Source organism: Pantherophis guttatus, chromosome 4 (genome assembly GCF_059756535.1).
Source record: "Pantherophis guttatus breed Tessera chromosome 4, ASM5975653v1, whole genome shotgun sequence".
Classification (NCBI taxonomy): Eukaryota; Metazoa; Chordata; class Lepidosauria; order Squamata; family Colubridae; genus Pantherophis; species Pantherophis guttatus.
This window is the reverse complement of record NC_142066.1, coordinates 9,324,148-9,396,236: the sequence shown is the minus strand read 5'-3', so window position 1 is coordinate 9,396,236 and position 72,089 is coordinate 9,324,148. Positions and strand designations below refer to the sequence as shown.

The 72,089-nt window shown below is 38.4% G+C and overlaps 2 protein-coding genes across 2 annotated transcripts; both read right to left on the bottom strand.

The window, feature by feature from the left end:
* Positions 1-27,604: 27,604 nt before the first annotated feature.
* Positions 27,605-46,570, bottom strand: LOC132709826 (vomeronasal type-2 receptor 26-like). Its single transcript, XM_060684822.2, has 3 exons — positions 46,364-46,570; positions 28,631-28,757; positions 27,605-28,503 (listed from the first exon to the last, which is right to left on the bottom strand). Exons 1-3 carry the CDS (start codon positions 46,568-46,570, stop codon positions 27,605-27,607), a joined length of 1,233 nt encoding a protein of 410 aa, XP_060540805.1.
* Positions 46,571-54,076: 7,506 nt separating this feature from the next.
* On the bottom strand, positions 54,077-65,584 carry LOC148113689 (vomeronasal type-2 receptor 26-like). Its single transcript, XM_087893278.1, has 3 exons — positions 65,412-65,584; positions 55,101-55,288; positions 54,077-54,975 (listed from the first exon to the last, which is right to left on the bottom strand). The coding sequence occupies exons 1-3, from the start codon at positions 65,582-65,584 to the stop codon at positions 54,077-54,079; spliced, it is 1,260 nt and encodes a 419-aa protein (XP_087749404.1).
* Positions 65,585-72,089: the final 6,505 nt, after the last annotated feature.

The following is a 72,089-nucleotide window of genomic DNA, read 5'->3' as shown; positions in this document are numbered from 1 at the left end:
TTATCAACTGAAAATATCCCAATCCACGTCCACTTGAAATGACGAAGTAGTTGGACAATCCCAATGTACTGATGGTCCTCTTTGGGGACCATGAAATATAGTGAAGAGAGCTTACTGGTCTGAAATTCCTCTTGGGCTAATGAGCCATATGTCAGCTGAAAGAAATTCCAGTAGTATTCTTTAGAGTCTTTAGATTAAATTTAATTTTCCTATCTTGTTTTTGTATAAAATATATCCAAGGAACATTTTTCCCCTAGCATTTTTTAAAGAATATACTAACAGATTTCTTGGACTAGAAGACCGCCAAGGTCTCTTCCAACTCTGTCATTCTGAGGATGTTCTCATTACGTGAAAACATTTCAAGGACATGTACTAGATCAACAGTTTTAAAAGAAGCCATTCAAATCTTCCCTCAGATATTGATTCTTGATACTCATCTCCTGTAACTGGCATTGTAGTTTCAGAAAAGAAGGCCAAGTAGTAGAACTTAAGCCATGTAGTATATCTTAATAGAAATACAAGCCTAATGTTTGATGCCCATTAATTATTCCATAACAACCATAAGATTAAGAATTTTCTTCTCAATCCCTTCAGAACTTACTTGTGGAATCTTAAAAAATCCTGTAATTTCAGCTATATAAAATGATGTGACAAAATCCAGTCCCCCAATGATAGCCATGAGAGTCTTCTGGCAATCACATTTGTAGTTAGGGATAAATTTTGGGGATTTGAAAAGCAGGTCCAGGGTGTTGCGATAGGTCTTCCTTGAATCATAGTAACTGTCATAGATGTGGAACCCAAGAGTGACATTAGGTAAGATCTGGGAGTCCTCATTGATCTCCTTCACAGCAAAGGCCAAGGCAAGTATGTGCTGGTAGAATTTGCTTATTACACTGCAAATGATTTAAATGCCCCAGTTGAAAAAGGAAGTTGGCAAATTCTCATAAGGTGGCATCCTTTCTATATGAAATAGTGAACATTTCTTTCTCTGATGAAGGTAGGAGAGTAATAGATTTTCTAAAATACTCAATAATTTGTACACTGTTCAAAATTGATTTTTTACATTATTTGCACGATTTGTAAAAAAAAAATATCTGCTACAAGAAATAAAAATAATGCTTTTTTTTGTGAAAACCTATTCATGGAATTCATTCCCTAACTTTCCCCCAAAAATGGAATATAAACAATTCCAGCATGTATCAGTCATTTACTGAATGTGGGTTTTGCTCAGAGTGACAATACAGATTTTTTTTTTTTTAAAAAAATATTACCTTAGTACTAAATGTTCTTCAAAAGATGTTTTGCACCAAAGTTTCATACATTATAGGACAAACATTTCACCATAAAATAAAGAAAAAGGTTTATTTCATAACTAAAAACATTTGAAAGGTAGATTTAGATTGGATATAAAGCCTATATTTATACTGAGAACCTTTTACTCTCATAACCAATTTTTGGGAAACTGATTAACATTAGAAAAAGAAAAAAAAGAATCCTTACGTTGGTGTGTCATCAGATGTTTTATAAGGAGGTTCCTTAAAATTAATTTCATGAAGGTTGTAATAGGTGAGGGACACTATCCCACCAACAATGAGGTCACCAGGTTGGTACCACTCATGTGGAACAAGGAAAGCATCACTTGCAGGGCAGCTCAAAGTACCTACTTTATGCACCAGAAAAATCAGCAACATCTTCATTATTGACAATGTCTCTGTCGTTTTCATCCTATCCTACAGGAAAGGTCGTATTATTCCAATAGCTAATACAGTGATTAATTCAAGGTTTATATCTGAGTGTGCATCTAATCAGAAAATCCACCATTGGGTATTTGGAGATCCAGGAGAGTGCAAATTCGTGTCTTGAATAGCAACAGGGTTTGAACAAATATTCTGGCAGGGGAGAATAGAAGCAGGAAACCTGTAGCAATGACTGACACACAGCCATTATTATCTTTGTGTCAATCTCTCTGGGGTTCAAGATACATTGACTGTTGTTGAATTGAAATAACTTTCTCCACAGTCCTTGACGTTTTTGCCTAGTGAAGAAAATATGGTGATTCCTGTAGGAGATAATTATTTTGTTTTTGATGAAAGAATAAGTGTCTGATGTTTAAATTCTTATTGAAATACACAACGGCTAATAAAATGTACAGAGGGGAATGTACATTGTGTGTTGTGTGTTTCAACACAAAATACACTTCTTTTTTGAAATTTATGTTGTTTTTACTGGGAATGCTAAATGCAGTTCACCTTCCTTTGTACAGTATTAACATGCATAGATGTTTTGGCATTTCCTCATTTTAAGGAGTTTTCTATTATTTCCAGATCTCCCTAGAAGGTGTTTCACAATGTACCATAGAAAGTTTGCACCCACCCCTCTCCTAAAAGAATGAAATATCTTTTAATAGAAACTATTAAAAAGGCAGAATATTTTCTCTAAAACAGAAATAAAAATCTTAAAGGAAACAGAAACTCAGCCTCAGCTCCCTGTCCCAAACAGATATTTTGGTGCCAGCCTATCTACAAAACAAAAAACTGGGCCAGCCTATCTACAAGACAAAGGGCCTTCACCCCAGGATATAATAGGATTAGCCCTCTATCCATCTTGCATCAGAACTAACCACATGGCACCAGGAGACATTACATCAGCCCAAGATTCAACCAAACTTGATTTTAACTGCCTACAAAGTTAGCTATGGCCCCTGCACAGTCCCCAGGGAGTCTGACAACAACTAATAGAATCCATTTCTTGCGTAGGAACAGGAGGTTCAGGGCAAAGCCCAAGAGAGGGTATAAATACCTCTCTCTCTCAACTCCATGTGTTCAGCTGCACCAGGCCTTCAAACCCATGTGGTCCTGTCCACCAATAAACCATCTTTCCAATCAGCCTCCTTGTTTACAGTGTCTTTTTCCCTACTTGGAATTGATCCCAGATAGATATTGATCCAGCCATCTCATTCTCTGCCGCCCCCTTCTTCTTTTGACCTCAATCTTTCCCAGCATTAGGCTCTTCTCCAGTGAGTCCTTCCTTCTCATTAGGTGGCCAAAGTTTTTGATTTTTCTCTTTAGGATCTGGCCTTCTAAAGAGCAGTCAGGGTTGTTTTCCTCTAGGACCGACCGGTTTGATTGGCTTGCAGTCCAAGGGACTCGCAGGAGTCTTCTCCAGCACCATAGTTCAAAGGCCTCAATTCTTTGGTGCTCAGCCTTCCTTATGGTCCAACTTTCACAGCCATACGTTGCAACTGGGAAAACCATAGCCTTGACTATACACACTTAACTATACGCACTATATAACTCAAAGGGAGATTGAAACAAAAAACTCTCCTGCCCAATTGATGCAGCTGGCTGAGTCCTCCACAAAGGATTTAGGATTCATGGCAATTTTAATAAACATAACAGGAAATGAATGCTTGATGGCATGGAAATGACATCCTTCTGTGTACCTGACTATGCAAGGACAAACTGGGTGGAATTTGGATCACAACTTCATCGTGCATGTTTCATCTTCTAATCCTTTTCATTTGCCACATCTGATTTATTCATTTTACTTTATTTTTATTTTACTTTACATTATTTTATTTTATTTTATTTATTTATTTTACTGAATATTGAATTTACTATTTTTACAAATAACTCAATGTGGCAAACATATCCAGCTCACACCTTCCTCCTCCTATTTTCCTGACAGCAACAACCCTGTGAGGTCAGTTGGCAGAGGGACAGAGTGACTTGGCTCAATGTCAACCAGTTAAATTTCATGGCAGAACTTGAACTCATAGTCTCATGCATTCTGGTCAAGTGCCTTAACCACTAGACCAAATTAAAGTCCATTTAAAAATAGAAATTATAGAGAAAGCTCAATAAAAGGAGTAGTCTGGATTGCAAAGGCACAAAAATATCAGATTCTTTCCCTGAAATTGCATCACAAGCCACCTTTGATCCTCTAATTCATCTTCACTTCTTTATTTCTATAGACAATGAAGAGCAAATTTAAAAAGTCTCCTATATCACCTGCCTCTCCCCTTCTTTCATTGCATGTTGTGAGAAAATAAATTACCTCACTGTTGCTGTGCCTATTAATGGCCTTTGGCTTAGATAATTGAATAAGCCAATCAGAGTGCAGCTCCTGGCTTTGAATCTCTCGGGCTTTTTCTAACTGTCACTTCCCTAACTGTCACTGAAACAGTATATTAGAAGCTGCTTGCCAGCAGGCTAAACCTGTTCAGGATCAGAGGAAGAGCTGAAGCTATTAAAGCCTCTCTCTTCTGAGGAAGAAAGGCCCGAACTCCAATTGTACAGGACGATTGTAGAAAGAGCTGAAATGAAACAGTTTAGTTTGTAAATCTTCGTGAGGCTCATTTATTTAATAGATTGTAAACATATAAAGTTACAGTCCACCACCTTTATAACACATGTTCAAAGCAAATCTCCCACCCTTCCATGGTTTCTTTAGTATCCAAGTTCTGATAAAAAGTTGGGAGTGATGGGAGCAAAGCCATTTCAAAGAAGTCCGCCTTCCCCTTGTCCAAATCAACAGTTGACAAAGGTGTTGCGGGATGGAAAATATCTATAATGTCACCCTTCACCCTTGGGATATGAATGACCAAAGTGGAAAGTGGTGCATCATCAAACATTCGGCACTTATTATCTCCTTCATCTATGAATTCCTGGGGTGGAGCCTGGCAGGGAGCTGGGAGTTTGGAGTGATGGGGTTTTTCAGAGAGATACTGATGGAGTTGCTGCAAAAAGTTGGGGGCATGAACATTCCTAGCATTTTTCCATAAGCTAGCCTCCCTAATGGATGAAATACTGAATGTCCTTACCTCTTCATCCAGAATTTAACATTTCTTTCAATTCATACAATTTCCCCCCTTACAATATCTTTCTGAGAGTTGGTGAGAACACATAGTGCTTAGAGGCTTTTCTTTGAGCAGCAACAAATGGTGAAAAACTGGAATTTCAAAGGAACTTCCCTTCAGCAGTTCCAAGGAGATTTCACCCCCATTTGCACTCTGATACAGATGGCCTCAAAAGCTCTCAGGGAGAATGCTAAGACCAGATGACTGCAAAGAAAATTTGATGCTGCCAACCCTTCTGCCATCCTGTCAGAACTAATCCCTTCATAGTTCAACCATCCTGCCAGAATTAATGAAGCTTCTTGGATGAGAAGTTATTTTTTTTCTTCCTCAAGGAAAAAAAACAACAGTCCAGTTGCCTTTTAAAAAAGCATCTTTGAGGCTACCATGACTCATTTGCCACAGAAATTGTAGCACCAGAGCTTCAGCTGTGCCAGGGATACTGTCCAGGTTCCAGCTAATAAGCCCAAGCAAATCAAAACTCCAAGGCTGAAATCTTCCACAAAGAGCTTCTTTATTGGGTACATCATATCAGCACACTTAAATGGAAAACCAACTCTAAACATTTTCCAGCATTTCAGTGTAATTAAAATAGCAAATGATTCCCTCCCCAAGTGTTACTGGTCACATTCTAGGCAGGCTTTTTCGGCACTACCGTTCTTCATCTGACACTTGTGGAGATGACCTTGGTTCCCAAGAGAAAGATCAGTGTTTTGTCTGGCAATGCATTCCAACCTCTACCCCCACACACACCTCCAGGTTTGGTTAGAAGAAAAAATCACTGTGTCACGGTTCCTGTCAGGGATGTACTAATTCCTCTTTGTGAGTTGCTCCCTGTGGTTGAGGTCTGGCCGCAAAACAATGATGTAACATTTTGGCAAGAATATGCATCCCAATAATGCAGCGCTGGAGGACAAGATGGAGAAGACCTCCACAGCTACTATGGCTTTTCCTTTTGTGCTCAGATAGGCTGGAAAGAAGGAGATCCACACACTGCAAAAGGCCAACATGCTGAAGGTGATAAACTTGGCTTTGTTAAAGCTGTCAGGTAATTTACGGGCAAGAAAAGCCACAATAAAACTGGCGATGGCCAAGATACCCATGTAGCCCAAGACACAGTAAAAGAAGAAAGCTGACCCCTCATTGCACTGTAAAATCATTTCTTGGAGCTCTGAGTGCATGTCCAACTCAGGGAAAGGAGGTGATGTCAACAACCAAATACTACAAATACACACTTGGATGATGGAGCATGAAAGGACAATAGAAAAAGCCAATCTTTTTCCCACCCATTTCCTCATCTGAGAACCGGGTTTAGTGGCGATGAAAGCCACAACCACAGTGATGGGAATATTCTGGTGCTTAATAAAAGTTCCAGGTATCCAAGATGTCAGGAAGAAGAAAAAAAGAGCTGCCGAGACAAAACCAATTCCTAAGGTTTTGTTAAAAGTTAGAAAGACCAGCAGTTTCAGGATACATCCTTTCTTTTCTTTATTTGGATAATGATCTTCTGAACATTCAAAACAGTCATCCATATCTGGAAGGAAAAGCAAGGATTCTTTTTTTTCATCTTTGCATTCTATATTATTGAAAATCACCCTATTTATTTTATTCATCCAAGCAATTTATTAAAGTTTGCTTAAGTCTAATGAAAATTGTAAGAACGCCTAGCTTACCAGTTTGGTTTGAAATCTTCCCTTCTGGGCATGGAACACAATCATAGCAGCAAAACTGATGTCCCTCAATCCCTTTTTTCCAATATCCATGGAAACAGGGGTCATTGCATCGAGAAAGTGGAAGAACCTAGTGATAAGTATAAAAGTATAAAAGCATCGCACACCAGAACAACTAGACACAAGGACAGTTTTTTCCTACGTGCCATCAGTCTGCTAAACAACTAATTCCCACAACACTATCAAATTATTACTAAGAATGTATTACTTTTATTCTTCTCATCCTTCCTATTACCTATCTCCTCCTGCTTATGACTATAACCTTCTTGCTTGTATCTTTACAATTTATATTGTTTTATTTGTTTCCTAGTATGATTTGATTGCTTATTTAATATCCCATGACTATCACTGTGTTTAAGTTTAAGTTTATTTATTTGTCAATCATATATAAGATTACAGGTAAAAAGAATAAACATAATTTGAATACATGGAAAGAGTAAGTAAAAAGGAATATTAGGACAGGTACGGTAGGCACACTGGTGCACTTATGCATGCCCCTTACAGACCTCTTAGGAATGGGGTGAGGTCAACAGTAGACAGTTTAAGGTTAAAGTTTTGGGGGTTTGGGAAAGAAACTACAGAGTCAGGTAGTGTATTCCAGGCATTGACCACTCTGTTACTGAAGTCATATTTTCTGCAATCGAGTTTGGAACAGTTTACCTTGAGTTTGTATCTATTATTTGCTCGTGTATTGTTGTGGTTGAAGCTGAAGTAGTCATTGACAGGAAGGACATTGTGGCATTTAATTTTATGTACTATGCTTAGGTCAGACTGAAGTTGGCATAGTTCTAGGTTGTCTAAGCCCAAAATTTGGAGTCTTGTGGCATAAGGTATTTTATTGCGGTTAGAGGAATGGAGGACTCTTCTCGTAAAATATCTCTGGACTCTCTCAATTGTATTTATGTCCGATATGCAGTGTGTGTTCCAGACAGATGAACTGTATTCAAGAATTGGTCTAGCAAATGTTTTGTATGCTCTAGTTAGTAGTACAACATTACCAGAGAAAAAGCTATGCAGGATTAGGTTAACAACTCTTACTGCCTTTTTGGCAATGTTGTTACAGTGGGCTTGGGCACTTAGAACATTAGAAATAAGTACTCCAAGGTCCTTGACAGAGTGAGAGTCATCTACAAGGTCATGTCCATCTAATTTGTATTTTATGTTTTTTTTTTATGTACAAAATATTATGCATGAACGGCAGATAAAATAATTCCACATGGTGACAATTTCATGTATAAATGGCCATTCTCGTGATTTAAAATGCAAAGCAAATGAAATACGTAAACATGACTTTTGTATTGTAATATCATACTGTAAATTCAAGAACTCAATTCAATGAGTTCTTGATCATCATCAACATTTGACAACTGTTTCTTTAAAAAGCCAAAAATCAGGTTTTGAAAGAGACTATCAATATGGGATCATAATGGATTAAGTCATGGTCGATTCACTAATTTGTTACCTGATTAAAAGTTGGATTCCAGACAATCACATCTTCATCAAGGAACAATTCCTTCCCTTTTGGAGCATGTGGATCTATCTTTCCAACTCTAACTCTCTGAAAGGATCTATTTGGAAACATGATGAAGTTGATGATGTCAAATCTACCTGTTGCTTCCCCTTTCTAATTCAGGAATACTCTCTCCCCAGCTGAATTGTTAAAAGAAATGCCTTGAAGAAATGAGTGGAGAGACTTGAAAAGAAGAAAGAGGCAATTGAAAGCAATATAATAGAGAAGAAAACATCCCATAACTATTATTAAATATGTATGCTTAGAAATTTAATAATTGATATTGCATGGAAAGGTACTTGTTCACTCGCTTATTAATTTACCTTATTAAGGAAAGGTAAGAATTGAAGCAGAATGAAAATAGGCTTTCAGAATTATATAATTTCCTTCAGTTATGATTTGGGTTCCCTACTTAAACAACTAATTCAACCTAGCCCACATCCAATCTTTCGTCATTTGTATAAAGCTATTTTAAAGTTTGAGGTCTGAATAATTTTGTGGCTTTTTTGTAGGATTTGGGTCCTCTGGCTGGCTAGAACATACAACTTGTCTCTCTTCCACACCAGATCCTCCCACGTTGTCACATCAGCTTTGTGGTCTCTGAGCCATTCATCTTCCTTCAGGACTTCTTTTAGCTATTGGATCAGCGTGCCGTCGGCCAGGTGAGGAGTGGGTAGCTGCTGTCACCTCGCTGAGACCTGTGCTGCTAATTGCCTGGAGGGAATGATGGAGTTAACTATTTCCTCTCAGATGTTTTGGTATTGGGGTATCCAAGACAGCGAATCGGTAAGGAAATTCTTTTCCCCTGGCAAATATTGGTGAAGTTGAACTGATTAAAGTACTGCACCCATCTCACTTGCTTAGGGGACAACTTCCTTGGAGTTCTTAACACTTCTAGGTTCTTGTGGTCAATCCACACTTTGAACAGAATCTTACTGCCTTCTAGGAATTTCCTTCAAGTCAGCAGCACCCTTCGAACAGCATACACTTCCTTCTCCCACACCGCCCAATGTCTCTTGCTTTCGGCCAGCTTCCGGGAAGTGTAGGTGCAGGATTGCAACAACCCCTTCAAAAAATTTTGGAGCAAAATGCCCCTCACCATATCGCTGGTATCGGCTTATAATACAAATGGCTCCTCTGGGTTCGGGAGCTTAAGGGTTGACTCTGCAAATAGCCTTTTAAGCTTTTTGAAAGCCGCTTGGTATTCCAAAGTCCCACGAGCAGCTGGCCTCATTCCCCCTCCACCCATTTTACTAGTTCAATGATAGGTAGGGCTATTTGTGCAAACAAGGGGATGAATTGGCAGTAGAAGTTGGCGAAGCCCGGGAAGTTCTGCAGTTGCTTTCTCGTGCAAGGAGCTTCCCACACCAGAATGAGTTTAGCTTTCAATAGTTTTCTTAGCTTCTCCTGCACTAATTTTATGTGGCCTTCCATTGTCTCAAAATAAATGAGCATATCATTCTAGTACACCAACACCCCCTTATACAGTTGCTCATGCAGTACTTTGTTGATTAGCTGCATGAACACCATGGGTGGTCCCTGCAGCCCAAAAGACATCACTCAGAATTGGAAATACTCTAAGAGACAATTGAAAGTCGTTTTCCACTCAACGCCTCCTTTTATTCTTACTCGGTAATATGCTTCTCTCAAGTCCAGCTTGATGAACACCTTTCTTTTGTCCAACATATCCTTCATGAGGGGGAGGGGGTACATGTTTACCACACAAACACCATTGATCCCCCAAAATCCATGCATAATCTCAAAGACCCATGTTTCTTTTATTTCTTTCTTTGAAGAGCACCAGGGCTGCCACTGCAACAGGTCTGTGATTGCCAGCTGGTACCATGCCCCAAAGTTGCCTGGAATTCCTCAGGGCAGTCAGTTTTGGTATAACTCCTTATTTAGTCTGCCTTGGAAGTGTTAGACCAGTAAGAGTTCCAGCCACCCTCTCAGCTTTCCAGCCAGGCTGCAGAACTCCTGAATGTATTCAGATACTGGCTGGCTCCCCTGCCTTATGGCTTAGATCCCAGACTCTGCTTAGTGGACCTGGGCAGGGTCTCCAAACCTGGCTCAATGTTCATCCAGGAGGACATCGGCATTCCCTAACTCGGGTGCTCCTTCATTGTGGAAGTACATCACCCACTCTGCTGCCTTATCCTCTAGATTTGAAGTGATGGCATTCACGTGGGTAGCTTTGTCCAGGTACATTGCCCAGTATCACCCCAGGTAATTCCACACCTGGTTCAGGAAGTAGGCTAGTTTCTCCAGCTGCCCATCAAACATGGCTTTTAGAGATGGGGGCTCCTGATCATCCTGAACTAGCATGAAGCCCGATGGCAGCTCTCCCCACTGGAGGGCTGCTTGAGCCTAGGCTCCTGCCACTGGGTTTGCCCCACAGCTGCAGGGGGAATGGCAGCCCCTGGTGGGGGAGCACCAATTCCTTGGACAGTATTTTCCAGTCTCACTCTTTGTGGTGGAGAATGGTATGGGGCTGCTGACATGCGGCCCATCCCAAGCTCTGCTCCTGGGACTGACAGATTCACCAACGCTGCTCCCTGCATCTCCATTCTGACAAATCTCTCACATAGTTTTTTTTTTTTAATTTTTTTATTTTTTTTAATTTGATTTATATGCCGCCCTTCTCCGAAGACTCAGGGCGGCTTACAATGTGCTCAGCAATAGCCTTCATCCTTTTGTATATTTATACAAAGTCAGCTTATTGCCCCCACAAACTGGGTCCTCATTTCACCTACCTTAGAAAGGATGGAAGGCTGAGTCAACCTTGAGCCTTGGCGAGATTCGAACCCTGCAGTAATTGCAGGCAGCTGGTCTTAAGCAGCTTAATAACAGGGTGCCTTAAACCCTAGTACTACCAAGGCAACATAGTTGCTCCACAGATGAGCTAAAGCATGCTGTCAAGAACTTTCTGCTCCCTTGACTCTTTCCAGTCTTGCCAGCCCATTGGGCCTTCCATTTGCTCCCTCAAGTCACAGCAACTCAGGCAGAACCAAGAGGAACTCCAACTTGGCTGCATCCTCACTCTGCTTGGCCATCATGCCTTCAGATCAGGGCAGATGGATCCAGCCATGATTCCCTCCTCTTGTACCAGTGGCTGTAGGATTTACAGTCTGAAGAAATTCCTTGAAACGTACAACTGCTGTTGAATGAACAGTGAAGGAAATAGTCCCATGGAACATCTGAAGATCCCATGTGATTTGAATGCCTGATAGTACAAAATCAGTGTGTGCAGTCATGATCCATACCTTTCCAAATAATGCATTTTCCTTGCTTTCAGGATCTACCAGAAATGTTACAAATCTTAGCCAAATAATTGTCCAGGATTCACCATAGACAAGAAATTTATTTATTTGTTTATTTGTTTATTTATTTATTTATTATCAAATCATAAGGTGGCATCATTTCTATATGAATGACGAACATTTCTTTCGCTGATGAAAGTAGGAAACTAATAGGCTTTCTAAAATGCTGAATACTTTATACAAAGTTCAAATTTGCTTTTTCTATAGTATTTGCATGATTTGCCAGAAATATCTGATACAAGAAATGAAAACGTTATTTTCATGCAACCCCATTTCTAACACATTTTCACAAAATAGAATATGAACAATTCCAGCATGTATCTGTCATTATGGTATGTATGTTTTGTTAAGAGTGACAATACTTATTTTTTGAAAAAAATATTACCTTAAAGTCACTACCATAAATATTTTGGTAGCGCAAAAGAGGTTTTGCGCTAATGATTCATACTGTCACTGCGTTATGTGTTTGTCAGCCGAGCGTCCATCCTAAGTGTTATGGTAGCCTGCCAGAGAACTTTATCACATATCTATAGCAACAGAGATAAGACTAGTCTTGTGAAACTTTGAGCTACTGTGCATATCTACATTCTTTTCTTTTCTAACTTCCTGATTTATACTTCTTTTGTTCGCCTGTGTGATAAGCTGCTGGTAAAGATGTAGTTAGCTAGTTTTTCTATTTTTATAATAAAATCCTTATTTTTCTTTCTTTAAAGTATACAGCATGGAAAACAAGATCCATCCATCTCTAATTAAGTGCAATTACCCCAGGGGGAAAACGAGGCTGATTTATGCTTTGACACATACATTATATGACCAATACTTTACCATAAAGTAAAGAAAATTGTATATTCTGCCGTAACTAGAAACCTTTGAAAGGCACAGAGACTTAGATTAGACACAAAGCCTAAATTTATACTGAAAATTTTATACTCTCATAAGCAATTTTGGGGAAATTGATTAAGATTAGGAGGAAAAAAATTCTTACTTTGGTATGTCATAAGATATTATACAAGGATGTTCCTTAAAATTAATTTCATAAAGGTTGTAAATTATGTGGGACATTATCCCACCAATGTTGAGGTTGCCAGGTTGGTATTACTCATGTGGAACAAGGAAAGCATCACTTGCAGGGCAGCTCAAAGTACCTATTTTCTTCACCAGGAACACCAAGAGGAGTAACATCTTCAGTCTTGAAAATGTCTCGGTCTTTCATCCTATCCTACAGGAAAGGTTGTATTATTCCAATGGTTAATCCAGTGATTAATTCAAGGTTTATATCTGAGAGTGCACCTAATCAGAAAATCCACCTTTGGGTATTTGGAGATTCATGAGAATAGAAATTGGAGACTTGAATAGCATCAGGGTTTGAACAGATATTCTGGAAGAGGATAATAGAGGGAGGAAACCAGTAACAATGATTCTGATACACCTACAAAGATTCTGCCAATCTCCCTGGGGTTCAAGATACATTGATTATTGTTGAATTGAAATAACCTTCTGTGCAGTCTTTTTTTTTTTTCAGAGAATTTTTTTCAGTTATTTATTTATTTATTTATTTATTTTTGAATTTGTATACCGCCCTTCTCCCTGAGGACTCAGGGCGGTGAACAGCCAAATAAAAACATCAAATACAAATATTAAAATACAGTTAAAAAATATATATAAATTTGGCCCCATTAATTAAAACAATAAACAAAACAATTAAAAACACTTAAAAAGAATTAGGCCAGCCCAGCTTGTTGGAAAAGGAAGGTTTTAAGGGCACGGCAGAAGGCACTGAGGTCATGGATTCTCCTTATCTCTGGGGGCAACTGATTCCAGAGGGTGGGAGCCCCCACAGAGAAGGCCCTCCCCCTGGGGGTCACCAGCCTGCATTGTTTGGCTGATGGCACCCCGAGGAGGCCCTCTCTGTGGGAGCGCACGGGTCGATGGGAGATGTTCGGTGGCAGCAGGCGGTCTCGAAGATAGCTAGGCCCTATGCCATGGAGCGCTTTAAAGGTGATAACCAACACCTTGAAGCGCACCCGGAAGACCACTGGGAGCCAGTGCAGCTCGCGCAGGAGTGGTGTTACATGGGAGCGCCATGCTGCTCCCGTCACTACCCGCGCTGCTGCGTTCTGGACCAGTTGGAGCCTCCGGGTGCTCTTCAAGGGGAGCCCCATGTAGAGAGCGTTACAGTAATCAAGGCGAGAGGTCACGAGGGCATGAGTGACTGTGCACAGGGAATCCTGATCAAGAAAGGGCCGCAACTGGCGGATCAGGTGAACCTGATAAAAGGTCCCCCTGGTTACAGCTGTCAGATGTTCCTCCAAGGACAGCTGCATATCCAGGAGGACTCCCAGATTGCGAGCCCTCTCTGTGGGGGCCAAAGACTCGCCCCCAATAGTCAGTGATGGAGTCAACTGACTATATCGGGATGCCGGGAACCACAGCCACTCAGTCTTGGAAGGGTTGAGCTTGAGCCTGTTCCTCCCCATCCAGATCCGTACAGCCTCCAGGCACTGGGACATCACTTCAAGGGCATCATTGGGGTGGCCTGGGGTGGAGATGTACAGCTGAGTATCATCAGCGTACTGATGGTATCTCACCCCAAAGCCACGGATGATCTCGCCCAGCGGCTTCACATAAATGTTGAACAGGAGGGGCGAGAGGACCGACCCCTGAGGCACTCCACATATAACAGGCCTCGAGGTCGACCTCTGCCCCCCTGCCAACACGAACTGTGACCGGTCGGAGAGAAAGGAGGAGAACCACCGTAACACGGAGCCCCCCATCCCCAACTCTTCCAACCGGTGCAGCATGATACCATGGTCGATGGTATCAAAAGCCGCTGAGAGGTCTAACAGGACCAGAACAGAGGAGCAACCCCTGTCCTGAGCCCTCCAGAGATCATCAACCAATGCGACCAATGCCGTTTCCATGCTGTGCCCAGGCCTGAAACCAGACTGGAACGGATCCAGATAGGATGTTTCCTCCAGGAATTGCAGAAACTGTCGCGCGACCACACTCTCAACAACCTTCGCCAGAAAGCAAAGGTTGGAGACAGGACGATAGTTAGCCAATATTGCCGGATCCAGGGACGGCTTCTTGAGGAGAGGCCTCACCACCACCTCTTTCAAGGCCACGGGGAAGTGACCCTCACTCAAAGAAGCGTTGATAACACCCTGGAGCCAGCCTCGTGTAACCTCCCGGGAGGCCAGTACCAACCAGGAGGGACACGGGTCCAGTAAACATGTGGCCGCACTAAGTCTCCCCAAAATCCTGTCTACATCATCGGGAGTCACAGCATCAAACTCCTCCCAGATAACATTCTCAAGGCTATTCCTCGTCACCGTGCCCTGATCTACCCAGTCAGAGTCCAAGTCCCCCCGGATCTGAGCGATTTTGTCATACAGGTATTGTCCGAAATCCTCCGCCCTGCCTTCCAAGGGATCCTCCCGCACTCCCAGATGGAGCAGGGAGCGGGTTACCCTGAACAGGGCTGCCGGACGATTCCCTGATGACGCAATAGAGGCGGAAAAGTAATTAAACTTTGCCGTCTTTATCGCCACTAGGTAGGTCTTAATATGCGACCTTACCAGTGTTCGGTCAGATTCAGCGCGACTGGCCCTCCAACCGCTCTCTAGGCGTCTTTTCCAGCGTTTCATCTCCCTCAGCTCCTCGGTGAACCAAGGAGCCGCGAGGGATCGACAGCGGGTCAGAGGCCGCAAAGGCACGACTCGATCCAAGGCCCCACCAGCCACCCGATCCCAGGCAGCTACCAGGTCCTTGGCCGAGTCGTGTGCCAGATCATCAGGAATTGGCCCAAGCTCCGTCTGGAACCTATCAGGATCCATCAGACGCCTGGGGCGGACCCATCTAATTGGGTCCGCCTCCCTGCGGCGGGGTGTAGCGGTACGAAGGTCCAGACGAAGGAGTGAGTGATCTGACCATGACAAGGGTTCCATGTCTATATCCCCTATAACAAGATCACTCAACCACTGGCCAGAGACAAAAATCAAGTCTAGAGTGTGTCCCCCCCCCCCCGTGAGTGGGGCCATGAACTAACTGGGTCAGGTCCATGGCCGTCATGGAAGCCATGAACTCCCGAGCCATCCCAGACGTTTCACCAACGGATGGCAAGTTGAAATCACCCATGACCATAAGCCTGGGTGTATCAACTGCCACCGTGGCTATCACGTCGAGTAGCTCAGGCAGGGCTGCTGCCACGCGGCAGGGAGCCAGGTACGCAAGCAGCAAGCCCATCTGAACCCCATGACCCCATCTCACGAAGAGGGACTCACATCCGGCAGTCTGAGGCACAGTGGTCTCCCTCGGACCAAGACCTTCTTTAATAATAACCGTGAAGAATTGCCTAGTGAAGAAAATATGGTGATTCCCGTAGGAGATGTTTACTTTGTTTTTGATGAGAAAATAAGTGGCCAACGTTTAAATGCTTTTTTAAATTGCTAATAAAATGTACAGAGGAGAATTTGGAATACAAAATACAGTAGAACCTCCGGTCATGACCATCATTTGTCCTTACTTTGGTTGCAACCCGATTTGGTCATGATCTGGTTGAACTTAATTTTGGGAATTTGGCGCTTACAAAAAAAATGGTGTGGAAGGGGAAATTAGCCGCGAAAAAAAATTGTGAATTTTTTGGTTGGAACCCAATTTGGTTGCGGGCAGAAGCATTTGTGACCAGAGGTTCTACTTTAAACTTAATTTTTAAAATTTGTTTTATTTTTTTTTACAATGAATGATACATGCAGTTCACCTTCCATTGTATAGCATTACGATTATATCTTTCCAGATCCCCCTAGAAGGGAAGGGGATTACCTCTATTCTTTCCACAATGATATTTTGGTATTTGGGAAGTTTTGTATGATTTCCCTTCTAGATCCCCCTTGAAGGGACGGTCCTACTTCTATTGTTTCCACAAGGTATAGGTTGGGTGACATTTTTACTAAAGTCAGCCATGAGCCGGAAATAAATTTTTAATTCTATTTGGAAATGGATAGGTGTCTGCAGCCTTAGATCTTACTGTGGGTTTCAAACCCTTTGTGGACCAATTCCAGAAAAGGATTTAACTGGGTAGTAACATCTGTTATGTTGGGCAAGTGAAGAGACTGGAAACAGGCTTCAGATAACAGCTCTTTATTTGACAACTATCTACAATCCAGCAGTTTGCCTCTCTGACAGCCTGCCCTTATATAGGGAGCTGTCAGGGAGTTCAGCCAATGACGTTTGAGTATTCTTCCCACTCAAATGATGGACCAGAGGGAAAACTATCAGGGTGTAGGTATCTAACAATGTACACCTCACATGTACATGTGAGGTCATGTACACCTCACAATTTCCAAAGAGAGGAAAGTTGTTCTCTCTCTCTCTCTCTCTCTCTCTCTCTCTCTCTCTCTCTCTCTCTCTCTCTCTCTCTCTCACACACACACACACACACACACACACACACACACACACACACACACACACTTTTTTTAAAATTTCTCTATCATTCTCTCATCCACTCCAGTATCATATTTCATTCTATTGTCATTGATGAATACAATACTATTGAAAATTCTATAAACTAACATGCAGGATTGTTTTGCTCACTGTAAATATTCAGTTGATAGGTTGGATAGAGGAAAAAAGAGGCAATGGAGCCTAACATTTATGTTTAACTTTGCTCTTCAAATGACTAGCTTTATGGCAGAAACCAGAGTTCTGATTTACCATGAAATGCAGAGGAAGAAAACACTCTGCTTAAATTTGGAAGAGGTTTCCTCTGAGGGAGGGGCACCAAAGAGTTGCTAACCAAAAATAAAAGTAGAACAAAAGACCAAAGAATGACATTAGTAAACATAAACAGCAGAAGATTTCCAGGAAACTGGAAACCATTCATCTCTTTTTGGGCCCATTTGGCTGAAATTTAATTTGGTTTATCACCTATTAATTCCTCACTCCTTTCTCTGCAAATCTCTTTTTCCAACTGTAACCAAACTAAAACTTTCAATTTCTTTTCATTTCTACTACCACAGCTTCATTACTTTTACATAACAGTGTAAACTAGCCATTTCTAGAATAGAATAGAATAGAATTCTTTATTGTCTAAGTGTGATTGGACACACAAGGAATTGATCTTTGGTGCATATGCTCTCAGTGTACATAAGGAGAATAAAATACATTCATCAAGAATAAAAAGATACAACACAATGATAGTCATAGGGTGCAAAAAAGCAATCAGGAAACAATCAATATCAATATAAATTGTAAGGATAGAAGCAACAAAGTTACAGTCATGCAGTCATAAGTGGGAGGAGATGGGTGATAGGAATGGTGAGAAGACTAATTGTAATAGTAATGCAGCCTTAGTGAATAGTTTGACAGTGTTGAGGGAATTATTTGTTTAGCAGAGTGATGGCATTTGGTGAAAAAAAATATTCTTGTGTCTAGTTGTCTTGGTGTGCAGTGCTCTATAGCATCGTTTTGAGGGTAGAAGTTGAAACAATTTATGTCCAGAATTCAAGGGTCTATAAATATTTTCACAGCCCTCTTTTTGACTCGTGCAGTATAAAGGTCTTCAACGGAAGGCAGGTTGGTAGTAATTGTTTTTTCTGCAGTTCTAATTATCTTTTGAAGTCTGTGTCTGTCTTGTTGGGTTCCAGAACTGAACCAGACAGTTCAGATGACAGTCTCAATAATTCCTCTGTAGAACTGGATCAGCAGTTCCTTGGGCAGTTTAAGCTTCTTGAGTTGGTGCAGAAAGAACATTCTTTGTTGTGCTTTTTTGATGACGTTTTTGATGTTAGGTGTCCATTTTAGGTCTTGAGATATGGTAGAACCTAGAAATCTGAAGGTCTCTACTGTTGATACTGTGTTGTCTAGCATTGTAAGAGGCGAGAGTATGGGAGGGTTTCTCCTGAAGTCTACCACCATTTCTAGGGTTTTTTTTTTAAATAAAAGTTTTTAATTTTATGTTTAAACAAACAATACATCATTAATTATTCAGTGTGTCATCTGAGTACAATTTTTGTGTCATCATATTCATATTTATCATCATTCTCTTACTACATTTCTATCTTGATTTTACATTTTAATTTAATTTATTACAACATTTTTTTTAGCTTTCTTACATTTATATTGGTTTTTATTTGTATTTCATCTCTATCCCAAAATTGTCCCCATATCTTATAATATTCTGATTCTTCCTTTCATTTAATTGCCAGTGTTAATCTATTCATTTCTGCACCTTCTAATATTTTCTTAATTACTTCTCCCTCTGTCAGGATTTTTTCTGCTTTCCAATTTTGTACAAATACAATTCTCGCTACAATTATAACATGTATACTCAAATATATATTTTCTTTGCTGTATTTCTCCAGTAAGATACCCAACAGGAACAGTTCAGGTTTTAAATCAATGTGTTGTTGTGTCATATTATCTAGCCATGTTCGAATTTTTATCCAATAGTTTCTCGCCTCTGGACATGTCCACCACATATGATAATATGATCCCAGTATCTGATGACATTTCCAACATTTAGCTGATTTATCTTTAAACGTTTTTGCTAATTTTTCCGGTGACATGTGCCATCTGTAAAACATTTTATATTGGTTCCCCTTATATGCTGTGGACATTGTTAATTTATAGTTTCTTTCCCATATTTGCTGCCATTTGCAGGCAAGTTGTTCCACTTATTAATTGTTCTAACTGTCAGGAAATTTCTCCTTAGTTATAAATTGCTTCTCTCCTTGATTAGTTTCCACCCATTGCTTCTTGTTCTACCCTCAGGTGCTTTGAAGAATAGTTTGACTCTCTCTTCTTTGTGGCAACCCCTGAGATATTGGATGAGTGCTATCATGTCTCTCCTCTAGTCCTTCTTTTCATTAAATTAGACATACCCAGTTCCTGCAACCGTTCTTCATATGTTTTAGCCTCCAGTCCCCTAATCATCTTTGTTGCTCTTTGCACTCTTTCTACAGTCTCATCTCATTTACATCGTGAATGCAATATTCCAAGTGTGACCTTACCAAGACATTATAAAGTGGTATTAACACTTCACGTGATCTTGATTCTATCCCTCTGTTTATGCAGCCCAGAACTATGTTGGCTTTTTTGGCAGCTGCTGCACACTGCTGGCTCATATCTAAATGGTTGTCCACTAGGACTCCAAGATCCCTCTCACAGTTACTACTATTGAGCAAGGTACCACATATTCGGTACCTGTGCATTTTGTTTTTCTTCATTAAATGTAGAACCTTGCTTTTTTCACTGTTGAATTTCATTTTGTTAGATAGCGTCCAAAGTTCAAGTCTGTCAAGATCCTTCTGTATCTTCAGCCTATCTTCTGGAGTGTTGGCTATTCCTGCCAGTTTGGTGTCATCTGCAAATTTGATGAGTTCCCCATCTATTCCCTTGTCCAAGTCATTGATGAAGATGTTGAAGAGCAATTTATCTAACTCAATTTTATATCCCAAATTTTTATCCTGGCTATAATTGTTTCTTTTACCTGCTCTTCTTCTAATTTAATACTAAGTAAATAGCTATACAATTTTTAATCATACTACTCTTTCTGGTAGTATCTCATCCAATTCTGTCTTCTCCGAATAGAAACCATATAATTTAGCATATCTTGTTTGTATTTGCAATTGTATATATCAATCCATTTCAGTCCCTTGTTCTTCCATTTCTTGTTTTGTTTTCAATTCCCCCTTTTCTGATAATATATCTTTTTACCTTACAATATTTCCCATATTAATAATATTTGGATGTATTAACGCTTCCATTGTTGATAGCCATGTTGGTATCTTCAGATAATATTTATCTCTCACTTTGTCCCACACTAATAACAGAACATTTCTTATATAATGTCTTTGAAAATAGCTGTGCATCTTATTTTTGCCATACTATAAAAAGGCATGCCATCCTAATTGTAGATCATGTCCCTCCAAAGTCAATAGTCCTGTATTTCTTAATTCAATCCATTCTCTCATCCATGATAACTCTGTTGCATGATAGTATATTACCCAATTTGGTAGTCCAAATCCTCCTCAAAGTCTTGCATCCTGTAACATTTTTATGTCGATTCTCGTTTTTTTCCCTTGCCATATAAATTTCATTACTGTTTTATTCAAATATTCAAAATATTTTTTTCCACTTTTACTGGTATTGTTTGAAATAAAAACAACAACCTCAGTAGCATATTCATCTTAATTACAGCTATCATTCCCATTAATGATAATTGTAAGTTTTTCCATCTCTCCAAGTCTGTCTCAATTTGTTTTTTCAATTTATAATCATTATCCTCTTTAATCGTTACACACCTTGCAGTTAGTTGAATTCCTAAGTATTTTATTTTCTTAATAATCTGAATATCTAATTTTTCCATTACATCCCTTTTCTGTTTCTCTGTGATATTGTTCACCAAATTTTTTGTTTTATCTTTATTAATTTTCAACCCTACCACCTCTCCATATTCTTCTATTTGTTCTATTAGCTTGGGTCCTGATATTTGTGGCTCCTCTAAAATAAACACTAAATCATCTGCAAATGCTTGCAAATTATATTCTTTTTTAATTTTCATTCCTTTTATTTTTTCATTTTGTCTTATATTTCTATTTAATACCTCTAATGTCAACACAAATAATAATGGGGATAAGGGACATCCCTGCCTTGTTCCTTTGATTATATTAACCTTCTCTGCCATATCGCCATTTATCATCACCTTTGCTGTTTGCTTATTATAAATTGTTTTTATCATATTTATAAATCTCTCCCCAAAGTCCATAATCTGTAATTGCTTAATCATAAATTACCAAATTACATTATCAAATGCCTTCTGGGCATCATTGCCATTTGTTTATCTGAATGTATTTCATAACATTCCAAAGTGTTCAGAATTATCCTCATATTATCTCTAATATGTCTCTTGGGTAAGAAATCATTTTGATCTGCATGTAGAAATTCATTTAGCAGTCTTTTTAGTCCATTCACCATTATTGATCCAAATATCTTATAATCCACATTCAACAAAGAAATTGGGCTGTAATTTTTAACTTGCTGCAAATATGCATCTTCTTTAGGTACAGTATAAGAGTGATATATGCCTCCATCCATGAATTTGGTATATTTGCTTTTACAAATAGTTCATTAAAACTTATCTTGGCAACTTATTTCTCATTGCATATCTTCTATGTATTCTGAATATCTCATCAATACCATTTAATATACTTTCTTTAGGTTACTCCATCACTTCTGCCAACAACTTGGCAATGACTTCTGCTTAATTTCCCCCCGTCTCTTCTTCTATATTTTGAAATCTTAAGTAATAATCAGCACAGTCCATTTCTAAGGCAATTTTTGTTCTTTCCTGGTTTTTATCAGTTGTTGTCAGTCTATCATCTAATTCTTCCACTCTTTTTCTTTGTCAGATTTGTTTTTCCCCCCTACTTTTTGTATTCTTTCTTCATTTTTTCCAATCACTCCCTTGATATCTTTTAGTTCCCTTTTTTCATTTTCTCATCTAATTTAGCTATCCTTTCTTTCAAATCTTCATGAAGGCTCTGTATCATATTCTTAGTCCCATAGTCTCTGATGTTTTCTGTGTCTCTGCTCTTGAGGGGCTTACTGTTGGATGTAGATGTGCCGTTATTTTCTTCATCTCTTTAATGCTGTTATCTACACAATTTATAATCCAAATATCGTTTCAATTTGATGTAGAACTGAATCAGCAGTTCCTTGGGCAGTTTGAGCTTCCTGAGTTGGTGCAGAAAGAACATTGTTTGTTGTGCTTTTTTGATGACATTTTTTGATGTTAGGTGTCCATTTTAGGTCTTGTGATATGATAGAACCTAGAAATTTGAAGGTCTCTACTGTTGATACTGTGTTATCTAGAATTGTAAGAGGTGAGAGTACGGGAGGGTTTCTCCTGAAGTCTACCACCATTTCTGTGGTTTTGAGTGTGTTCAGTTCCAGGTTGTTTGGGTCACACCATGAGGCTATTTGTCCAACCTCCCATCTGTATGCAGATTCATCATTGTCTCAAATGAGACCAATCACTGTTGTATCATCTGAAAACTTCAGTAGTTTAACGGATGGATCATTTGAGATGCATTCAATGGTATACAGAGAGAAGAGAAGTGGAGAGAACACACAGCCCTGGGGGGCTCCTGTGCTAATAGTACAGGTATCTGATGTGATTTTGCCTAGCTTCACTGCTTTTTCCTGTCAGTTTGTTTGTTCTATGACAACAAATCTTTCTAATTGGAAAGGATAGTAGGCACAGTAGTGTGCTTATGCATGACCCCTTTATGGACCTCTTAGAACTAGGGTGAGGTCCACGGTAGACAGTTTGAGACTGAAGCTGTGAGAGTTTGAGGATGTAACAACAAAGTCGAGTAGAGCATTCCAGGCATTGACCACTCTGTTGCTGAAGTCGTATTTTCTGCAATCGAGTTTGAAGCGGTTTACGTTGACTTTCTAACAATTGTTTGCTCGTGTATTATTGCGGTTGAAGCACTGACAGGCAAGATGTTGTAGCAGACAATTTTGTGTGCTATGCTTAGATCAGACCACAGGTGGTGCAGTTCCAGATTGTCCAAGGTCAAAATTTCAAGCCTGGAAGCATAGGGAATTCTATTCTGAGTAGAGGAGTGGACTATGCCTATCTGTTCTCTCCATCTACTTAACACTCAAAATGTTCCTCAACGTTTCTTCATCTTTGTAGTCCTGTCCTCTATCAGAGAGGGGTAAACTTTTTCTAGGACTTGAGCTGAATTTCAGATGACTTTCTTGAAAAATGACAGGCTTTTTATTGTAAAGTAATTCAAATCACTCTTTCTAATGAACAGCATACACTTTGAGTAAAGCATGAAACAGAAGGAAGAATATATTTCATTTCATTTCATTTCACTAAATTTCCCCTATGGTTAATATCTGATAACAGGTTGCTCAAGAAATAGATTTATGGGTAGAGGGTAAATGGTTATGACCCATATGAAACCCCTTTTCTAAATACATGTAAATGTACAGGATTAACAAACTCAATAAATTTGACTTTTCAAAGGATCCTAACAAGTCCAAAACTGACATCACATAATATTGTGTTAAAAACCTATTCATGATAATGGGCTTTTCATTAAATTTATGTGGTGTTTTATGAATTGAAAGTAGAAAAAGCATAAAAATGTCTCTGCAGACATTGGACTTCTCCCTTCCTCACCTCTCCCTCTCTCCATACCTACTTACATACCTATATGGTTATCTATCACCTCCATTTAGGACAGGGTGCCACACACAAGGCCTGTGGGCCAGATCTGGCCCACAGGGTGCTTATTTTTGGCCCAAAGGGCCACCCTGGAAACAGCAAAAAACTGGCCCATGCTGCTTCTTCCAGCAAAAATGGATCCCAGGGGGCCTATGCATGCTTTCGACCTGGACGGCCTCCTGCAGCCCTCTGCCAGAAAAAACAGTGCTCCCAACATGAGTGATGTCGAGCTGACCACGTCCACCAGGCCCCCCAAGGTCAAACACAACCTTGATGTGGCCCTCAAGGAAATTGAGTTTGACACCCCTAATCTAGAGGAACACTCACATTTTTCCCCTCAGATATTTTCATTTTTGTAATCCCTCCCTCCATCAGAGACAAGTGTACATTTTTTTCTAGAATATGCCCTGGATTTCACCTTTGCTTTTATTGAAAAATGCCTTCTAATTCCATACTGATTGAAATCACTCTTTATTATGGTCTTTGTTCAGTACAACTTTGAATAAAGGATGAGATGGAGGAAAAATACATTTAATTCTCTTTCACCGAATTTCCCGATTATTGAAATATGGTAACAGGTAAAGGTAAAGGTAAAAGTCATTCCTGACTCTAGGAGGTGATGCTCATCTCTGTTTCAAAGCCAAAGAGCCAGCACTGTCCAAAGACATCTCTGTGGTCATGTGGCGGGAACGACTAAACACCAAAGGTGCATGGAATGCTGTTACCTTCCCACCAAAGGTGATCCCTATTTTTCTACTTGCATTTTTATGTGCTACAGGAGGCCATCTCAGCCAAGAACAGAGTTCAGGAGGGCCACATGTGTGCCCCACTGAGCTCCATTTTCACTGACAGAGGGCTGCAGAGCTCGGGAGAACCATGCCCTCCTCCACCCCAGCTCTATTTTTGCTTGCAAAGGACTCTTGGAAGAAATATTCTTCTGGGTTCAGTTCCAAATGGGGAAAAAGACATTGAATTCATGGAACTTGCTTGGAAAGAAGATTTATTGATGAACAGGATCACATGGCTTCCTGGGCTCCTGAGTTCCTGAGCAGAAAAGGGCAGAGATGGTGAGAGTGCCTTGGTTTTATGCTCTCTGTTGGGCTTTGAATTTGAGCTTGTATTCTGATTGGTTGTCAGACTCCCATGGGGCCATGCAGGGGCAACTCTGTAGGCTGCCTTGAGTCTCAAGCTTGCTTGAGCCTTCCTGGGTGATGATGTAATCTTGCCAGGTGCCATGTGGTGAGTTCTGTTGCTAGATGGGTAGAGGGCTAATCCTACCTTTGTTGGATCTTGGGTGAGGGCATTTGCCTATGAATAGACCTGGCTACCTCTTTATCTCTTAAGTGAACACACATGTGTCACTTTTATTGTGAGAGTTGTACTGGGTGACAATTTGCTTCTGGGTACATTTCAACATGCAAGTTATCACCTTTAAACCCTACATGGCTTGGGATCAGGTTATTTGAAGAAATGTCTCTTCCTCATCCCATCCATGTGATCCAGTAGAGCAGAGAGGTGGGGAATGTTGTGCGTCCTTTTTCTTAAGTCAGGACATCTGGTGGGACCCAGAAGAAGTGTCTCCTTTGTGATGGCTTCTTCCCTCTGGAACATCATCCACATGGAGATAAGATTGGCTCCTACTTTGACACTCTTTTGCAAAACCCCGAGCACTCAGTTTTTCCAATAGGCCCATGGAACCCAGAGTGGGTTGAAGCCCATCAAGTGCCTCAACTGACTGATTGTTATCTCTAGGGGTGTGTTTTTATTGTTTATATATTGGATTTTTATTTTTATTATATTTAAGCAGCTGAGAGACACTGACTGATTTGGTGGCCATATAAATTCTCTTAAATAAATAAACAAACTTCTTACAACGGTATGTGGGGTTGCATTTTCATTATTACTTGGGTGACATGACTTGTCCATATCTATCTATCTATCTATCTATCTGTCTGTCTGTCTGTCTGTCTGTCTGTCTGTCTATTTTTTTAAAGCAACTGAGAGACACTGACAGTGAATTGGGGGCCATATAAATTCTCTTAAATAAATAAACTCCTTATAATGGTATGTCATAAGTTTTTATTGAATAATGTTCTTTGAATTTCAGGTTCTAAATATCTGGAAATATCAAAGGGCCAGCCCGCAGTGCCTCTGGTGGTTAAAATGGGCTGTGTGCAGCCCCCTGAGCCTCATTTTCATCCTCCATGGCTTTCCTGCAACATTCTGCTGGCCACAAATGGCCTGAAAAACAAGCCAAAAATGGGACAAAAAATGGGACAAAAGCAGCCCAAAAAATGGCCAAAAAACCCAGCCAGAAAATAGCTTGAAAACAGACCCAAAAATGGCCAGCAGACTGTGACAGGAAGCCATGGGAGGTGAACACAAGGTGCAAGGGGGACCCTGATCTATGGGAAACACTGAAAATCTTACCCTCAAATATTTTCATTTTTGTAATCCCTCCCTTTATCAGAGACAAGTGTAAATTTTTTCTAGGATTTCACCTTTGCTTTTATTGAAAAATGCCTTCTAATTCCATACTGATTGAAATCACTCTTTATTATGGTTTTGGTTCAGCAAAACATTAAATAAAGGATGAGACAGAGGAAAAATACATTTAATTCCATTTCACTGAATTTCCCGTATTATTGAAATCTGGTAACAGGTTGCAATGAAAATAGATTTATGGATAGAGTGAATGGTTATGACCCAGCATATCACTCTGCTAAAAAAGCTAATTCCCACAACACTGTCAAACTCTTTACTAAGATTGTATTACTGTTATTCTTCTCATCCTTCCTATTATGTATCTCCTCCCACTTAGGACTATAACCATATTGCTTGCATCTTTACGATTTATATTATTTTATTTGTTTCCTAGTATGATTTGATTGCTTATTAGTAACCTACGACTATCACTAAGTGCCGTATCTTATGATTCTTGATGAATGTATTTTTTAAATGTATTTTTTTCTTTTTATGTACACTGAGAGCATATACACCAAAGACAAATTCATCCAATCACACTTGGCCAGTAAATCATTCTACTCTATTCCTTTCTATTCTATTCTAAATCTATGGGATTTACAAACTCAATAAATTTTCATTTCAAAGAAGCCTAAAAAATCCAAAACTGATATCCTATAAGGTAAAGGTAAAGGTTCCCCTCGCACATATGTGGTAGTCATTCCTGATTCTAGGGGATGCTCATCTCTGTTTCAAAGCCAAAGAGCCAGCGCTGTCTGAAGACGTCCCCGTGGTTATGTGGCCGGCATGACTAAACACCAAAGGTGCATGGAACGCTGTTACCTTCCCATCAAAGGTGGTCCCTATTTTTCTACTTACATTTTTACTGGCTTTCAAACTGCTAGGTTGGCAGAAGCAGGGGAAAATAACGGGAGCTCACCCCATTACGCGGCATTAGGGATTCAAAACACTGAACTGCTGACTTTTCGATTGACAAGCTCAGCGTCTTAACCACTGAGCCACTGCATCCCTTCAGATATCCTATAATACTTTGTTAAATATATATTCATAAAACGGTAATTAGCTTTAAACTATATTTATACAGTGGTCTATGAATTGAAAGTATAAAAGTCATGAAAATGTATCTCCAAACATTGAACATGGTTTGAGTCAATATCTGAAATATCTTAACAGGAACCACAAACCTATATTATCAAAATCACGTTCAACAGGAGTGTTGAAATGGGGAAAGGATTAGGTTAAAGAATCTTGGAAAATGATGGAAATGCAACATGAGAACTTCCTTTGGAATGGACAAACATAATAAAACTTAATAATCACAAATCTCCTATATAAATCATTACTTAACAGAAATAAAAATGTCTATGCTTCTAAAATTGTATATAATTTTCCTGTAGGCACAGTCTTTCTATTCCTTTTTTGAAAAGTTTTGCTAAGTCTGAAAGATCACATGGAGTATTAGTTCCTCTTTATGAGTTGCTCCCTGTGGTTTAGCTCAGGCCGTAAAACAATGATGTAGCACTTTGGAAAGAATATGCATCCCAGTAGTGCAGCACCGGAGGCCAAGATGGAGAAGACCTCCACAGCTACCATGGCTTTGCCTTTTGTGCTCAGATAGGATGGAAAGAAGGATATCCACACACTGCAGAAGGCCAACATGCTGAAAGTGATGAACTTGGCTTCATTAAAGCTGTTGGGCAATTTACGGGCAAAAAAAGCCACTATAAAGCTGGCCATGGCCAAGATACCCATGTAGCCCAAGACACAGTAGAAAAAGAAAGGTGATCCCTCATTGCATTGTAAAATCATTTCTTGAAGCTCTGATTGCATGTCCAACTCAGGGAATGGAGGAAATGTTGACAACCAAAGAATACAAATACATACTTGGAAGAGAGAACAGGAAAGGACAATAGAAAGAGCCAATCTTTTTCCCACCCATTTCCTCATCTGAGATCCTGGTTTAGTGGCCATGAAAGCCACAACTACTGTGATAGTTTTGGCCAGTACACTAGAAACAGACACTGAGAATGTGACACCAAACATTGATTGTCGGAGAAGGCAGGTTACTTTGCTTGGCTGGCTGAGGAAAACCAAAGAGGAGAGAAAACAGAGAAGAAGAGAGACAAGGAGGGTGTAGGTGAGGGACCTGTTGTTGGCTTTGACAATGGGAGTATCCCTGTGCTTAATAAAAGTTCCAAGTATCCAAGATGTCAAGAAGAAGAAACTAAGAGCTGCTGAAGCTAAACCAATTCCTAAGGTTTCTTCAAAGGTTAAAAACACCACCAGTTTCTGGATACATCCTTTCTTTTCTTTATTTGGATAATGATCTTCTGGACATTCAAAACAGTCATCCATATCTGGAAGCAAAATCAAGGAATTCGTCATCTAGGCCTTCCATATTATTAGAAATTTACTTTATTAATTTTTTGCATCTCAAAGTAGTATATTAAAGTCTAATGAAAAATGGTAGAATGCATAACCTACCATTTTGATCTGAAATCTTCCCTTCAGGGCATGGAACACAGTCATAGCAGCAGAATTGATTTCCCTCAATCCCCTTCTTCCAGGATCCAGGGAAACAAGGGTCATTGCATCGAGAAAATGGAAGAACCTGGAGATAAACATACAAGTGTGAAATTGGTGATATTTAAATCAGTTTGTTCAATTTTTCAACTTCATCAAATTAAAAAGATGTGGAAATTGCTTGGATGTAGGAAAGGTCCGGTTTGAAGGGCTGGGCATATAAATAATTGCACATAGTGACAATCTCATGGAAAAGGGCAATTCTTGTTATTTCAGATTCAAATCCAAACCAAAAATGCAAACATGCCTTTTACATTCTAATATCATATTGTCAGTTTGAGGAATGCCTGATCATCAACAAGATTTGAAAAGAATATGCCATTGTTTATTTAAAAAAACAAAAACAAAAGAAATTAGACTTCTAAACAGACTACATTTAATATGGGATCGTAATGGATTAATCTTAGCTGCTTCAATAATTTGATACCTGATTAAAAGCTGGGTTCCAGACAATCACATCTTCATCAATGAATAATTCTTTTCCTTTTGGAGCCTGGAGATCCATCTTTCCAATTCTAACTCTCTGAAAGGATCTGTTTGGAAAAGTGATCAAGTTGGTGATGTCGAATCCACCTGTTGCTTCTCCTTTCTCATTCAGGAACACTCTCTCCCCAGCTGAATTGTTAAAAGCAATGCCTCGAAGAAATGAATGGAGCTATTTGAAAAAGAATGAAAGAGAAAGGGAGTTGAATACAATGTAGTAGAGAGGAGAACACCATATTTAAGTTTCATTGGCTTCTTCTTCCCATTCCTATAACAATTATTAAATGTGTACCCTTAGAAATTTAATAACTGATATTTCATAGAAAGGTACAGTACATAGGTACTCTATTCTTAATTTGATATTATTTTAAGGAAAGATAAGAATGAACTAAAGCAAAATGAAAATAGGCTTTTGGGGCTACACAAATTTGTTCAATTATGATTCAGGTTCACTTCTTAAACAATAATGAAACCAAGACCATAGCTAATGTTCCCTTAATGGCTTAAAGATATTTTTGAAATATGACAAATTTCCTTTAACCAGTTTTAGATAGATGTGAAATAGAGATTATCACAAAGGTTGTTCCAAAGATTAGACCATAGCTAATCTTCCCTCATTGGCATAAAGTTATTTGATAGTCTGAAATATGACAAATTTCCTTTAGACAGATTTGAAAATTTGAAAACCCTTGAATTCTGATAAGGACAGAAAGCTCAGCTTCTCAATCTGAAAAATTCATGAGCCAGTAAGAAGCATTTGGAGAATTGATTATTTTTTGGGAAGAAACCATGAAAAATAACCTAAATTATTATTTTAAATATCTTGTATTCTACAAGCTATAATGATTTCCTACATAATTCCTATTGATACCTAAAGCATGATAAAAGGTAGAGACAGGAAGTAGGGGGTCAGTCATATTGGATTTATTGTAATTCTCACTAACAAAGAGAAATAAAAGAAGGTGTTGAAGTTACAGGAATGTTTAGTGTGAGTGACCATGCAATAACTGGAATTAATATTATGCAAGCAGAAGCAATAGAACAATGTCAAACTGGAGTTTTGGTCATCAAGAGAGCTTATTTCAATATAATTGGAAAGAGTTTATGAAAGATTCCATGGATTAGAATTCTCATGGGGAAAACAGTTAATGAACACAATAAAAAAAAACAATAAAACAATAAAACCCCAGGACCAGATGGTCTCCCAGTAGAAATATATAAAGAATTAGAAGACATCTTGAGTCTGTCAATGCTAGAAGTATACAATGAAGTGTTAACGGAAGCTAAAATTCTGAACACATGGAATTAGGGTTTTATTACTCTGATCCCCAAAGAAGATTCGGATATAACTCAAATTAAAAACTATAGACTGATTTAGTTACTAAACTCAAGTTTATAAAATCTTTGCATCAATAATTGTGGAAAGATTAAAAAGCTTTTAAAATGAATTCATTTATCCAGATCAGAACAGGTTTTTACCACAAAGACAAATAAAAAATAATGTTAGAATAATCATGGATGTACTTGAATATTATGAAATACATTATGAAAAACAACTAGCGTTAATATTCCTGGATGCGCAGAAAACATTCGACAATATAGATTGGCAATTTATGTTGCAATGATTAAATTTTATGGAATTTGATGGAAAATTTAGGAATACAATTAAAGCAATTTGCATTCAACAGAACACAAAAGAATTGGTTAATGGAGATATAACAGAAAGCTTTAGTATACAAAAAGGAACAAGGCAAGGTTGTCCCCTCTCCCCTTTATTATTCATTTTAACATTAGAGGTAATGACAAGGAACATAAGACAAGATACAGAGATAAAAGGAATGGAAATTAGAAATGAAAAGTACAAACTCCAAGCTTTCGCTGATGACTTAGTGTTTATATTAGAAGAACCCATAGAAACTGGCCCTAAATTGATAAAGAAAATTGAGGAATATGGAGATGTGACAGGGATGAAAATAAATAAAGATAAAACCAAGATATTAGTTAAAAATCTCACCAACAAACAGAAAAAGGAATTGACAGAGAAAATTGACCTACAGATAGAAAACAAGGTTAAATACCTTGGTATTTTCTTAACAGCTAGGTGTGGGACAATCAAAGAGGACAACTATACAAAGCTGATACAACAGATTGAAACAAGTTTGAAAAGGTGGAGGAATGTACAGTTATCGATGATAGGGAGAATTGCAATGATGAAAATGAACGTACTACCAAAACTAGTCTTTCTATTTCAAACCATACCAGTAAAATTAGAAAAGAAATTTTTTGATGAACTAAATAAAATGACTCTGCAATATATTTGGTAAGGGAAAAAAATTGAGAATAAAATTGAAAGTATTACAGGATTCTAGGAATAATGGTGGTTTTGGGTTCCCAGACTGGAAATTATATTACCAGGCTGAAGCTCTCACCTGGCTAAAAGATTGGGTAAACTTGAATAACAGAAGACTATTATTACTAGAAAGGCACGACTTACAATTAGGCTGGCATGCCTTTCTCTGGTATGGCAGAAATATGGCACACAAATATTTCCAGAGGCATTATGTGAGGAATGTGTTACTTAACATTTGGGAAAAAAATAAACTACAACACTATTGGGAAGTACCAGTCTGGCTCTCTCCAATGGAGGCAATAATATATCCAAATCTTATAAATTGGGGAAAAATTGTATGTTACAATGACATTTTAGATGAAAGGGGGGATCTTAAATCCAGACAACAATTGCAGAAGCAGGGGTGATGGACTTCCGGTGGCACCTCAGGCGCCAAAGACCCTCCTTTTGTGAGTGCCAGCCCCGCCTGCGATCTCGTAAAGCCACTAGAACAGCGCAAATCAGCTGTCTAGTGGCTTGAAAACTTTCTCCCCAGGAAAAGGGGAGGAAGAGAGCAGACGGGCATAGGTAGAGCTCCCCAAGGAGCCCCAGGAACAATTCTGGGGCTCGAAGGGTGAGAGCTCCATGGAAGCCTGACAGAGCTCCGGATCCGGGACGTTTCTGCTTTAAGCAGAAGAAGACGCCGCAACCACCCCTGCAAACAACGCTTGGAATAAACATCATTCGGAAGCAGGCTGAGCAAACTCAGGAGAGATCAGATTTGCAAGTACTGAACTATAACTCCAAATGTGTATTACTTCCTTCCGACTCATTAAGGGGAGAAAGTGAAACCAAGATGGCGATTGAGCTTTAATGGGGCGTGAAAGCGAAAGTTAAAGAGGAAAGTTTCATTTAGCGCTGGTAGCCCCTGTTCAAAATTAGAGATTTTTGCTTCAAAAAAAAAAAAAGATTAAAGTCTAAAAAGACTACAGCAGTGATTTTTTTAAAAAAAGGATTGATATTATTTAAAGACTGGGAATTTTTGGATTTGGTGGATTTGTTGTTCTGGCTGCTAAATAAATTCAAATTGGAAACTAAAAATTAAAGAGATTATTCAAAAACAGAATGAAGAAATTAGAGAAGATATTATTACGGCAGTTCAAGGTCTGGCAGGCCATATTGAAGCAATAGATGAAAAAGTGGAAGAAATTAAGCAATCTAATGAGAACTTGGAAAATAAAATGGGAGAGGTCCAGATTAAGATGGAAAGAGCAGAGGCCGATGTGATAATGATACAATATAGAGATATTGAATTTGCTTTGAGAATAAGAGGCCTCAAAGAAAATAAGCAAGAGAATTTGAGAGAGATCTTCTCAGAAGCATTTGCACAGATAATGGGAGATCAAAAAGCAAATCTTGAATGGCAAATTGACAAAATTTACTGTGTCAATTCAAGGGTTGCCAGACAGAAACATCTACCAAGAGACATTGTAGTCTATTTTACAACAAGGAGAATACACAATGAAATCCTACAAGTCACTTTTAAAAATAAACTTCAAGTGCAGGGGCAGGAGGTTTTAATACTGAAAGAAATCCCCCCCCAAAAAATATTGAGAGCCAGAAGGGATTATGCCTTTCTGGTGGAAGAACTGAGAAACTGTCAGATACAGTACAGATGGGAGGTTCCAGCTGGACTAGTGGTGAACTATTCAGGAGAAAGATATTGTCTTAACTCAGTGTGGAAGGCAAGAGATTTTTACACTAATGTACTAAAGGCTGGATGTCCACAGTCTCCAGAAGCTAGAAGGAAGACGGAAGCAGAGGGGGCAAGAAAGGGGGAGAAGGAAGAATCGTTGGCACAGGCCCAAAGGGGAGCTTTGATTACTCAAGAAGATTTAATACAACTTTCAACTACTGCTCAAGCTTTGGAGGTATTTGACAAAATAGAAGAACCTAAGGATCAAAGACAGACCTGAGCGGCAGCCAAGCGTCAAGAAGAATTAAGATTGCAGCAACTACAGATTGTTAGGATATGGTGTAAATCTAACAAGTTGTCCAGGCAATATATGTGTTCTATCACTTTAAATGTATTCTATCACTTTAAATATAATGCTGAGTAATTGTACTGTTGAGTCATTGTAATGACTAGTGACTGCTGACTGAATGCTGACTGCAATTATCCTAATTGTACTGTTGAGTGATTTCATTGCTGACTTCACTTATCTTAAGTGGATAACTACTAATGTAAACTGTATATAAGGAGGAAGCCGAGCTATAGTCATTGTTGGACCTGCTCTCATCATTGCTTGACTTGCTGCTTGACTGGAACTGTTGATTGGAACTGTTTATTGAATTGAATTGAAATTGAATTGCTGTTTATTACCTATTGCTGTTTGGTAAGAAGATATCTGTAACTTTGGACTGATTTGAATAGCTAAAGACTTGGATTGACTAAAAGACTATGCCATTGTTTTTCACTACAAAGTAAAAGCTTCGTTAAACCAGTTTGTATGTATTGTATTCATTGCTCTCAGTACCGTTTCTCTGTGCACTTACTCTGTTGGTTGGTAACACAACAATATCCTTAACACAGATGATGCAAGAAACTATAAAAACAGAAGCAGTGGGAGGAGCAAAACCAAAAAGTAAAATGCATGGAGATTTCCAGCAGATGCTCCAAAAGCTTCAGGAGGCCAAGAATGGCAACTATATTTCTGACTTGGAATGTTAATGGCCTAAATTCACCACAAAAGAGGAGAAAAATATTTCATTATTTGAAACAGTTTAAAAATGATGTAATCTGTTTACAAAAGACTCATATTAGAAGTAAAGATCAAAAATACTTAATAAATGCAAGGTTAGATATACATTTTGTTGCATCTGCTCCCGAGAAGAATGGTATAGTTATATACCTAAAAAAAGACTTAATTGCCAAATTAATTGAAGCAGATGATCAAGGAAGATTTATAGCAATTGAACTTTTAATAAAAGGAGAAAAAATACTTTTAATTGGAGTATATGCACCGAACCAACAACAGGAAAAATTTTATAAGCTTTTACATTCCAAGTTACTACAATGGGATTACAAATCATGCATTTTATTGGGCGATTGGAATGGAGTTTTGGACACTAAAAAAGATAAGAAGGGACTCTTGCAAAATATCTCAATGCATGCTAGATTGCTAAAAGCGTTTTTTGAAATGATGGATGATATGGAGTTTAGAGATATCTGGAGAGAGAGGAACCCTGAAGAAAAAGACTTTACTTTTTTCTCTGATAGACATCAATCTTTTTCTAGGATTGATTTCATATTAATTACTAATGATCTTTTTTCTAGGGTGAAGAAGACAAAGATCTGCCCAAGAGTTTTAACAGATCATAGTCCAGTTTGGATGGAATTAGAGTATGGAATGGGATTTAAGAGGTCTTGGAGGTTAAATGAAAATCTGTTTAGATATGAGGAAAATGTAAAAGAATGTAAAAAATTTATGAAATAATTTTTTATTATAAATATGCACAAGGGTACATCTATGAAAATGGTTTGGGATGCAAGTAAAGCATATATTCTCTGTAGTGGCACCTACCCTTTGGAACAATCTACCCCCAGAGATACGAGTGATCTCCGACCTCCGGACTTTTCGTCGGGCCCTAAAAACTAATCTCTTTCAGTTAGCCGGTCTTTCTTGATTTTATGATTTTATGGTTGATTTTAAATTTTGATATGGATTTTAAATTGATAAATTTTAAACTATGGGCCAAATTTAATTATTTTAAATCTATTTTTAATCGTACTTTATGTATAAATGTTTTATTTTGGCTGTTCACCGCCCTGAGTCCGAAAGGAGAAGGGCGGTATAGAAATTTGAATAATAATAAATAAATAAATAAATATGAGAGGTATTTTGATATATTTGAATAATAAACAGACGTAAACAGGAAAAAAAAGGAAGGACTTAGAAGAGGAAATTAAAAAAAAAAGAACAAGCTTTGATATTGAACCCAGCAGACAAGAAAATAAAAGAGGCAATTAACTTACTGCGAGGGCAATTTAATATGCTAATGGAAGATCAGGTTGCAACTAATTTGCAATATGCTAACCATAATACTTTTTGCAATGCTAATAAACCAGGGAGATGGTTAGCATATCTGTTAAGGAAAAAACAAAAGTCATGGACCATAGAGAAAATTAGAATATAAAGGTAAAGAGGTTTATCAGCAAAACATGATTAAAAAAGCATTTTTAGAATTTTATACAAGGTTGTATGCTAGTGATAAAATTCAAAGTATAGATGTAGATAGATACTTACAGAAAGAGAATATTCCTATAATTACAAAAGAGCAAAGGGAGGGTTTAAATCAACCAATAACTTCCGAAGAGATCATGCTTGCAATTAAGCAATTGAAAGTGGGTAAAGCCCCTGGGATGGATGGTTTGACAGCTGCTTATTATAAACACTTGCAGTTAGAAATGGTGGGACCACTCAAAGAGTTATTTACCAACATACAATCTGGAGGAGATGTACCCTCATCCTGGGGGACAGCTTTTATTTCTCTGATTCCAAAGGAGGAGCAAGATCACACTCAGCCAAAAAATTACAGGCCTATATCACTTTTAAATACAGATTACAAGATTTTTACTAAAATACTAGTAAATAGGTTAATGACAGTCATGCAACAAATGATTCATAATGATCAAACTGGTTTTATAAATGGTAGACAAATTAAGAGTAATGTAAGACAAGTGGTTAACCTATTAGAGTATTTGGGGAAGAACAACCAAATCCCTGTGGTGCTAATATTTCTTGATGCGGAGAAAGCATTTGATCAATTGAATTGGCATTTCTTATTGAAAATAATAGAAAAGATGCAGTTTGGAGACTATTTTACACAATCTATTAAGGCAATATATCAGAAACAGTGCAAATAATAATTAATGGTAGTTTAACAGATACTTTTAATATAGAAAAAGGAACAAAACAAGGATGTCCCTTGTCTCCATTATTGTTCATCTTGACTTTGGAATTTTTGTTGAGTAAGATATGTGAGTCGGACAAAATAAATGGAATTAAAATTAGGTAGTATGATTACAGAGTACGAGCATTCGCAGATGATTTGGTTGTTACTTTAACCCAACCATTACAGTCAGTTGTAGGTTTAATGGATATAATTAAGCAATATGGGCAAGTATCTGGATTTAAAATAAATGCAGGGAAAATGAAGATAATAACTAAAAACATGACTACAAATCAAAAAGATGAATTAGAAAGATTAACAGGATTTGAAATAGTAAAAAAAGTTAAGTATTTGGGGGTTTATATTATGACATCAAATGCGAAATTATTCACGTGTAACTATGATCCATTGTGGCAAAAAATACAGAGAGAGATGGAAAATTGGAAAAAATTACAATTATCCTTGTTAGGAAGAATAGCAGCAGTAAAAATGAATGTTTTGCCTAAGTTTTTGTTTCTTTTTCAAATGATACCAATACTTTAAAAAGATGAAAATTTGAAGATATGGCAGAAGGGTATTAATAATTTTGCCTGGGCAGGGAAGAGACCGAGAATAAAACAAAAAAATAATGCAGGATATACGTGAAAGAGGAGGTCTCAAAATGCCCAATTTAAGACTATATTATGAGGCAGCTGCCCTATCAGCAATGAGTGATTGGATGAATTCAACAGACGAAAGAATATTGAATATTGAGGGATATGATTTGGTTTACAGGTGGCATGCTTATTTACTATATGATAAGAAAGTGGATAAGACTTTTAAAAGTCACATATTAAGGAATGCTTTATTGAGTGTCTGGAAAAAGTATAAGTGTAAACTAAATGAGAAGTTACCAATGTGGGCAATACCCAGACACGCGACAGAGAATATAAATGTAGAACAAAAACAAGATGTGATTACATACAAAGAGCTTTTTAACAAGGAAAGAGGTATACTAAAACTAAAATCTTTGAATCAACTAAGAGAAGAAAGGATAATTCAAACATGGTTTCAATATGTACAGTTGCAAGCTAGATGGAGAGAAGATCAGAAAATTGGTATTTTGCAAAATGAGGAAAACTTGGTAAAACAGATTAGAGATCAGTCAAATGCATATAAAAAGGTTGTATAATGCATTGGTAGAAATAGATTCGGAAACGGAGTTAGTTAAGGACTGTATGATAAAGTGGGCACAAAATATTGAAGAACCAATAATGATGGAAATGTGGGAAAAATATGGGTTAGAAATGTGAAGTTTACGCAAGCCCAAAACTTAAAAGATAATTTTTATAAAATGTTTTATAGATGGCATCTAGATCCTAAAAAGCTAGCCTGTATGTATCCAAGTGTGCAACCCAAGTGTTGGAGATGTGAATGTGATGATGCCACGTATTATCATATATGGTGGACATGTAAAAAAATTAAGGCATTTTGGATAAAAATATGGTGGATTATTCAAAATATTCTCAAAAAGAAGATAAAATTTACTCCACAGTTCTTCTTGTTAGGTATAATTACAGATTGTACTGTTATAGGGACTAGGTTGATTTTAAATTTAATAACAGCAGCCAGACTTTTGGTGACGCAGTATTGGAAGAAGGAAGACTTGCCTACTATTGAAGAATGGACATTAAAAGTAGTGAACTTAGCAGAGATGGCCAAGATTTCAGCGTATTTGAAGGACCATTCAAATGAAAGATATACATTGGAATGGAGAAGATGGATTGACTATATTCAAAACAAATATCGGACTAAAAAGCTTCAAGTAGCTTATGAATGAAATCAACTTTTTCTTTTTGAATTATGTTTTATTAGTTGAAAGGGGAGCTAAAAAGCAAGGGGGAATTAAGCACCTACAGAAAGTTAGCATATTTTAGTTTATGTTTGTTAAATGTTACACCCTGTATTTGTTCTGGGAAGTCCAGGGTGGGGGGAGGGGGGTTGGAGGGACAGGGGGGATGGGGGATGGGTGGTGGGTGGAGGAGGGAAGGGGGGAGGAGGGACAGGGAAAAATTGTTGTAATATTTGATAAAACTTTTTAATTAAAAAAATTTTGTAGAAGCAGGGGTTGGACTTACCTTGGTGGCCGTATTTGCAGATCCAAACAAGGCACGAAAAAGATGTTAAATTATGGGGTATAAACAAAGAATAAACAGCATTGGAAAATTTTTTAATGGGGACGGATGAAAAATTGATTAAAAATATACATAATTATTACTGAATATAAAATGAAAGAAGAGATAGTTAAAGAAACAATGATTGCCTGGGCAAAGAATTTTGCAACATAGAATTAGAAAAATGGTTAAAAATTTGGGAGAGAAACGACAAACTGAAGATGGCCGCGGCATATAAAGAAAATCTTTACAAAATGTTTTACTGATGGCACTTGTCGCCACAAGATTAGCCAAAATGTATAAGAACTCCTCTGCCAATTGTTGGAAATTCAACCAGACTGCAAGATCATACTACCACATGTGGTGGAAATGTAAGAAAGCAAGGAATTACTGGGAGAAAATTCATAAATGGGTAGTCGGTAGGAACCTTGGAAGTCTTCTAGTCCAATACAAATCACTATCTAATCCCTTTGTAAAAATTTCCAGTGTTGTAGCATCCATAACTTCTGGAGGCAAGGTTTCCACTAATTAATTATTCTCACTATCAGGAAATATTTCCTTATTTATAGGTTGTTTCCCATTCTTAAAATGTAGAAACATTAAGACATTCCACAGTGGGTTCAAAAAATAATTTTACATCAAACTGCTTATTGAAATAAAAGAAGTGTCCAATGCAGAGAAAATACCTGACAAGCCTGGAGATCTAGATGGCCAATTTGTTTACCCATCATAGCTTTTGTTCTATTGAAACGTAATGTGTACAGAGCCTGCAAAGCATGAGCCACAGCATAAACAGCATTGTAGACACTGTAGCTGTGGCCAGTCATTTCTATTTCAAACAAAGGGGAAGGAAGATCTTCTAACTTCTTCTGCCCAGTGCACAGATTACTATGCATTTCTTGTAGTTCTGGTTTTGGAAATGAACAATCAAATGATTGTTCCCAAATGTCCTGCAGAAACTGATCTCTGTAGAGTGAAAGAGGATTGATGGTCTGAAGAAATTCCTTGAAACCTCCAACTTCTGTAGAGTGAACAGTGAAGGAAATAGCTCCATGGAACATCTGGAGATCCCAACTGACTTGAAATCCAGATAAAATGAAATCAATCTGTGCAGTCATGATCCACACCTTTCTAAACAATGCAATTTCCTTGCTTTCAGGATCTACAATAAATGTGACAGCTCTTAGCCACGTAATTACCCAGGATTCTCCATAGATGAGAAATGCATTGGCTTTGCTATTCATCATATTAATGGAGATAACTGAGACTGTTTGATAAAGTCCTGGTAAGTCTTCCATATGGACTAGTTGGGAAAGCCTTTGTATAAATGATGAACATATTCCATTCTGTGAAAGTAAGGGCTGCATTTTTTGTAAGAAATTTTCTCCATTGTTGTTATCAACAGCAAAAATCCCAATCCATGTCCACTTGAAATGGTGAAGCAATTGGATAATTCCAATGTACTGATGGTCCTCTTTCGGGACCATGAAATAAAGTGAAGACAGCTTACTGGTCTCAAATGCATCTTGGGCTAATGAGCCATATGTCAGCTATAAGAAAGTGAAATAGTATTCTGTTGAAATAGTCAATCAAATCAATTTTTTTCTTATCTAGTTTTCTTATGAAATACATCCAAGGAACATTGTCCCTAGAATTCTTCTAAACATTGCTGTAGAAAGGAATTATTTGGATTTACTTCAGAGACATACAGTATAAAAGAACAATTGTTTCAATAGGTACAAGAGTACTATATCAATTTCCCTCAGTTGTAGAATATTCTGGATACTTACTTCTTGTATTTGGCATTGGTATTTGGTATTATAGTTTCAGAAAAGAATGCTAATTAGTAAACTGTAAACCACGCATCATCTTAACACAAACCTAAACCTAATCTTTGATGCTCATTATATATTCCATAACAAGAACAAAATATAGAATTTCCCTCCTCAAATTCATCACAGCTTACTTGTGGAATCTTGAAGAAACCTATAAGTTCACCTATATAAGATGATGTTTCAAAATCCAATCCTCCAATAATAGCCATGAGATTCTTCTGGCTATCACATTTGTAGTTAGGGACAAATTCCTGGGATTTGAAAAGCAGGTCCAGAGTCGTGCGATAGGTCATCCTCGCATGTACGTAACTGTCATAGATGTGGAACCCAAGAGTGATGTTAGGTAAGATCTGGGAGTCTTCATTGATCTCCTTCACAGCAAAGGCCAAAGCAAGGATGTGTTGATGAAATTTTGTGCATACACTGCAAATGTTTTAAATACCCCAGTTGAAAAAGTAAGTTGACAATTCTCACCATTTCTGTATGAATAACCAACATTTATGACTATATGACTGTAACCTTGTTGCTGGTATCCTTACGATTTATATTGACTGTTTCCTAATATGATTAGATTGTTTATTTGTACCCTATGATTATCATTAAGTGTTGTACCTTATGATTCTTGATGAATGTATCTTTTATTTTATGTACAGCGAGAGCATATGCACCAAGACAAATTCCTTGTGTGTCCAATCACACTTGGCCAATAAAGAATTATATTCTATTCTGTTTCTTTCTCTGACAGTAGTAAAAAGATCATCACTATTCTAAAGTTCTTCATGATTTCCACAGAGGGTCCTTGGTGCTCTCTGAGTTTGGTTGCTTTCTTCCAGATATTTCATTATCCAAAATAGGTAATATCATCACTGCCTGGCACTGAGGATGGATAATGAAAAGTCTATAAGAAAATAACCAATCTCAGAGAGCACCAAGGACCCCTCATTTCAACCCTGAGCTACAGATATTCTCCTTTATTGGTAATTTCTACTGAGTACACATTTACAATTTTACACAATATTTCCATGACTTGCAACAAATATATACTGCAACAAATACAAGTAGTGACTTTTTTCAAAATACTATATTTTATACAAGATTTTCAGAACGTGTTATATGAATACATTAATCAGGTGTCACTCATTTACTGTATGTATGTTTAGTGAGGAGTAATAATGCCAAACCATTTTAAAATTACCTTAACCTCAGTAGATGTTCAACAAAGTGAGTGAAAGTCTTTAAAAAAATGTAAAGAATACTTTATTTACTTATTTCAGACAATTCCAATTAAGTTGGGGAAAAATATTTTGAAGATTTAAATAAAATGGTGTTAAAATATATATGGCAGGGCAAAAAGGCAAGGATAAAACTAAAATTGATGCAAGATGCCAGATCAAGAGGAGGTTTTGGTTTGCCGGATTGGGAATTGTATTATCAAACTGGTAACTTGATGTGGATTAAAGAATGGATAATGCTAAGGAATATTAGATTGTTGACTTTAGAAGGACATGATTTATTGTTGGGTTGGCACGCTTTTATGTGGTATAAAAGTACAAAAGTACAGGTTTTTTTCAGAAGACATATGATACGAGAGTCTTTGTTATTAAACTGGGAGAAGATCAAACAATGTTACTATTTAAAAATTCCAGTCTGGTTATCACCTATTGAAGCAGTCTCATATGCAATAACATTTAGGAAGGAATAAATTGTTAGATATGGTGAATTATTAAATGAAAGGGGTGAACTTAAGTCAAAGCAAGAACTAGAACAACAAGAGCTTGAAATGGATTGGTTTCCATATATGCAAATACAGTCTAGATATGATGAAGATTCTAAAAAGGAGGGTTTTTATAGTAACTTGACAAATTTAGATAAAATCTTAACAGGTTCTGATGACCATGTAATTAAAAAACTGTACAGTCATTTATTAGAAGTAAAATTGGCAGAAGAACAAGTTAAAGAAACAATGATTGCATGGGGGAAAAATGTGGGTCATGGGATTGACTTAGAGAAATGGGAAAAATTATGGTTGCAGAATTATAAAATGACAATGTCAATAGCATATAAGGAAAATTTGTATAAAATTTGTATAAGTTTTACAGGTGGCATTTACCCCCGGCGAGAATAGCCAGAATGTAAAAGAATAAATCGGAGAAATGTTGGACGTGTCATCAGACTCCGGGCTCATATTACCATATGTGGTGGACATGTGCAGAAGCTAAAAGATATTGGACTAAAATCCACAAATGGCTGGAAAAAAATGACAAAAAAACATATTGACTTTAAACCAGAGACATTTTTATTGGGGATTTTACCAGAAATATACAATAGAGAAATCAGATATTTAATTGTGAATGTTTTAATGGTGGCGAGAATTGTGTTTGCTAGAAATTGGAAAGGTGAGAAGATACCCACGGATGACGACGTTATCAAGAAAATTTTGGAGTGTGCTGAAATGAGTAAATTGACATTTGAAATTAGGGAACAAGAAGATAAACAATATTATTTGATATGGGATCTATTTTATCAATGGTTAGACAAGAAAGAATGGAAATGAAATATGAAATATGAAATGGCTAAGATAATAAAACATATAAAGGGTTTTTTTTTTTCCCTTATAGAGGGCAATTTACTGTAAAATAATTGGTAAATGAGAATAATAATGTAATAAACTGTTAAATAAGAAAATGTTGGATAGAGTATTAACCACAAAAGATTTGTAACCGATCAATACACTTTCTGTAATTGTAATGGATGATAATTGTTTTATGTTTTAAGTTTTGTTTAAAAATAAAAAAAATTTCCAAAAAAAAAGTAAAGAAATATATTTCTTCGGTCAGAACCAGATGCATTTGAAAGACAGAGAAAGCAAAGATTTGTGCACACACATCTTTTACTCATATAAGGGATTTTCGAGATTGGATAAGATTAGATAGCAAAGAAAAATTCTTACATTGGTACATCGTAAGGTATTCTAGCAGGGTTTTCATCAAATTTAATTTCATAAAAGTGGTAGCCCATGTGAGACACCATTCCACCAATGATGAAGTCTCCAGGCTGGTACCACTCATGTGGAACAAGGAAAGCATCACTTGCAGGGCAGCTTAGAGAAACTACTTTATGCACCAAAAACATCAGGAGAAACATCTTGATGATCTTGTTATTGTGGAAAATATTTTGCCTTCCATCCGACCCATAGGGAAGCATATATAATCCAATACTTCATCTAAAGATAGATCTAAGGGTTTTATTTGAGAATACATCTAATGAGAAAATCGATCATTTTCTGTTTGAACATCGATGCAAGTACAAATTTTTATCTTGACTATCACAAGGGTTAGGATCTGAACGTGTACTCTACCAGAAGAAAACAGAGTGAGGAAAGCTGTAGCAATGAATCTGAGAGACATGACTACTCCTTGTACCAAACTCTCTTTATAGCCAACAGATACTTTCATGATTGTTGAATTTCTGTGCAGCCTTTGATATTTTGGCCTACAGTAATTCCTCTAGGATATAATTATTTTGTTTTGATGAGCTGGTTCAGCTACTTTTTTAAAAAAATGAGCAAATGCCAACAAAAGTAGTATAAGGGAGATTTGCAATAGAATATATAAAACAGAGGTTTTTTTTCAAGATACCACATTTATTTTCCATCTATTTTTCACAAAATAGAAAATGAACGGATTCAGAAGGTATCAGTCATTTATGGTAAGCATGTTTTCTGGGGAGTAAAAACATAGATCATTTTTTAAAAAATAATTACCTTAACCTCTCTAAAACTCTTCAAAAAAATGTCTTGCACATTCTCTGACAAACACTTTCATATATTCTAAAGAATGTTATTTCTTTTCCCACATCTAGAAGCATTTGAAAGGTAGAGAAGTTATAGATTAGAAATAAACTGTACATTTTTGCACAAACACTGTTAGATTCGTGGATAGAGAGACAGGAGGCAGGCTTCGACAACAACTCTTTTATTCACAACTATGTACAATCCAGCAGCTACCCTCTCTGACAGCCCGCCCTTTTATAGGGAGCTGTCAGGAGCGCTAGCCAATCACATTCAAGCTATTTTCCCGCTTAAAAAGATGGACCAGAGTGAAGACTATTGTTGCCAATATCTAGCACACACACACCCCCGTTTTGAATCAACTATTTACATATATAATCACGCATGTAGGTGGGACATTTGCTTGCTCTACCTGACCTGCGCAGCTCATTTATTAGGATGGCAGCAGGCTGAAAGGGAGTGCCTGTTGCTTCCTCTTGCTCCGCCCCTGGAAAGTCCTGGAACTTTTTGGGCAGGGCCTGGATGTCTATGGGAACCAGTTTGTGGGAGAAGCATCACTGGATTCCAGGTACTTCTGGTACATCCTCCAGTTCCATCGGGTTTGAGTCTCCTAAGAATGGATTAGAATTAAATTCCTGATCGATAGTGTCTTTGATACTTTCTGGGCTGAGATGGCTTCGAATTTGGTCAATAGGCGCCCATCGTGTAGTCTTACTATGTAAGATTTAGGGCCTGTGATTTTTTTCAATTTTACCCGCTAACCATAATGGTCCTTCAGCAAAGTTCTGGGTGTGAACCAGGTCCCCTATGTTGAAAATTCTGGTGTGGCTTTGTGTTTTTGTTGTTGTTTCTGGGCAATAGCTGGGGTGTAGGTGGTCAAGTAGAGACCTGAGTTGGCAGCCCATTAATAGCTCTGCCGGGCTCTTTCCTGTTATCACACTGGGTGTTATGTGTTGATACCGGAAGAACTTATCTACTCTCTCCTGCCAGTCCTCAGTGCCAGTCTGCCTTATGCCTCCTTGGCTGATCTAACGGATCTTTCAGCCAAGCCATTACTGGCCAGATGGAAAAGTGCTATGAGGGCATGGCATATCCCTAATTCTGATTTTACAGAGGACCTTATTTACAGCTTCAGCCATGGTGATGCTCATTAGGATAATTTCCATCCATTTGGAATAGGCGTCTACTACTACGAGGAAGGTTTGGCCATGAAAGGGCCCAGTGAAATCAATATGGATTCTCGGCCAGGGGGCCCTGGGACATTCCCACTCTTGAGCTGGTGCTACAGGAGGAACTGGCCAAGACTCTTGACAGAACAGGCACCTGGCTACCACACTCTTAGATCTCCCAATCCATATTCAGTCACCACACAAAGCTTTGGGCTAGGGCTTTCATCCAAACAATCCCTGGATGTCCCTCATGTAATGATTTCAACATGAAATACCTTAAACTCTGAGATATCATTACCCTGTCACCCCATAGCAAACACCCCCCTTGTGAGGAAATCTTGTGCTGCTGATTGGCAAACAGTTTGAATTCTGCCCCAAATGGGCCCTCTGGCCACCCCTTCCACACCCAGTTCAATATAGTTTTGAATGTTGCATCCTTAGCCAAGTGCTTGGCCACAGCGACAGAGGTTACAAGTCCAGAGTCCAGGCAGTCTATCAAGATGGCAGGGAGTCCTGGTGTTGGGTCATCCAACAAGTCCAGCAGTGGGCAACAGCTGAGGGCATCAGCGTGCCCCAATGATCATCCAGGCCAGTGCAGCAGTTTATAACTGTATGTGGATAGGAAAATTGCCCACCTTATAAATTGGGGTGACAGAGCCAAAGAAGTCAGTCGATCCCCAGCCAAGAGTCCCAAAGGTGGCTTGTGGTCTGTAAGCAAATCAAAATCCCTCCCAAATAAGTACTCGTGGATCCGTTTCACCCCTGCCACAGCAGCCAGCGCTTCCCTGTCCAGCTGGCTATAGTTCCTCTCCGAGCTAGACAGCATCCTGGAGAAATACGCGATCAGAGCCTCAGTTCCATTGGGGAGTCAGTGGCTCAACACAGCCCCCATGCCAAACAGGGAAGTGTCACATGCCAGTACCAATGGCATGGTGTCATTGTACTGGATTAGGAAGCTGTCCTCAGACAAGAGGTGTTTTACCACCAAACAAGCAGCAGCTTCTTTGGGTCCCCAGGACCATACACTGTTTTTGGCCAGGAGCTTATGGAGTAGCTCAGCAATGGTGTCTTTATTCTTTAGGAAGACACTGTAGAAGTTGAGCAAGCCTAGGAAGGCTTGCAACTCCATCTGGTTCCGTGGTGTGGGGGCTTCCCGAATCGCCCTAATCTTAGTGTGGGTTGGGTGTATTCTCTTCCCATTTATATGGTAACCCAAGAATTTGACTTCCAGGACCTTGACCGAGTCAAGCGCATTTGCTGCCCTTGACTTGGAGCCCTGCAGATCTGAATTTTTCCAAAACTTCCCATAAATGGGATTTCAGCTGCTGTTGATAGACGGTGGTGATTAATATGTCGTCAAAATAGGGCACCACCTTGGGGATTTTTTGCAGTAGCCTTTCCATGACACTCTGGAACAGGCCAGGGGCAACGCTAATGTCAAACTGCAGGCGATGACATTTAAATGCATCCCAATGTGTTATTATGGTCTGTGCCTCCACAGTAGCACCATCTACCAACAACTGCTGGTACGCCTGCGGAAAATCTAATTTAGCGAATAGGCATCCAGGGCCCAGGGAATGCAAGAGTTGTTGGAGTATTGGCACCGGGTACGCGCTCTGCTGGAGTGCCTTATTTATCGCACTTATAATCCACACGTATTGATTAATGGACTCTCCGTCCTGCTGTACTCTATGCTGAAATTCATAACACCGCACCGTTTTTGATGGTACTGGGGCATAGTCTATCTTGAGTGCATTTTCTAGCACTTGCCATGGTACCAAATGCACCGGTGTTGGCTCAGATAGGGCTTCAGCGTGTTGAAGACATCATGCCCACAGTAACTCAGAAATAGTGCTCGATTCCGGTTATCCGACAATACAAGGGGATTGTTCACTTCCATGAAACACTCAAATCTGGTCATATAAGTGCTCCACTTCTCCTTTTCTGGGTCGAATGGCGTTGGCGGGTGAAATGCCGTCATGATTGCCTCACTGTCAGCTCATTAGATTCTCCGTGCCTCTCAGAATCCCCTCTTCATCGCCAGTGTTAGATTCATGGATAGAGAGACAGGAGGCAAGCTTCAACAACAGCTCTTTTATTCACAACTATGTACAATCCAGCAGCTAGCATCTCTGACAGCCCGCTCTTTTATAGGGAACTGTCAGGAGTGCTAGCCAATCACATTTGAGCTATTTTCTCACTTAAAAAGATGGATCAGACTGAAGACTATTGTTGCCAATATCTAACAAACACTTTTTATTCATGTAAGAAAATTTGGGGGAACTGGCTAAGATTATAAAAAGAAAAAAAATTACAATCAGATGTCTTAAATTTTTATTTAAGGACATTCCTTAAATTTCAATTCATAAAAGTGACAAACATTGCCACCAATTAACAAATCACCTGGGACTCTACATGGGACTGTAGTTGAAAAATATCCAGCCACCTCTATGGTTTTGTGCAGACCCAGGTGCTCACATGTGTCACCTTTATTGCGAGAGTTGAAATTAGGTGACAATTTGCTTCTGGGTAAATTTCAAGGTGCTAGTTATCCCCTTTAAACCTTATAGGGCTTGGGACCAGGTTATTTGAAGAAACATCTCTTCCTAATCAATCTTCCATCATCTATCTATCCATCTACCTACTACATGTCTACCTATATAAATCTATGCCTATCTATGCCTATCTGAAGTGGTGGCATTTCAGCTCCTGCGGTCATTGGAGGAAATGGGTTATCTAGACCCTTTTCAGTCTGGCTTCAGGCCTGGCTACAGTACAGAAACTGCTTTGGTCACACTGATGGATGATTTCTGGCGAGCCCAAGATGGGGGTCATTCCTCTATCTTGGTGCTACTTGACCTCTCAGTGGCTTTCGATACCATTGACCATGGTATCCTTCTGGGACAACTAAGGGAGCTGGGAGTGGGAGGCACGGTGTTACGGTGGTTCTCCTCCTATCTCTCTGGTCGGTCACAGTCAGCGTTGGTAGGAGGACAGAGGTTGACCACTAGGCCCCTCATGTGCAGGGTGCCTCAGGGCTTGGTCCTCTCTCCCCTCCTATATAACATCTACATGAAGCCGCTGGGTGAGATCATCTGACGATACGGGGTGAGGTATCAGCAATACGCTGATGATACCCAACTGTATATCTCTACCCCGTGTCAATTCAGTGATGCGGTGGATGTGATGTGCCAGTGCCTGGAGGGAGTGAGGGTCTGGATGGGAGTCAACTGGCTCAGATTTAACCAAGACAAGACTGAATGGCTGTGGGTATTGCCTCCTAAAGACTATGTTGACTGTCCATTCTTGGTTCTGGGGGGGGGAGAGAAATTGTCCCCCTCAGAATGGGCTCACAATTTGGGTGTCCTCCTAAACTCACAGCTAAGCTAGAGCAACATCTGACAGCTGTGGCTAGGGGGACGTTTGCACAGGTTCGCCTAGTGCACCAATTGCGACCCTACTTGGATCAGGAGGCTCTCCTCATGATCATTCATGCCCTTGTCACCTCACGGTTAGATTATTGCAACACTCTCTACATGGGGCTACCCTTGAAAAGTGTTCGGAGACTACAGTTGGTCCAGAACGCAGCCGCGTGAGCTGTCGTGGGTGCACCTAGGTACACCCACATTACACCAATTCTCCGCGAGCTGCACTGGCTCCCTATTGGGCTCCAGTCACAATTCAAGGTGTTGGTTATTACCTTTAAAGCCCTACATGGCTCACAGCCAGGTTATCTTTGAGACCGCCAGAGACCGGTAAGATCCCACAGAGTTGGTCTCCTCCGGGTCCTGTCAGCTAAACAATGCCGGCTGGCAGGCCCACGGGGGACGGCCTTCTCTGTGGCTGCCCCAGCTCTCTGGAACCAGTTACCTCCTGAGGACTGAACCATCCCCACCCTATTGGCCTTCCGAAAAGCAGTGAAGACCTGGCTTTTCCAGCAGGCCTGGGGCCGTTGATCTCACTCTTGCGATCTGGCGAGATCCGGCCATGAATGGTATGAATGAGTTTTAATGTTTTTAATGTTTTTAATTTTTAAATGTTTTGTATTAGGATTTTAAATGTATTGTGAGCTGCCCTGAGTCTTCGGAGAGGGGCGGCATATAAATTGAATTAAATTTAAATTTAAATTTATTTATTTATTTATTTATTAAATTTTTATACTGCCCTTCTCCCAAAGGACTGAGGGCGGTGTACAGCCATATTAAAACAAACATATACCCATAAAATTTAAAAACAATTTAAATATATATAAAATTTTGGCCCTTATGTTAAAAACTACAAACCCCCAATTAAAATTCATTTTCTAAGCCAGCCCGGCCTGTTGGAACAAAAGAGTCTTAAGGGCATGGCGAAAGGTATGTAGGTCGGGGATCATACGAATCTCCGGGGACAGTTCATTCCAGAGGGCAGCTCTATCCTCTCCATCTAGTGAACACTCAAAATGTTCTAGTGAACACTCAAAATGTTCCTCAAAGTTTCTTCATCTTTGTAGTTCTATCCTCTATCATAGAGGGATGTACTCTTTTTCTAGGATTTGAGCTGAATTTCAGCTGACTTTCTTGGAAAATGCCAGAATTGTTAATTTGTAAACTAATTCAAATCACTCTTTCTAATGATCAGCATACACTTTGAGTAAAGCATGAAACAGAAGGCAGGATACATTTCATTTCATTTCAGTAAATTTCCCCTATTATTAATATCTGATAACAGGGTGCTCAAGAAATAGATTTATGGGTATCCTTCCTATTATGTATCTCCTCCCACTTATGACTATAACCATGTTGCTTGTATCTTTACAATTTATATTGTTTTATTTGTTTCCTAGTATGATTTGATTGCTTATTAGTAACCTTTGACTATCACTAAGTGCTGTATCTTATGATTCTTGATGAATGTATTTATTTATTATTATTATTATTTTTAGGTACACTGAGATCATATGCGCCAAAGACAAATTCCTGTCTGTCCAATCACGCTCAGCCAATAAAAAATTCTATTCTATTCTATTCTATTCTATTCTGTTCTGTTCTGTTCTGTTCTGTTCTGTTCTATTCTTTCCCTTCCCTTCCCTTCCCTTCCCTTCCCTTCCCTTCCCTTCCTTTACCTTCTCTTCCCTTCCATTCCATTCTAAATGTTTGGGGTTTACAAACTCAACATATTTTCATTTCCTAATAATCAAAAAAAAAAAAAAAAACCCTAATATCCTATAATACTATGTTAAATATATATACATAAAATGGTAATTAGCTATTTACTATATTTATACAGTGCTTTAGGAATTGAAAGTATAAAAGCCACAAGAATGTATCTTGTTTGAGTCAATGTCTGAAATATCTTAACAGGAACCAAGAAACCTAGATTATCAAAGTCAAGTTCAACAGGAGTGTTGAAATGGGAAAGGATTAGGTTAAAAAACCTTGGAAAATGATGGAAATTTTATTTATTTATTTATTTATTTATTTATTTATTTATTTGTCAAACGTACAAGATAACAAGTATAAGTATAAACATGGATATACCATATTTTTTGGAGTATAAAACGCACCTTTTTCCCCCCTAAAAGGGGGTGAAAATTTAGGTGTGTCTTATACACCTAATGTAGCCCTGCCCACCCACTGGCCCCACCCTTTGGCCTGTGCCTTGCAGAAGTTACCTCCTTGCAAGCAAACAGCAAGAAAAAACAGCTCCTTTCAGCTTCAGTACAACCTAATTAGCAGAAGTTGATTAGATTGGCCTCCCAACTCTCAGCTGATTTGCTCTCAGCTGTTTTGCGGAGGGCTCTGCTGCCTGCTGGAAAGAGGTAAATTGCTGGAGCAGATTTTTTTTCCCCTTGTGCTAACCAAGCTATGCTGAAAATGAAAATGAAAGTAAAATGAAGAAAAACGCCCTGAGTCTTCAGAGAGGGGCGGCATATAAATTGAATTAATTAAATTAAATTAAATTAAATTAAATTAAATTAAATTAAATTAAATTAAATTAAATTAAATTAAATTAAATTAAATTAAATTAAATTAAATTAAATTAAATTAAATTAAATTAAATTAAATAAGACTTCTGGTGGTGACTACTGGACTGGCTAACTTACTATAATGCAACAGCATTAACTTGGATAAAGGACTGGATAACACTCAAAAACAAACGCATGTTAACATTAGAAGGATTCGATCTGTTAAAAGGATGTCACGCATTCTTATGGGAGGAAAAACCCAGGCAACATGAACATTTTAGGAGACATTATATTAGAGATGCAGTGGCAAAAATCTGGATGGAAATAAGGAAAAAACACGACAAAATCCCAAGATGGATATCAACCATGGAAGCCCAAATTTACCCGAATGCAATGGATATAGATAAAATGAAAACATATGATGAATTGTTGAACACAAAAGGAGAAACGAAATCAAGAGAAGAGCTTAGACAGCAAGGTACAGACATTGATTGGTGGCCGTACCTACAGATAAAATCAAGATATAAAATGGATAGGGAAAAATTTGGAATCCAAAAAGAATGGAATGAATTAGACAAAATTATACTGCAATCTGACGATAAATTAATAACCAAAATATATAATTATTTATTAAAGTACAAATTAGAGGAAGAAGTAGTGAAGGAAAATATTATTACGTGGGCCAAGAATTCTGGATACAATATCAAATTAGAAAATTGGGAGAGAATATGGAAGGTAAACACCAAATTGACAATGTCCGTACCTTACAAAGAAAATACATACAAGATGATCTACAGGTGGCACCTCCCCCCTGCACGTCTGGCAAAGATGTTCCCAAACACCACACAGAAATGTTGGAAATGTAAAACGTACAAAGGGACCTATTATCACATGTGGTGGTCATGCCCAAAGGTTAAAACATTCTGGAAAATGATCCAAAAACAACTGGAAGAAATTACTACACAGAAAGTGCCTCTTCGACCAGAAACTTATTTATTAGGAATATTGACAAAAGACTACAAAAAAGAAATACAATATTTGATAATACACATTCTTACAGCAGCCAGAATTACTTTCGCACAAATGTGGAAATTGGAAGACACGCCATCAGAAGAGAGAACAATACAAAAAACATTGGAATGTGCGGAGATGGACAGACTTACCAAAGAAATTCAATAAAAAGCAGACTCAGATTACTATTTGATTTGGCAAAAATGGTACAATTGGTTAGAGAAAAAAAAAAGACAAAATAAGAAAATTAAGGACACAAAAATGAGGAACCAAAATTAATATCATTACATAAATATTGTTATATAATGAAGGATATAGATATAGATATAGATATAGATATAGATATAGATATAGATATAGATATAGATATATGGATATACAAATTACCGATGTAGCTCTATTCACAAAGCTCAAGGGGCATGACTTGATTTTAGTGTACAGTTTGTTTATGTATAGTTTGTTTTTATGTGTGTATGTTTGTATATGTATGTTTGTTTATCGTTAATAAAATTTAAAAATTTAAAAAAAATTTAAATAATTAAATTAAATTAAATTAAATTAAATTAAATTAAATTAAATTAAATTAAATTAAATTAAATTAAATTAAATTAAATTAAATTAAATTAAATTAAATTAAATTAAATTAAATTAAATTAAATTAAATTAAATTAGGCTGTTTGCTGCAACATCGCAAAATTAGGCAGAGGCAGAGGGAGATTTCTTTTTCTTCTTTTTCCTCACCAAAAAAGGTAGGTGCAAACAAAGGGAAATTTAGGGCAAAAGAGGAGACTTCAAGATTTTTTTTTGAAAGAAAAATGAGAAAGAAAAAGGCCAAAATAAAAATGGGAAAGGAGAAAAAGAAATGAAAGAGAAAGATGTTATACATATTTAGAATTGAAATATGAATAGTAGTAAGAAATAAATGGGAAATCATGATTGTAAAAATGAAATGAATAATAATTGGAATCTTTGTCTTTGTATTTTTGAAATCTAGACAATGATAAATTTTTATTTTTTTATTGTTTTTAGAAATATGAATAAGTATAAATTGTAACAACTGAAGTACCTTTAATAGTATATGGTGGTGAAAGTAAAAAGGATTGGATAACAGATAGAACATTTTAAAATTTAATTAGGGAAATTGTAACAATTGATTAAGTTGTGGTTTGGAGGAATATATGGGGAAAATTATTTGGTTTATTATTATTGGTAAATATAATTAGTTGATTTGTAAGAAGTTGGATTGTATGAAAATAATTGGAATATTCATGTTCATATTGATTATTATACAAAAAAGATAGTTATATAACTAATTGATTTATATTAAAATGTCAAATTTGTATTAAAAAATTGTAATATTACATAATGAACCAATGTGAAGATGGATATAAAAATAGATGACAAAAATATGGTAAACATAGGAAATGAGTACAAATAAATGGGGACAGTTGGACATGGATGAGTATTATTGAGGTTGAAATGCATCAACTTGAGAACTTACTTTGGAAAGGTCAACCATAATAAAACTTAACAATCACAAATATCCTATACAAATCATTATTTAACAGAAATAAAAATGTCTATGTTTCTAAACTTGTATATAATTTTCCTGTAGGAAGCAGTCTTTCTATTCCTTTTTTGAAAAGTTCTGCTAAGTCAGAAAGATCACATGATGTATTAATTTCTCTTTGTGAGTTGTTCCCTGTGGTTGAGGTCAGGACGCAAAACAATGATGTAGCATTTTGGCAGGAATATGCATCCCAGTAATGCAGCGCTGGAGGCCAAGATGGAGAAAACCTCCACAGCTACCATGGCTTTTCCTTTTGTGCTCAGATAGGCTGGAAAGAAGGAGATCCACACACTGCAAAAGGCCAACATGCTGAAGGTGATGAACTTGGCTTCATTAAAGCTGTCAGGTAATTTACGAGCAAGAAAAGCCACAATAAAGCTGGCAATGGCCAAGACACCCATGTAGCCCAAGACACAGTAGAAGAAGAAAGCTGACCCCTCATTGCACTGTAAAATCATTTCTCGGTGCTCTGATTTCATGTCCAACTCAGGGAATGGGGGAAATGTTGACAACCAAATAATACAAATGAATACTTGTAAGAGAAAGCATGAGAAGACAATAGAAAAGGCCAATCTTTTCCCCACCCATCTCCTCATCTTAGATCCTGGTTTCGTGGCCATGAAAGCCACAACTACAGTGATGGTTTTGGCCAGTACACTAGAAATGGCCACAGAGAAAGTGACACCAAACATTGATTGTCGGAGAAGGCAGGTCATTTTGCCAGGTTGGCTAAGGAAGAATAAAGAGGAGAGAAAACAGAGCTGAAGAGAGACAAGCAGGGTGTAGGTGAGGAACCTGTTGTTGGCTTTGACAATAGGAGTATCCCGATACTTAATAAAAATTCCAAGTACCCAAGATGTCAGGGAGAAGAAACCAAGAGCTGCTGAAGCTAAACCAATTCCTAAGGTTTCTACAAAATTTAGAAAGACCAGCAGTTTCAGGATACATCCTTTCTTTTCTTTATTTGGATAATGATCTTCTGAACATTCAAAACAGTCATCCATTTCTGGAAGCAAAATCAAGGAATTTGTCATCTAGGCATTTCAATTATTAGAAATTACTTCTTTAATTTTTTGCATCCTAAACTAGTACATTAAACTCTAATGAAAAATGGTAGAATGCGTAACCTACCATTTTGATCTGAAATCTTCCCTTGTGGGCATGGAACACAGTCATAGCAGCAGAACTGATTTCCCTCAATCCCCTTCTTCCAGAATCCAGGTAAACAAGGATCATTGCATCGAGAAAGGGGAGGAACCTGGTGATAAGCATAAAAGGTTTTGAAGTTGGAGATAGATAAAGCAGTTTGTTCAATTTTTCAACTTCATCAACTTAAAAAGATGTAATGATGTAGTAAAACTCTTGTTTGAAGAACGGGGCATGTATATAATTGCACATAGTGGCAATCTCATGAAAAATTTCCCACTCTAGTGATTTCTGATTCAAATCCAAACCAAAAATGCAATCATGCCTTTTACATTGTAATATCATATTGTCCATTTGAGGAATGCCTGATCATCAACAAGATTTGAAAAGAATATGCCATTGTTTATTTAAAAGAGACCTAAAAATCAGATTTCTAAACATACTACGTTTAATATGGGATCATAATGGATTAATCTTAGCTCCTTCAATAATTTGATACCTGATTAAAAGCTGGGTTCCAGACAATCACATCTTTATCAATGAATAATTCTTTTCCCTTTGGAGCCTGGAGATCCATCTTTCCAACTCTAACTCTCCGAAAGGATCTGTTTGGAAAAGTGATCAAGTTGGTGATGTCGAATCCCCCTGTTGCTTCCCCTTTCTCATTCAGGAACACTCTCTCCCCAGCTGAATTGTTAAAAGCAATGCCTTGAAGAAATGAATGGAGCTACTTGAAAAAGAATGAAAGAGAAAGGGAGTTGAATACAATGTAGTGGAGAGGAGAACACCATATTCAAGTTTCATTGACTCATTCATCCCAGGCCTATAACAATTATTATAACAATTATACATAGCCACTCTATTAATAATTCGATATTATTTTAAGGAAAAATAAGAATGAACTAAGGGAGAATGAAAATTGGCTATTGCGATTACTCAAATTTCTTCAATTATGATTCAGGTTCATTTCTTAAGCAATAATGAAACCAAGACCATAGCTAATCTTCCCTCAATGGAATAAAGATATTTTCAAAATATGACAAATTTCCTTTAGCCGGATTTCAAAATTTGAGACTCATTATTCAATAAAGATGTGAGATAGAGATTACGGCAAACATAAGATTGTTCCAGAGCATAGGTGCCATTTCTGAAAAGAACCGTCTTTTAATTCATTCCCCTTGAATTCTGATAAGGATAAAAAGCTCAATTTCTCAATCTGAAAAATTCATGAGCCAGTAGGAAGTATTGATTATTCTTTTGGAGGAAACAATGAAAAAAAAAACACCTAAATTTTCATTTTAAATATCTCGTATTCTACAAGCTATAATGATTTCCTGCATAATTCCTATTGATACCTAAAGCATGATAAAAGGTAGAGACAGGAAGTAGAGGGTCAGTCATATTGGATTTATTGTAATTCTCACTAACAAAGAGAAAAGAAAGAAGGTGTTGAAGTTACAGGAATGTAACAGAAATTTACACTCAACAGAACGCAAAAGAATTGGTTAATGGAGATGTAACAGAAAGCTTTAGTATACAAAAAGGAACAAAGCAAGGTTGTCCCATCTCCCCATTGTTATTCATTTTAACCTTAGAGGTATTGACAAGGAACATAAGAGAAGATACAGAGATAAAAGGAATGGAAATTAGAAACTCCAAGCTTTCACTGATGACTTAGTGTTTATATTAGAAGAACCCATAGAAACTGGCCCTCAATTGATAAAGAAAATTGAGGAATATGGAGAGGTGGCAGGGATGAAAATAAATAAAGATAAAACCAGGATATTAGTTAAAAATTTCACCAACAACAGAAAAAGGAATTGAGAGAGAAAATTGACCTACAGATAGAAAACAAGGTTAAAAAGAGGAGAGACAGTTAAAGAAATAATGATTGCCTGGGCAAAGAATTTCAGATACAACATAGAATTAGAAAAATGGTTAAAAATTTGGGAGAGAAACAGCAAACTGAAGATGGCCGCGGCGTATAAAGAAAACCTTTACAAAATGTTTTACAGGTGGCAGTTGTCACCAGCAAGATTAGCCAAAATGTATAAGAAGTCCTCTGCCAATTGTTGGAAATGCAACCAGACTCCAGGATCATACTATCACATGTGGTGGACATGTAAGAGAGCAAGGAGTTACTGGGAGAAAATTCATAAATGGCTAGAAATGATAACTGAGCAACATATTGAGTTCAAACCAGAAATGTGCCTCTTAGGTATATTGTTGGAAAGTTATGACAAAGCAACCATCTACTTGGTGTTACATTTATTGATGGCAGGTAGAATTACATATGCTAAATATTGGAAAAATGTGAACACCCCACCAGATGATGACATAATTAGGAAAATTTGGGATTGTGCAGAAATGGACAGATTAACCTTAAAAATTAAAGATAAAGAAGACTCAAAATACTACAGGACATGGAATAAATTTTACGAATGGATAGAGACAAGAGAGGGAAGTTTCTGAATGTCAGTACAACAAAGATGTATAAAACTATGGATATAATATGGAAAAATTTGTAAATAAGCTAATGTAAGTAGAAACAGTGGAACTATTCTTTATTTCCCTTTTTTGTTTCTTTTTTGTTTTGATTTTTTTGGTTGTATTCTTGCAATTACTGTTAACATAGTATAGTTAAAGTTATTAGCATGTATGTTATTTATCACTGATCTCTCTCTGGTTGTGCTTTATTTGCATTGTTATCCTGACATGGCACTGTCTTTTCACTAAAAAAAAAAAGAATTCTCAAGGGGAAAACAACCTAAAAAGCCTTGGAAAATTTGAAAAGGGACATTATAAAAGCCCAGTCTAACAAAATTCCAATGAAGAAGAAAAATAAGAGATCTCAAAAAAAAAAAAAAATCAGCATGGTTCAAAAAAGAACTCTCTGATAAACTGAAAGACAAAAAGGACAAGTATAAAAAGTGGAAAGAGGGGCAAATAACTAAGGCAGAATATCAGCAAATAGCTTGCACCTGCAAAAATGAAGTCAGGAAAGCTAAGGCTCAAAATAAACTAAGGCTTGTGACTAAAGTAAAAAATAATTTTAAAAAAGCATCTTTCAAAATGTAAAAATGAAGCAAAAGATCAAGAAAACAATTGGTTCATTAATTGGAGAAAACTTATTTTCTTGCATCTGTCTTTACATAAAACAGTCCAACCTATCTACACCCACCCACTCACCCCCTCAAAATAAGTCAAAATAAGCAAGAAAATGGTAGCAGAACACCTATCTGTCCTAGACAAGTTCAAATTACAAGAACCAGATGGATTACACCCCAAGGTTCAGAAGGAAGTTGAAGATATGATCTCAGAAACACTGAAGTATATCAAAGAATGGTTGTAGGAATATCTAGTTCAATGAAAAGAAGGACTAGAGGTGCCATGATAGCAGTCTTCTAATACCAAAGGAGCTGCCAGAAAGAAGAGACGGTCAACATGTTCTCCAAAGAACCTGAAGTCAGGATGAGAAGAAATTGATGGAAAATAATCAAGAAGAGAACCAAGCTAGAACTAAGCAGAAATTTCCTGACAGAACAATTAATGAGTGATTTACCTCCAGATGTTGTGGGTGCTCCAACTCTGGAGGTTTTTAAAAAGAGATTGGACAACCATTTGTCAGAAACTGTATTGGATTTCCTTCTTGGGAAGGGAGCAGCACAGTGGTGGGTTCCTCCCGGTTCGTCCCGGTAGCAGTGACAATATGATGTCACCGAACTGGTTCTGCCCCCCCGCTCTCCACCCCTCCCGCATTATTCTTACCTTTTATTTGGCCCCACCCCCAATCTATTGCTGCCTCTTGAGTCCCAGCTGATGGGACATAAGGAAAAACTGTTTAAACTCTTGCTGCGGGGCTTCAAAGGGCCGCCCTACAACTGATCAGTGGTAAAAGGCAGTTTGGTGGTAGACCAATGCCTGTAAAAATAAATGGGTAGACCAGTGCCTTCAAAAATACATGAGTAAACCAGTGCCTGCAAAAATAAATGGGTAGACCAGTGCTTCAAAAATACATGAGTGGATCAATGCCTGCAAAAATAAATGGGTAGACCAGTGCCTGCAAAAATAAATGGGTAGAGCGGTACAGCTCTGCAAGCAGTTAAAAGCCTGGTAGACTAGTACCTCTGCTAAATCCTAAAGAATTGTCACATGACCATCAAGCCACACCCACAAAATAAGCCACGCCCACAGAACCGGTAGTAAAAAAAAATTAGAACCCACCCCTAGAGCAGCAAGGTCCTTTCCAAATCTGTTATTCTCTTGCAATTTATATAGTAGCTTCTCAATGATCAGAATAATGGAAAATAGGAAAACAGAAACTTGTTTTTCTGAAACTGTTATATACAGAAGAAGAATAACAGAGTTGAAAGGGACCTTGGAAATCTTCTAGTCCAATACATTGCTCAAGGATGAGACTTAATACCATTTTAGACAAATTACTATCCAATCACTTTGTAAATCACTCAACACTGTCAAACTATTTACTAAGTCTGCATTACTATTAATCTTCTCATCTTCTTATCGTTCCCATCACCCATCTCCTCCCACTTATGACTGTATGACTATAGCCTTATTGTGGTATCCTTACGATTTATATTGATATTGTTTCCTGATTGCTTATTTGTAACCTATGACTATCATTAAGTGTTGTACCTTATGATTCTTGTTGAACTTAATTTTTATTTTATGTACACTGAGAGCATATGTACCAAGACAAATTTTGTGCGTGTCCAATCACACTTGGCCAATCCAAATTCTATTCTGTTCTGTTCTGTTCTGTTCTATTCTATTCTATTCTATTCTATTCTATTCTATTCTATTCTATTCTATTCTATTCTATTCTATTCTATTCTATTCTATTCTAAAAATCTCCAGTGATGTAGCATGCATTCCCTGGAGGTAACATTTCCACTAATTAATTATTCTCACTATCAGGAAATATTTCCTTATTTATAGGTTGCTTCCCATACTTAAAATGTAGAAAACATTAAGACTTTCCTCAGTGGGTTCAAAAGAGAATTCTACATCAAACTGTTCATTGAAATAAAAATAGTGTCCAGTGCAGAAAGAATACCTGACAAGCCTGAAGATCTAGATTACCAGTTTGTTCACCCATTATAGCTTTTTTTCTATTGAAACGTAATGTGTACAGGGCCTGCAAAGCATGAGCCACAGCATAAACAGCATTGTAGACACTGTAGCTGTGGCCAGTCATTTCTATTTCAAACACAGGTGCAGGAAGATCTTCTAGCTTCTTCTGCCCAGTGCACAGATTACTATGCATTTCTTGTAGTTCTGGTTTTGGAAATGAACAATCAAATGATTGTTCCCAAACATCCTGCAGAAACTCATCTCTGGAGACTGAAAGAGGATTGATGGTCTGAAGAAATTCCTTGAAACCTCCAACTTCTGTGGAGTGAACAGTGAAAGAAATAGCTCCATGGAACATCTGGAGATCCCAACTGACTTGAAATCCAGATAATATGAAATCAATCTGTGCAGTCATGATCCACACCTTTCTAAACGATGCAATTTTCTTGCTTTCAAGATCTACAATAAATGTGACAGCTCTTAGCCACGTAATTGCCCAGGATTCTCCATAGACGAGAAATGCATTGGCTTTGCTATTCATCATATTAATGGAAATAACTGAGACTGTTTGACAAAGTCCTGGTAAGTCTTCTATATGGATTAGTTCAGAAAGCCTTTGTATAAATGATGAACATATTCCATTCTGTGAGAGCAAGGGCTGCATTTTCTGTAAGAAATTTTCTCCATTGTTGTTATCAACAGCAAAAATCCCAATCCATGTCCACTTGAAATGGTGAAGCAGTTGGATAATCCCAATGTATTGATGGTTCTCTTTCGGGACCATGGAATAAAGTGAAGAGAGTTTACTGGTCTGAAATTCCTTTTGGACTAATGAGCCATATGTCACCTATAAGAGAGTGGAATAGTATTCTGTTGAAATACTAAATCAAATATATTTTTCCTTATCTTGTTTTCTTTTGAAATACGTTCAGGGAACATATTCCCAAGAATTCTTCTAAATATTAATATAGAAAGGAATTATTTGGATTTACTTCAGAGATGTATAAGAGAACAATTGTTTCAATAGGTGCAAGAGTACTATATCAATTTCCCTCAGTTATGGAATACTCTGGATACTTACTTTCTGTATTTGGCATTGGTCTTTGGTATTATAGTTTCAGAAAAGAATGCTAATTAGTAAACGGTAAGCTACACATCCTCTTAACACATACCTAAACCTAATCTTTGATGCTCATTATATATTCCATAACAAGAACAAAATATAGAATTTCCAGCTTACTTGTGGAATCTTGAAGAAACCTGTCAGTTCACCTATATAAGACGATGATTCAAAATCCAATCCTCCAATGATAGCCATGAGATTCTTCTGGCTATCACATTTGTAGTTAGGGACAAATTCCTGGGATTTGAAAAGCAGGTCCACAGTCGTGCGATAGGTCATCCTCGCATGTACGTAACTGTCATAGATGTGGAACCCAAGAGTGATATTAGGTAAGATCTGGGAGTTCTCATTGATCTCCTTCACAGCAAAGGCCAAAGCAAGGACATGTTGATGAAATTTGGTGATTACACTGCAAATGTTTTAAATACCCCAGTTGAAAATGCAAGTTGACAATTCTCACCATTTCTGTATGAATAACAAGCATTTATGACTGTATAACTGTAACTTTGTTGCTGGTATCCTTACAATTTATATTGACTGTTTCCTAATATGATTTGATTGCTTATTTGTACCCTATAATTATCTTTAACTGTTGTACACTTGGCCAATGCAGAATTCTATTCTATTCTATTTCTTTCTCTGACAGTAGTAAAAAGATCATCACTATTCTAAAGTTCTTAATAATCTCTACAGAGGGTCCTTGGTGCTCTCTGAGCTTGTTGGCTTTCTTGGAGACATTTCATTATCCAAAATAGGTAATATCATCAATGCCTGGCACTGAGGATGGATAATGAAAAGTCTACAAAAAAATAACCAATCTCAGAGAGCACCAAGGACCCCTCATTTCAACCCTGAGCTACACATATTCTCCTTTATTGGTAATTTCTACTGAGTACAAATTTACAATTTTACACATTATTTCCATGACTTGCAACAAATATATACTGCAACATATACAAGTAGTGACTTTTTTCAAAAGACTATGTTTTCTACAAGATTTTCAGAAAATGTTATATGAATACATTAATCGGGTTTCACTCATTTACTGTATGTTTGGTGAGGAGAGATAATGCCAAACCGTTTTAAAATTACCTTAACCTCAGTAGATGTTCAAGTAGGTGAGTGAAGGTTCTTTAAAAAAATGTTAAGAAAAATATTTGTTCTGTCAGAACCAGATGCATTTGAAAGACACAGAAAGCATAGATTACATTAAAAAAAAAAGATTTGTGCACACACATCTTTTACTCATATAAGGGATTTTCGAGATTGGATAAGATTAGATAGCAAAGAAAAATTCTTACATTGGTACCTCGTAAGGTGTTCTAGCAGGGTTTTCATCAAATTCTATATTATAAAAGTGGTAAATGACATGAGACACCATCCCACCAATGATGAAGTCTCCAGGCTGGTACCACTCATGTGGAACAAGGAAAGCATCACTTGCAGGGCAGCTCAGAGTACCTACTTTATGCATCCAAAACATCAGGAGAAACATCTTAATGGTCTTGTTATTGTGGAAATGTTTTGCCTTCCATCCTACCCATAGGGAAGCATATATAATCCAATACTTCATCTAAAGATAGATCTAAGGATTATATTTGAGAATATATCTAATGAGAAAATCGATCATTTTCTGTTTGAACATCCATGCAAGTACAAATTTTTATCTTGACGATCACAATGGTTAGGATCTGAACATGTACTGTACCAGAAAAAAACAGTGTGAGGAAACCTGTAGCAATGAATCTGACAGAGACATGACTACTCACTGTACCAATCTCTCTTTATAGCCAAACAGATACCATCATGATTGTTGAATTTCAATAGCCTTCTGTGCAGCCTTTGATGTTTTGGCCTACAGTAATTCCTCTAGCGTATAATTATTTTGTTTTGATGAGCTGGTTCAGCTATTTTTTTAAAAAATGAGCAAATGCCAACAAAAGTAGTATAAGGGAGATTTGCAATAGAACATATAAAACAGAGCTTTTTTTTCAAGATACCACATTTATTTTCTATCAATTTTTCACAAAATAGAAAACGAATGGATTCAGAAGGTATCAGTCATTTATGGTAAGCATGTTTTCTGGGGAGTAACAACATAGATCATTTTTTTAAAAAAATAATTACCTTAACCTCTCTAAAACTCTTCAAAAAAAAATCTTGCACATTCTCTGACAAACACTTTTATATATTCTAAAGAATGTTATTTCTTTTCCCACATCTAGAAGCAATTGAAAGGTAGAGAAGTTATAGATTAGAAATAAACCCTACATTTTTGCACAAACACTGTTAGATTCGTGGATAGAGAGACAGGAGGCAGGCTTTCGACAACAACTCTTTTATTCACAACTATGTACAATCCAGCAGCTAGCGTCTCTGACAGCCCGCCCTTCTGGGCAATAGCTGGGGTGTAGGTGGTCAATTAGAGACCTGAGTCGGCAGCCCATTAATAGCTCTGCTGGGCTCTTTCCTGTAATCACACTGGGTGTTATGTGTTGATACCAGAAGAACTTATCTACTCTCTCCTGCCAGTCCCCAGGTGCCAGTCTGCCTAATGCCTCCTTGGCTGATCTAACGGATCTTTCCGCCAGGCCATTACTGGAATGGAAAGGTGCTATGAGGGCATGGCATATCCCTAGTTCTGCTAGGAACCCCTCGAATTGCGTAGCGGTTAGTTGTGGCTCATAGTATGACACCAGGACATCCGGTAGCCTATGAGGACCTTATTTACAGCTTCTGCCGTGGTGATGCTCATTAGGATAATTTCCATCCATTTGGAAGAGGTGTCTACCACTCCGAAGAATGTTTGGCCTTGAACGGGCCCGGTGAAATTAATATGGATTCTTGGCAAGGGGGCCCAGGGATGTTCCCACTCTTGAGCTGGTGCTATAGGAGGAACTGGCCGAGACTCTTGAAAGGGCGGGCACCTGGCTACCACACTCTTGGATCTCCCGATCCATATTAGGTCACCACACAAAGCTTCGGGCTAGGGCTTTTATCCAACAATCCCTGGATGCCCCTCATGTAATGATTTCAACATGGAATATCTTAAACTCTGAGGTATCATTACCCTGTCACCCTATAGCAAACATCCCCCTTGTGAGGAAATCTCGTGCTGCCGATTGGCAAACTGTTTGAATTCTGCCCCGAATGGGGCCTCTGGCCACCCCTTCCACACCCAGTTGAACGTTGCATCCTTAGCTGAGTGCTTGGCCACATTGACGGAAGTTACAAGGCCAGAGTCCAGGCAGTCTATCAAGATGACAGGGAGTCCTTGTATCAGGTCATCCAACAAGTCCAGCAGGGGCAATAGCTGAGTGGATGGGGAAAATCTTGGGGTCTAAGCTGAAGGAAATGGGGGTGCCCACATACTTGCCTAGCTCCGGGTTAAATACGTCCTGGAATTCCCGAATGAGGTCATCCGTCCAGGAACAGGCAATGACATTGATGCCGGTAACACCGAGACCCAGGGCGTCGAACCAATCAAGCCCGAGGAGGTTCAGAAAGTTGCCTCTGATGAAGGTCAGGAACAGATTCCCCTGGAACTTGTTGAACTGCACCTTGAAGGACCGATGAGAGTCAACCGATGACAGGGATTCAATTTCCCTGATAGTCACTGAGTTACAAGGCTTGGTGGTCTAGCTTGTTCTCTGTATGCCAGGAACTGCCAACTTCAATGCTTGCCATGACATTATTTTCACCGACGAGCCCATGTCTATCTCCATTTCACAGGGTGAACCCTCGAGTTGGATAGTGACATGAATCTTTTTCTTGCAGGGCACGCTTGCTTGCCCTATTCTGGTTTGATAGTTGCTTTCAAGAGCCTTCGCGCTGGTAGATTCACGCCTGGGATTCCAGGCTTCTCACCTTGTCGGTCTTGGACCTTCTGTTTTAGTCACATCAGTGCCAGATCATGGGTAAACAGGCAGGTTGGCTCGACAGACCCTAGACAAATATCCTTTTCGCTCACAAGAGCAGCAAATGCCCTCTCTATAGCGACAGGGTGCTGACCCCCGAAACTGGCACAAGGTTGCCTCTTATTTTCTCTTACTGTGGACCTTTTTCAGTCAGTGCAATACACTTCATATCCGCTTCCGTCATCTTTCTCATCGTGATAGAGGTTTTCATGTACCGTGGCCATTGGCTTTGTGACTGCTGGCATGGTGGCCAGCTTCTGTTGTGACTCGGCTGCTTTGTTTGACGACTCAGTTGCCCGATCCTCGTCCAGCGCAGCCTGCAATGTCAGGGTCATTTTGGCCAAGAGTCTCCACTGGAGTTGGAGATCTTTTACCCCACAAATAATCTGATCAATCAAAATATCGTCCAAGTCTCTGAATTTGCAATGGGCAGCAGCCTTCCGGAGCAGATTGACATATTGATTAATGGACTCTCCGTCATGCTATAGTCTATGCCGAAATTCATAACGCCGCACCATTTTTGATGGTGCTGGGGCATAGTCCGTCTTGAGTGCATTTTGTAGCACTTGCCACGGTACCGACTGCACTGGTGTTGGCTCAGATAGGGCTTCAGTGGTGTTGAAGTCATCATGCCCACAGTGGCTCAGGAATAGTGCTCGCTTCCGGTTATCCGACAATGCAAGGAGATTGTTCACTTCCATGAAGCACTCAAATCCGGTCATAAAAGTCACCCACTTCTTTGCTGGGTTGAATGGCGTTGGCAGGTGAAATACCATCATTCTTGCTGTGCTTTTCTCTGCTTGAATTTGGCGCGGAAAATGGCTGCTGTTTGCTATATGCCACTGGGCTGGATTGTCCTTGTCAGCGTTTCGACGCTGGCATAGAGAGCAGAGGGGAGAGAGAGATAAACTCTGAACTTTTGCCTGCTAAATCCCTTTGAAGTCATGGAAATGAAGGGGGGAGACATTTCTGGGAAATGACAAGACAAGAAGTCTGAAGAATGACTTGGAAGATAGCCAATGAGAAGCAGAGATTTGGGGATCGGAAAGGGAGGGATTGGGGGGCAAAAGGTCAGTCTTGTCCTCATCGAGCACCACATTGAGCTGTGCTCAATTAAAGAAAAGATTTCCTTAAAGATTGGCAGTTTGGAAATTCATTTATTTTGAGATAGCATCGAAGTCTGACAGTCCCGCTGTCAGCTCTTTGGATTCTCCTTGTCTCTCAGAATCCCACCGTCGTCACCAGTGTTAGATTCATGGATAGAGAGACAGGAGGCAGGCTTCAACAACAGGTCTTTTATTCACAACTATGTCCAATCCAGCAGCTAGCCAGCCCTTTTATAGGGAACTGTCAGGAGTGCTAGCCAATTACATTTGAGCTATTTTCCCACTTAAAAAGATGGACCAGAGTGAAGACTATTGTTGTCAATATCTAACAAACACTTTTTATTCATGTAAGAAAATTTGGGGGAACTGGCTAAGATTATAAAAAGAAAAAAAATTTACAATCAGATGTCTTAAATTTTTATTTAAGGACATTCCTTAAATTTCAATTCATAAAAGTCACAAACTATGCGGGACACATTGCCACCAATGAACAAATCACCTGGGACTCTACTTGGGACTGTAGTTGAAAAATATCCAGAATTCCAGTTGGTTCAAAATGCAGCCACCTCTATGTTTTTCTGCAGACCCAGGTGCTCACATGTGTCACCTTTATTGCGAGAGTTGTATTAGGTGACAATTTGCTTCTGGGTACATTTCAAGGTGCCAGTTATCACCTTTAAACCTTATATGGCTTGGGACCCGGTTATATGGCTTGGGACCAGGTTATTTGAAGAAACGTCTCTTCCTAATCACATCTTCCATCATCTATCTACCCATCTACCTACCTACATGTCTACCTATATAACTCTATGCCTATCTATGCCTATCTGAAATGGTGGCACTTCAGCTCCTGCGGTCATTGGAGGAAATGGATTATCTAGACCCTTTTCAGTCTGGCTTCAGGCCTGGCTACAGTACAGAAACTGCTTTGGTCATGCTGATGGATGATCTCTGGCGAGTCCAAGATGGGGGTCATTCCTCTATCTTGGTGCTACTTGACCTCTCAGCGGCTTTCGATACCATTGACCATGGTATCCTTCTGGGACAACTAAGGGAGCTGGAACTGGGAGGCACGGTGTTACGGTGGTTCTTCTCCTATCTCTCTGGTTGGTCACAGTCGGTGTTGGGAGGATGACAGAGGTCAACCACTAGGCCCCTCGTCTGCAGGGTGCCTCAGGGCTTGGTCCTCTCTCCCCTCCTATTTAACATCTACATGAAGCCGCTGGGTGAGATCATCTGACGATACGGGGTGAGGTATCAGCAATACGCTGATGATACCCAGCTGCATATCGCTACCCTGTGTCAATTCAGTGATGCGGTGGATGTGATGTGCTGGTGCCTGGAAGCTGTGAGGGTCTAGACTCACAGCGAAGATTAGAGCAACATCTGACAGTTGTGGCTAGGGGGACCTTTGCACAGGTCGCCTAGTGCACCAATTGCGACCCTACTTGGATCAGGAGGCTCTCCTCATGGTCACACATGCCCTTGTCACCTCACGGTTAGATTATTGCAACTCTCTCTACATGGGGCTACCCTTGAAAAGTGTTCGGAGACTACAGTTGGTCCAGAACGCAGCCGCGCGAGCTGTCGTGGGTGCACCTAGGTACACCCTCTTTACACCAATTCTCCGCGAGCTGCACTGGCTCCCTATTGGTCTCCGGTCACAATTCAAGGTGTTGGTTATTACCTTTAAAGCCCTACATGGCTCATGGCCAGGTTATCTTCAAGACCGCCAGCGACCGGTAAGATCCCACAGAGTTGGTCTCCTCCGGGTCCTGTCAGCTAAACAATGCCGGCTGGCGGACCTGTGAGGGAGGGCCTTCTCTGTGGCTGCCCCACTTCTCTGGAACCAGTTACCTCCTGAGGTCCGGACCATCCCCACCCTATTGGCCTTCCGAAAAGCAGTGAAGACCAGGCTTTTCTGGCAGGCCTGGGGCCGTTGATCTCACTCTTGGGATCCGGCGAGATCTGGCCATGAATGGTATGAATGAGTTTTAATGTTTTTAATTTTGAAATGTTTTTATTAGGATTTTAAATGTATTGTGAGCTGCCCTGAGTCTTCAGAGAGTGGTGGCATATAAATTGAATTAAATTGAAATTGAAACGTATTTATTAAATTTTTATACCGCCCTTCTCCCGAAGGACTGAGGGCGGTGTACAGCCATATTAAATGTTAAAAACTACAAACCCCCAATTAAAATTCATTTTCTAAGCCAGCCCGGCCTGTTGGAACAAAAGAGTCTTAAGGGCACGGCGAAAGGTACGTAAGTCGGGGATCATACGAATCTCCGGGGACAGTTCATTCCAGAGGGCAGCTCTATCCTCTCCATCTAGTGAACACTCAAAATGTTCTAGTGAACACTCAAAATGTTCCTCAAAGAGTCCTGTCCTCTTTCATAGAGGGATGTACACTTTTTCTAGGATTTGAGCTGAATTTCAGCTGACTTTCTTGGAAAATGCCAGACTTGTTATTGTAAACTAATTCAAATCACTCTTTCTAATGATCAGCATACACTTTGAGTAAAGCATGAAACAGAAGGCAGGATACATTTCATTTCATTTCAGTAAATTTCCCCTATTATTAATATCTGATAACAGGTTGCTCAAGAAATAGATTTATGGGTAAAGAGTGAATGGTTATGACCCAATACGAAGCCCTTTTTCCAAAATACATGTCAATGTACAGGATTAATAAACTCAATAAATTTGACTTTTCAAAGGACCCTAACAAGTCCAAAACTGACATCATACGATATTGTATTCAATAATATTCATAAAATGATAATGAACCTTTCATTAAATTTATGTACTGTTTTAGGAATTGAAAGTAGAAAAGCCATAAATATGTCTCTGCAGACATTGGACATCTCCCTCCCTTACCCCCTCCGTCTCCCCATACCTACTTACATACCTATAGGATTATCTACTATCTCCATCTAGGACAGGGGTGTCAAACTCAAGGCCTGTGGGCCAGATCCGGCACACAGGATGCTTAAATTTGGCCCACAGGGCCGCCCTGGAAACAGCAAACAACTGGCCTATGCTGCTTCTTCCAGCAAAAATGGAGCCCAGGGGGCCTATGCATGATTTCGGCCTGGATGTCCCCTGCAGCCCTCTGCCAGAAAAAACGGTGCTCCTGACATGAGTGATGTCGAGCTGACTACGTCCACCAGCCCACCCAAGGTCAAACACAACCTTGGTATGGACCGTATTGAAATTCAGTTTGACACTCCTGATCTAGGGGAATATTCACACTTTTTCCCTCAGATATTTTCATTTTTGAAATTGCTCCCTCTATCAGAGACAAGGGTACATTTTTTTCTAGGATTAGCCCTGGATTTCACCTTTGCTTTTATTGAAAAATGCCTTCTAATTCCATACTGATTGAAATCACTCTTTATTATGGTCTTTGTACAGTACAACTTTGAATAAAGAATGAAACAGAGGAAAAATACCTTTATTTCCATTTCACCGAATTTCCCGTATTATTGAAATCTGGGAACAGGTTGCAATGAAAATAGATTTATGGATAGAGTGAATGGTTATGACCCAGCATATCACTCTCCTAAAAAACTAATTCCCACAACAGCGTCAAACTATTTACTAGGATTGTATTATTGTTATTCTTCTCATCCTTCCTATTATGTATCTCCTCCCACTTAGGACTATAACCATGTTGCTTCTATCTTTACAATTTATATTGTTTTATTTGTTTCCTAGCATGATTTGATTGCTTCTTAGTAACCTTTGACTATCACTAAGTGCTGTATCTTATGATTCTTGATGTATTTATTTATTTATTATTTTATTTTATTTTTAGGTACATTGAGATCATATGCGCCAAAGACAAATTCCTGTCTGTCCAATCATGCTCAGCCAATAAAAAATTATATTCTGTTCTGTTCTGTTCTGTTCTGTTCTGTTCTTTCCCTTCCCTTCCCTTCCCTTCCCTTCCCTTCCCTTCCCTTCCCTTCCATTCTAAATGTTTGGGGTTTACAAACTCAATATATTTTCATTTCAAATAAGAAAAAAAACAACACCTAATATCCTATAATACTATGTTAAATATATATTCATAAAATAGTAATTAGCTATTTACTATATTTATATAGTGCTTTAGGAATTGAAAGTATAAAAGCCACAAGAATGTATTTGCAAATATTGAACATTGTTTGAGTCAATGTCTGAAATATCTTAACAGGAACCAAGAAACCTACATTATCAAAGTCAAGTTCAACAGCAGTGTTGAAATGGGAAAGGATTAGGTTAAAGAATCTTGGAAAATGATGGAAATTTATTTTATTTTATTTATTATTTATTTGTCAAAAATGTATAAGATAACAAGTATAAGTATAAACATGAATATAAACATAAGAAATGAGTACAAATAAATGGGGACAGTTGGACATGGACGAGTATTATTGAGGCTGAAATGCATCAACTTGCGAACTTACTTTGGAAAGGTCAACCATAATAAAACTTAATAATCACAAATATCCTATACAAATCATTATTTAACAGAAATAAAAATGTCTGTTTCTAAACTTGTATATAATTTTCCTGTAGGAAGCAGTCTTTCTATTCCTTTTTTGAAAAGTTCTGCTAAATCAGAAAGATCACATGATGTACTAATTTCTCTTTGTGAGTTGTTCCCTGTGGTTGAGGTCAGGACGCAAAACAATGATGTAGCACTTTGGCAGGAATATGCATCCCAGTAATGCAGCACTGGATGACAAGATGGAGAAGACCTCCACAGCTACCATGGCTTTTCCTTTTCTGCTCAGATAGGCTGGAAAGAAGGAGATCCACACACTGCAAAAGGCCAACATGCTGAAGGTGATGAACTTGGCTTCGTTAAAGCTGTCGGGTAATTTACGGGCAAGAAAAGCCACAATAAAGCTGGCAATGGCCAAGACACCCATGTAGCCCAAGACACAATAGAAGAAGAAAGCTGACCCCTCATTGCACTGTAAAATCATTTCTTGGTGCTCTGATTTCATGTCCAACTCAGGGAATGGGGGAAATGTTGACAACCAAAGAATACAAATGCATACTTGTAAGAGAAAGCATGAGAGGACAATAGAAAAGGCCAATCTTTTCCCCACCCATCTCCTCATCTGAGATCCTGGTTTCATGGCCATGAAAGCCACAACTACAGTGATGGTTTTGGCCAGTACACTAGAAATGGCCACAGAGAAAGTGACACCAAACATTGATTGTCGGAGAAGGCATGTTATTTTGCCAGGTTGGCTAAGGAATAATAAAGAGAAGAGAAAACAGAGCTGAAGAGAGACAAGCAGGGTGTAGGTGAGGAACCTGTTGTTGGCTTTGACAATAGGAGTATCCCTATACTTAATAAAAATTCCAAGTACCCAAGATGTCAGGGAGAAGAAACCAAGAGCTGCTGAAGCTAAACCAATTCCTAAGGTTTCTTCAAAATTTAGAAAGACCAGCAGTTTCAGGATACATCCTCTCTTTTCTTTATTTGGATAATGATCTTCTGAACATTCAAAACAGTCATCCATTTCTGGAAGCAAAATCAAGGAATTTGTCATATAGGCATTTCAATTATTAGAAATTACTTCATTAATTGTTTGCATCCTAAACTAGTACATTAAACTCTAATGAAAAATGGTAGAATGCATAACCTACCATTTTGATCTGAAATCTTCCCTTGTGGGCATGGAACACAGTCATAGCAGCAGAACTGATTTCCCTCAATCCCCTTCTTCCA

Coding starts and splice junctions, on each gene's coding strand:
- LOC132709826 (XM_060684822.2), bottom strand. CDS start 46,570: ATGGAGTTGCAAGCCTTCCTAGGCTTGCTCAACTTCTACAGTGTCTTC. Junction 28,758..46,363: donor ACAATGACACCATGCCATTG/GTACTGGCATGT, acceptor GTTTATCTCCAG/GTTCTTCCATTTTCTCGATG. Junction 28,504..28,630: donor GAAGATTTCAGATCAAAATG/GTAGGTTATGCA, acceptor TTTTGCTTCCAG/ATATGGATGACTGTTTTGAA.
- LOC148113689 (XM_087893278.1), bottom strand. CDS start 65,584: ATGACCCTGACATTGCAGGCTGCGCTGGACGAGGATCGGGCAACTGAG. Junction 55,289..65,411: donor GACGGAAGCGGATATGAAGT/GTATTGCACTGA, acceptor TTGATGAAGTTG/AAAAATTGAACAAACTGCTT. Junction 54,976..55,100: donor GAAGATTTCAGATCAAAATG/GTAGGTTACGCA, acceptor TTTTGCTTCCAG/AAATGGATGACTGTTTTGAA.